The following is a 71,485-nucleotide window of genomic DNA, read 5'->3' on the forward strand; positions in this document are numbered from 1 at the left end:
AAAACAGCATGTAAACTGTATAATATGATTCTAATATAAAATGGGTGATGCTGAAGACATGGACGTGTATGAATTGAAATGAGTATTAAGTGTGTTTTAGTTCAGGTTGTAACAGTTCAGTAACACACAGTTGAGTGTTTGGTACAGTTCAGTTCTGTACTGTACATGATGTAGCTTTTCAGTTTTGACCATTATTGCTCTGACAGAATAAGCTGGAATGCCCGCTCCTGGAAAATTAGCAATTATTTTGAATGCTTTCCATTTGTAAACAATCCTAATCACTGTAGAATGGTGAATTGTGTAAATCTGTAGATGGCCTTATAAGGGAACAATTGCTTCTCTAAGGTCATGGCCAATGCCCTTTTTCCTTGGCATGATGTAAACACACCTGAGTGCTCCAGAACACAAACTGTGCCAAAAGTAGAAATGTCAGAAGTTCTGGAAGGATAAATAATTTTTTTCCCAACTTCTTATTGTTGTTTTACTTTTTGGAAAGAAAGCTTAATAAAAGCTAAATTAAAGGAGGGTGTGCGTTCTTTTTTCGATGAAAGCATATGAACTTGACACTAGATGAAAAGTGTTGCCATTTTCTGGTTAATTGTAGTTGTTCTTTGTGTATTATCGTGACTTTATTTTTTTCATCTGGTGTTTTTTTTTATCTTCTGTGTGTCAGCTCAGGTCTTAATTTTGTCATCTTGTTTCTGGGTCTGTATTTAGGGATCCAAGTGCCAGAGGTGCTGGAACTTTTTATTTTATTAAACATTTTTTAGCCAATTTCTATCACATACTTGTGCGAACAAGTTTAAGGATTTTATGCCTATTGTCACAAAATTGCAGTTAAATGCTTCAGGATAGTAGAAAACTCGATTATCAACAAGAAAAAAACATGTTGACATTGGTAAAAAAAAAAAAAAAAAAAAAATGTACAAAAAACATCACAATCAAACATTATGAGTCAGATTTATAGACAGCAAAATTTATTCAAACAGCATTTAGTTATAACTGATTGCATAGACTGCTTCTTATTAACACCCACTAATATATTTTTGCACAAAGTAGTTGTACATTCAATTCTCAATAATGATCAGAAATCTTATTATATTTACAAACATTGCAAACATCTACATTTCATTTAATCCAAGTGGGGCAGAACTTAATCTACTAATCTGAACATATAGATTAATTCTAAACAATTTTCAGGCCAATATTTAGTTTTGCAAAATTTGGGGTATGGCTGTGGATCAAATATATGAATATTATTAATACTAAAAAAAAAAAATTCATTGTTCTATGTAACTTGGCCACTGGGGGCGATGTTTTGCTGAAGTTTCTTTGATCTTAATCTGCACTGCTTGTGGCTACTGTATATTTTAGATTTGTTATCACTAAGTTAAATTTGTCTAGAACCCAATTATCTTGTGTTTTATCTGTAGCTGATGTGTGGATTTTGTATCTCGTTAAATCTAATGGATCCTAGTCATAGTCTTTTTTTAAATTCTATAACAACATGGACAGCATTTTGACATGAGGTACAGTATGTAATATGATGTACGACATTTATTTTGGTGTATAACAAGGTATGAAGTGTTTAACATTATGTACAGTGTTTATTAAGGTATACAGTGTTTGACATGATGTACAGAGTTTAAAATGATGTACAGTGTTTAACATGATGTTTAGTGTTTTTCATGCTATACAGTATTTTTTTGAGAATAATTTAATAATATTCATCTATAAGCATGAAAAATATAAATATTAATAAAACATGGTAAAAATTGTCAAAAAGAAACATTTAATACTGTAATGCATAACTTAAATTTATCTTTATTGTATTTACCACCACATTACTACCCATTTACTACCATAAATAAATACACAAATTTATTTTATAATATTTGTACTTATTGTTATTATATACTTTATTTAATAATTTTATTGTTGTGTAAATACTTTAAGTCATAGACTTAGTAAAGGGTACAAAGAGTAACATGAAGCATTTTTCCATTAATTCATTTACTTTACAGAGGGTCACCAGGGAGCCTCTATCCTGGGGAGCCCTTGGCACAACACAGGTGACATGCTGGACGTGGTGCATCCCATTAGAGGGCACAATTACACACTCTCACACACACTCATTTACACACTATTCAGATTTTAGAAATGCCAAATAGACAACGCATGTCTTTATATTGTGAGAGGAAAACCTCAAAGCATGAGGAGAATATTCAAACTCACAGAGTAGAGGCAGGATTTGGACAACCCCAGAGGTGCAGGGCATGTATCACTTTTTATATTGTAAATTAATAAATTTCTTTGTTTGTTCTTACAAAATACTGGCCCTCAGAGGACAGCTTTGTTACAATTATATTCTGTATGGGACAAATTATTTTTAGAACACAAATTAATTTGAATGCTGCCTATCTAGGATTCTTCAGTCTGATTGGGTGATCGGGGCAGTGATTATTTGGTATAACAATATATTTTTAAATAGTAATTCACAAAAAAAAATATATATATATATTACCAAGACATTACTTAAAAAATTATATTTTTTTTAGTCTGCTCAGATCTCTGCATCTTAGATCTTTAGCTCATCATCTGAAACATAATTCCACCAAAATTTTATTGTTGTTGATCCCATGTCAAGATTTTGTGATCTCTATGGACAGCTTACCTTCAGACCCTGCACACAACTTTGGTGTAACCATTGGACAATCAACTGTGCATTATTTCACATATTACTGATCAGATGTTGTTTTCTCTTTTACAACATCAATAGAATTTGTATGGTTCTATCCACACAATGCCACTCAGGTGCTTGTTCAGTCCCTGTTCATCTCAAGACTGGACTACTGCTACTCCAGACAGATTTGCCTCTAAGGGAAATTTGATCTTTGCAACTGATCCAGAATGCAACTGCATGTCCTACACCACTCTTTTCACTATATCTTCCCGCATCATTTTTAAAACCCACAAACAAAGCCAAAAAACACTCAGTTACCCTTCAACTGTCTGTCTGATTCTCTCAGTCAAGGAACTTTTCTCTCTTGTGGCATGTACATGTTGAAATGAACTGGTTAATTTGAGTCACAAGCAGTCTTCAACAATGCATGATAAATTACCTCTTCCAGAAGTACTTTAATTAGCAATACTTAAAAACTTGCTTTAAAAACTATATTCCCTACCAAAAAAGTTTTTGATAGATGATATTCTTAGTCTGTGAGCTAATAAATCAGTGTCATAATGTAATTATTGATAAAGATTTCTTCTGTAACTCACTTAAAATAAGAACAGCAGTCAAATGCCATAAATGTAAATGTAAAGGTAAACTACATAAATCTACTAAAAGCTCACACGATTACTTTTCTTTTCTGGATTTTCAAGTTCTGTGTTTGGTTTTATGTCTTGTGCGAATATTATAGGTTTCCTAAGGCAACTTATCATCTACATTCTCTCTACATGCTACATTCTCCTCCTCATCCTCATCCATTAGATGTTCAAATGCATTGCTTAGTTTATCCACAGACTTCTGGCATTCCCTTGTCCTAGTCTGCATCTTTGTGATGAAGTCATCATCTAGCTCACATACCACAGCTGCATGCAGAGATTGGTAAAGGCTGATTGCGACTGAGGATCCAGTAAGAACAGACTCGGGATCTCTGCCTCGTTTCAGTTCATGAGCTGCACCATGTAGCAAAGAGCCACAGTACAAGGATGCCAACTCTGGTTCTGGCACTGGATGATTTAGTAGTTGGTTCAGAGTGAAGCTGTCTTTCAAACAGCAATGCCACTGGCAATAAGCATGAGCCAACTTTAGATCCATAGCTCTACTACTATTACACCTATACAGCTTTTCAAACTCCAAACTCAGTACTTCAACCTCTTCAGTCTTTGGTTCTCTGCACAGGTATCCATAAACAAGGCTGACTAGTAAAGCCCAGAATATTTCTGCTCTCGGCTTAGGCTTTGCATGTTTTAACCAGAAACATGTGACATACACTGCTAGCTGTAGTCCTTCAGGGACAGTTGAATCAGCTATCTGCGACACCTCAAGAGCCTCCAACATGACCTGCAGACGTACATCCTGTGGAGCTTCCCACAATGAGTCCAGATGAAGTTGTGTTTCTACACATCTTGGAAGAACAGCTGGAACCATGGAGCTTATCAGTGTTGTTTTTTGTCTGTCATATTCTTCAACATCGTATTGTTGGTTTTCTTCATCAGATGTACTGCATTTAATAATGTTCTGCCGCCTTGTACACAGGAGTATGCCGTACATCACTTGCCGTATGAGCTGAGAGGTGTGGTTGCTGCTGCTTAGCCCAAAATCCTCCACCTGGAACTTCAATATCACCCTTTTTTGTGTCAGAACTGCAATAATGCTTGAAGCCAACTTGCCTTCTGCCAGAGGTTTCAGAGTCCAGTCTGGTAGGTTCTGTAATGGCCTGCTCTGAGGTTCTCCATTTATGAAGAACTGGGCTATGGAACTGGGCTTGAGTCTGTACATCTCCATTGCCTGATTAATATTATGCCTAAGGCTGTCTGATTTTACATCCTTCTTCATTTGGCTCATCAGCGATGAAATGGCTTCTGTTGGTCCTGTGAAATGCGATAACCATGTAAGCAAGCCATCAATCTTGGAAGTTTTTCCTAGTCTAGTTGAGAACTGTGAAAAGTTTGGAAATTGTCTCTTGTCCAGATTGTAGTAGTCATTGCCTTGAATAATAGCAAACAGTGAAAGATTATGTCTATTCATGTGGTTAAAAGCGGCACATAGGTTCTCAAATCTAAACAATTTGGCAGGGATGCATTTATGATGGCTACCTTTCCTCCACTTGAAATAAGTGATGGGTAAAAATCCACCCCGGTTGCTGAAGATGTAGAAATCACTGTCAGATGACAGAATAGGACAGCCCCACTCGTTGGCCAAAGCAGCTGCTTCCCAGTCTGCCTCAGTCAGACACTGAATAAAGTGAACCCCAATTTTCTGCAGAATCTGCTTGAACACATTTTTAATGAGAATTGGTAAATGTTCACCCGAACAACCTCTGGACAAGGCATTAGCTCTTCTGATTCTTTCTTGGCATCTTCTTTTCATGGTTTCGAATTTGTTCCCTTTGATATCATCACCTCCATCAAGCACCACATAGGGCTCAATATTACATGCTCCAAGATTTTTGAAAAATAATGTAACTGTTTTCTCAAAGTCATTATAATTTCCACCATGTATTTGGTCCAAATTAGATTCGAAGTAAAGCCAGTGGAATAAACAGGATCCATCAATGATGAGTTTGCTTTGTCTAAAGCAGCAGGTCATCAGAAAATCAATGTTGCTATCAATGTATTGCTGAAGTCCATGAACTCCCATAATGATCAAAGTTTGATCCTTTTAGCCTCCTTTAAAAATGTCAAGATAAAAGAGCCAAAAAGATCTAATCCTGCATCGTGTGTGACTCTATTCGACATATTTGTCCTTCCTCCATCTTACGCAATATGCATTTGACTTTAAAATGTTTGGAGTTTTCACAGAGTTTTGCATAAACTGGGGAGTGAAAATGCCAAATAATGTTTATTTTCACTAAAGAACAAAACTACAGCAATTAATTATATATATATCTCACACCCTGCAGATTAAAAAAAATGTAACTTAGAGTGTATTGAAGTATAAAAAAAGAGATAATATTGTTTATACTTATTTTAGTGTTCTGAACTAACCAGTATTTTTATAATGCTGTTTAGTTCATACCACTAAAATAAATATAAAAAAATATTATCTATTTTAGAATGCATGTAGAGACAGACAATTAAATGGAATGGAAACCAAAATGTGGGATAGTTTTGAATTAAGTGTAGACCTAAAGGTCACTGTGCATTTACCTAAATTTGCAAATCTCATTCTATGCTTTGAGTGTCAGATGCCAAACATAATGGCAAATAATTATTAAATAATTAATAAATAATATTTAAAATAATTATTTCTGGCCCACAGCCCTCAATCAAGTTAGATTTTTGGCCCTTTATATAAAAGTTTGTCTCTGTAAATCAACTCGTATTGAAAAAGTTGTATGTTAATCATTAGTGAAATTCGTGGAAAGGTGAATTTGTATATCTGTGTCTAGAGGTCACTGTTAGTCTTGTAGGTCTGTTTTCAGTTTCGTAATAAAAAACTAAAATAATCTTGTATATAGAGGATTAAATGTTATAGAATGTAAAAGTTTTTGAATAAATCTGGTTTAATTCATAGGTGTGGGGAATGTATGGGGTGGTCTGACAGCATTTTCTTTTAAGTGCATTTTTGCATTTGAATGTTTTGGACCAGTCAAATTTTTTAACCAGTTTTTGGCATGAAAGTAATGTAAATTTTTAGGCAAGTAGTGTATATGTGTGTCATGCATTTATTCATTCCAATGGAAAGAATAAAAGCATGACACACATATACAGTACTTGCATGAAAATGAATACTGTACCTGAATACTGTACCTCATGTTACAGACTGTACCATGAGGAACAGTATATCATGTGGTGTGTACAGTATATAAAATGGCGTACAGTATATCATGTGGTGTACAGTATATAACATGGTGTACAGTATATCATGTGGTGTTATAATGTGCCAGGCAGTGTACAGTATGTAACATGATGTGCAGTGTCATATGGTGTACAGTATGTAGCATGATATGCAGTATGCCATGTGATGTACAGTATGTTACATGGGTTACAGTAAATCATATGGTGTACAGTATGTAACATGATGTACATTATGCCATATGGTGTACAGCATTTATCATGTTACATACTGTACACCACATTACATACTTTATGTACAGTATGTAACATTATATACAGAATGTAACATGATGTTCACTATATCATGTGATGCAGAGTATATAATATGATGTACAGTATATCATATGGTGTTGCAGTATATCATTTTGTGTACCGTAAGTAAAATGATGTGTAGTATATCATGTGGTGGTGTACAGTATGTAACACGATGTACAGGATATCATGTGGTGTACTATATGTAACTTAGTGTATAGTATGTCATGTGATGTACAGTATGTAACATGTTGTCAATGGTATCATGTGGTTTTACAATATGGCATGTGGTTCACGGTATGAAACATGATGCACAGTATATGATGTGGTGGATTGTATGTATCATGATGTACGGTATATCATGCAGTGTTACAGTATATGATGTGTACAGTATGTAACATGATGTAGATTATGTCATGTGGTGTTACAATATGTTATGTCGTGTCATGTGGTGTATAGAATGCAACATGATTTGCAGTATATTGTGTAGTGTACTGTATGTAACATGATGTGCAGTATGTCATGAGGTGTTACATTATATCATTTGGTGTACAGTATGTAACATGATGTAGTGTTTGAAATACTAATCCATTTGAATAGACTTCAGTAATTAGCAGAAATCACGAAACAACACGACAAATCTTTTTACTTTATTTACATTGTTGCAATACGAACAACTTTTATAACATTTTAATTGTTATTGCCATTTCCATTACTTTTATTAATGTATATATTAGAATTATTATTATAGTTACTTACACACAGACACATGCACTACATAGGGTATGATATAAAGCCTTTTGGACCCTACTTAGTGCACTACTACACGTAATTTTGGATTCGCCCACTGTTGAGCCGCTTTTTATTGCCGTTGCCTTGGTGATGACCACGGCTTTCTTTCTCATGTTGGAGAGGAGTAGCTACGTTAGCTGCGTTCGGTGCTTAGCAGGGAGACTGTCCACAACCCGAGGGTTTATATATTGTTTTAATATCGTTTTCAGATTTAATTTAGCAAAGTTAATTAAAGGATATGTCATTCGAGCCACAGAATGAAAGTAGCAAGTGTAAGCAAGCAAGCGCACCGGAAGTGTCAGGATGTTTGAATGGAGAAACCGGATGTGCTGTTACTCGTTCATGTAAGCTGTGATGGATTTACAAACTGGAGAAAGTTTGCATCATAAGCTCGGTTTGGAGAAAGAATTGATTTTAAAATATACAATAATGTAAAAAATAAACAATAATAACCAAGTGTCTAACTATAAAGCAGTTACTATGAGACTTTATAACGCCAGTCTTTATTTTAGGTTCTGAAGAGAGAACCCAACTGAAGCACAACATAAATCTGGCAATGTTAAGGTATCAAATTCTGTCCATAAAACATTTATTACATCTAAATATAATCACATTATATAACAGACTGTATGGTCACCTTATTTATTTTTTAATTTCTTTCAAAATCAACATCATGATCACATCCTGCACATTGCAGTGAGGAGCTGGAGAGAAGAACCCAAGAGACTCTAAAGCTCCAGGAAGAAGTTGAACAAGCCACGAGACTCACATTAGAAAGAATGGGTCATGCATTTGGGTCATGCAACCCTGAAATATCAGGAAATCCTATGTCTACAAGTAAGACTATTACCATAAAATCATGTCACAATGTTTGAAAATGTGTTTTTCAGGCTTATATTTGCAATAATCCATCTCAACACCTTGTAGACCATGAAACAGAGGAACCTCCTGAATTTGAAGTTAACAGCCAACATTCTTGTTCCATGAACTCTGGTGTGGATGTGAACGAAGCGAGTTGGCTGAATTTTCAAGGCAGAGATGTTTTCGAGTGTGCACTCGAAGACTATTCAGAGCAAGTGTCTGACCTCCAAAAACAGCTGAGAGAGGTAAACAAAGCGTTTAGCCAATCTTCAGCATGTCCTGTGTTTTATTTACTTATTTACATATTTATTCTTGTAATGAAAAAGCGTGAACAGTGTATGGCAAAATATGTAATAAAGTTTTGTGAAAAGATCATAAAAATGATCATGAATGTGTCTTGCATTGGTAATGCCTTTTTTAGCAGTGTGAACAGCATGAACTGCAGAAGTTTCATTCTCATCAGTCGATCATCCAATTAGAGAGCAAACTGAAAGAATGCCAAACTGAGAAAGACACCTTGGCAAATTTAAGGTAAGAGATTGAGTACTAATATGTGTCATTCATAAAGTCCGGTAATATTAAATTGTAATATTTTCTATGTTGTAATAAATTTCCACAGACTAACGGAATCTCAGGACCATGCCAAACTAATCGAGCAGCTCCAGGCAGCTCAGCTGGAGCTCCACTTCCTAAAGCAGAACGAAGGCCACGATATGATGGAAGTTAAAGACAGAGTAAAGACTTTAAGCGGAAGAGGAGAAATTATGGCGGAAATTCTGCAGGACGTCTTCGACAGGCTTTCGGATTATGAAAAGTGTAGTGGAGAAAGCAGCGGCCTTTGCTATGGCCAAGCTTTCAGCCGTAGCCAGCTTCCTCTAGGAGATGCAGTGGAGAAAGCAATACAAGACCTGGAGCATAAAAACCGTGACCTCCAGGAGAAACGGCAAATGGTATTTCACTTAGCTGTAGGTTGGATTTTTCCTCTGGGGTCTCAGGTTTCATCACCCTGCTGAATACACTGCTCTTAATTGCCCCTAGGTGTAGGTGAGAATGTGTTGTTGTGTTGCGTTTAAATCCAGGCCACCGAAACACATGATGATTTGGCTAGGATGCATGAGTAAAGAAGGGAGATTTATAAATTGACCTAAAATATAGATTGCAGGCAGGTGGACATGTCTCATTATGGTTAGTCGAAATCTCAAAGCCAATCTCAGCAGCATCAAAGCTTTTTATTTACCCAGACATAAATTATGTGAATGTTAACAGAGAAACCAATTAGCCAAAGGATTACTTATTATGGATCATTTTTGTTTGTTTGTATTTACCAGGTCCAGAGACAAATGAAAGACCCTAAGGAACAGGGTCAAGGAAAAACAGTTTCTCTTAATCTCGATGAATATAAGGAAAAGTATGTACAATTTGTGTCTTTTTTTTATTATTATTTATTAACCGTTGTGGAAGATTGGCTGAGGTCAAAATAATTGTGTTTTGATTATTTTATGTTATATTTATGTGTCCTTTGCCAATGATTTTTGAAATAGAATAAAGCAGCTCATTACCAGTCATGAGCAGAAGGTGGCGATGTTGAACGAGAAACTGAACAGCTCTCAGACTCATGCAGACGTCCTGCAACACCAAGTGGAAGCGTTACAGTAAGAGTCATGTGGGCATGTCACACTCTACTGGGCCTTGAGCCTTAATAAAGTTGTATCTAAAATACCAATACATTTCATAGCATTTTAATGGTTTCCTTAGGAATCAGGTCCAAGCAACGGAAAACCTTTAAACGTTTAAAAAGTCGTGCACTACCTCCGAACCCAGACCCTTTCCATAAATACCTACTTTATACTTTTAACTGATCTCTGTTTTGTGTTCATTCAAGACAACAGCTCCAAAGCCAAACCTTACTGCACCAATCAGAGATGACGGATATGGAGTCTGCTCTCTCTTTACTGCGCTCAGACCTGCTGGAGCAACACAACAGCTACAAAGATAAGGTAATCGGGAAAAAAATCCAAACGTGTTGTTCTTTTCATCAAAAGTATGACACAGATGACCTGTGAAACACTCAGATATGTGGAGGCAGTAAAGTGTGCTGATTTCTTAAAAAGGGAGTAAACCTGTGGCTTGTTGATTAGGTCAATGTTCTAGAGGAGGCCCTGGCTCAAGCAAAATTCCAGGCAGAGCACGTACAGAGAGAGAGAGACCTCTTACTCCAGCAAGCCGAGGAACAGGACATACAGCTGTGCCGACTTACAGTAATGCATGTTTAACTTTAATGCACATTTCACTTGGGAAACCCAAGTACATTTCTTCAGTATGACAATTGTGTAGAAGAAATATAATGACTCCATATTTCATGGACTGTCCCACAAAAAAGAAAAAAAGATTTGTATAAACAAAGATGAACTGAAATTATTCTCTCTTGATTACACTTTTATAGCCAGTATTTAATTGATTCATATTACTTAGCACTCTCTGCTCCTAAATCAATCTGCTTTCAACAGCCAATAAGGAAGTTTCTAAATAAATGAGTTTCTATCCTAGCACAGTGCAGGACATTGTACTGAAACTCAGAGTGAAATATGAGAATATGTGAACAATTGTACCACGCCATCCCAGACAGAGCTCCGGCAGACTGTGAAAGAACTGTGCCTAGAGAGGCAGCAGAGGTCCGAGCTGGAGCAGCATAGTCTTGGTGTTCAGCAACTTGAGAATATTGTCCGATCTCTTAGAGAGCAGTGTCAGAGACATCTGGACCTGCAGGTCAGTAGAAACTAATTGTAGTGTATGTACATTAGCTTTTCCTGAACATCTGAAGATTTGTGTTTTTTTTTTATGCGAATATGTGCCCCATTTGACAGACGTTTGTCAGATACCGAGCTGCAAGTGACAGGAAGAGCTAGAGCAGCTTTATGGTGAGATACTGTAGATCAAGAAGGCCAACAAAAACACCCTGCATTTGCCTGTACGGTTCCAGGCAACAGCTTTCCTAGTATTTGTTATAATCTTATTCGATCAATTTAATCAAAATCTTAATCCCAGCTATTGTGCTTGGCATTCTGTTCTGTTGGCAAATGATCACAATCGCCCTAAGAGCTTACCACTTGGAACCACTTAGGTCATAACTGAATTAAGAATCACACTGGCATAATGAGGCATGCTGCCAAACAACCTGCTTATTCACACACATTGTTGAATGATTTGTATTAAAAAAAAGTCATCTCCAGTGCCATGTGGAACATTGCATTCGATGCAGGAGCAGAGCAGCAGTGAGACCAGGAGGATACAGGCTCTGCTGGACGAGCGGGATGCAGAGCTGCCACTGAAGCAGCAACAAGTGCAACAGAGCCAGGTTCAGCTGCAGGAGGCGCACACAAATGTGCAGGCACTACAGACCGAGGTGGAGCTGTTAAGACTCAGGTTGGAGGATGGAAAAAAGAATAGCGAGTTGCTCATGAGGCCTCTGGTGGCCCTGCAGCAGGAAAGAAAGAACCTGACCAAGCAGCTCAAGCAGCTCCGGCTGGACAACCAGCAGCTGAGGGTAAACCTATAGAGGATGTTAGTGTAATTGAATTGCATGAAATACATATGCTGATTATTTATCATATGCACTAGTTTACACCTAGAGAAATATAGAGTAAACAATCCACCTATCAGCATGTTTTTTGGAGGTTGGAGAAAAAGATCTATATCATGTCACACACACACACACACACACACACACACACACACACACACACACACATCAGTTAATCGCCATTTAACTAACTTGCAGAAATCGTATCATATTAACAGTAAAGTTATGAGCAAACACTGACAATGATTGTCAAACACTGGCAGTTTGGTGGTGATGGGATTTGAACTCAGAAACTTGAGATCAAAAGTCCAACGTCTTTAAATCAATACAATAACCCTAATAATAATTTCATTCAATATCTTTCAAAAGACCTAAGGGTTGCAATATTCACATACTTCCATTCAGGCTTTTCTGAGGCATGAAGTGCAGCTCACAGGCAGCAGGAGGTTCTTAAATATTTCAAACGTCACCATTAATAAACGCTTCATATACTTTTAATGTTGTTTGATTGGCCACCGTTATTCTGATAATTATTCTGATAATGTTGCTAACTTTTTGTCGAGTGAATTCATTTGGGGAATTTGAACACACAAGCTTCTAATTATGGCCACTAATCTAGAAGTGCGGAGAGACTGTATATAAACCGCTGGTCAGTTTAGATGTAATAAACTGTACTTGTGTGTGAGCAGGCTGCCCTGCTGGAGGCAGAACTAAGGCTGAGTGCTATGGAGCAGCAGAAGTCCCAGCAGCAAGCTGCCCTTTCAGAGAGAACGAACAACCTACACCAACTAACTCTAGAGAAACAGCAGGTGATGGCTAAGCTGGAGGACCAGTGCAAGAAGTTAGATCAACTCAAGGGTAAAGAAAATGTAAATTAACCTGTCGAATTTTGATCATAGGAAACGTGTCATGGAACCTGTCATGCAAGACTGGAGATTTTTGTCTACTTCTGTGTCTAGTTTAGTCATTTCTCCTTCACCAGGTGCTGTGTGAAACATCTCTGAACATGTGTACATGCTGAGACTTTACAATAGATTCACATAGTGGTGTATTAATTTTAACAAATACTGTTGCCACACAGACAGCGTTTTCTTTTTTCATTGTTGTTGTGCAAATATTTATTGACCATAATTGGAGCTACAATTGACAGTCCCGAGTTCAACTACAATCTAGAACTAGCTGGCCTGTTGGCTAACTACTATTGGTTTTGGTGTTTTTTTTCCCCAAAATCCAATGTTGTCATGTATCATATTAAACTGCTAAATAATATGGATTTCTGCAAATGTACATATGTGGGGTTGCGTTCTTCCCCTCCACACAACCTACCCTTTCTTTTCTGTCAGCTCTCCTATTGGCCCCCACAAAGAATCAGGCCATACATGACTCATTTCCTCTCATCAGCCATGTTAAAGTGTTCAGTCTCACTGTGAGCTCAGCGATTTGCTCCCCAACACTGTGTATAGCAGCCTAAACCCCCGAACCACCCCCACCCACCCACCCACACACACACACACACACACACACACACACACACACAAAACCACCATGAAATCCCTCTAGTGATGACCGTGTATGCATGTCAGTGGCACTGTATCTATGGCAAATACTGCATTATATATCACTGTGACATTTTTTTAAAGGTCATGATGTGCATGCACATGCCCACATGGAGTTACCAAATTGACTTATGTAACTAGCAGTTTGTTTATTAATGACCCTTTGTGTTGATTCCCTCTGTTTAGAAGAGCAGGAGACTTTAAGAGAAGAACACCTGAGGAAAACCGAAGAGCTGCAATTGCAGAACAGCAAACTAAAAGCCCAACGTGATAACATCCGAAATGACTTGGAGCAGACCAAGATCACCATCAAAGCACTGCAGGGTGCTGATGAACATGGTACAAGCACACACCAAGTACTGTTTATAAGGCACATCATATATAAGCTAAAAACACAATGGTTATAAACATTATCTTTACTAGGGAGCATTAGATTTTAAACCTCAGTTGAACCTCAGCATCAGTAAATTTTTTTGGTCTATTAATAAATTCTAGCAGTTATGTCCTGTCAGTCATAAGAGTTCTCTTCATACTAACATTCCATACAATCTTTAAATGTAGGATTTTTTAATATAAGGGTTATGGTTGTAAGTTAAGTCAGCTAGAATTAGCCATGTTTTATGGACATTCAAGGTACAGCACAGTGACATTCTCCATTGCCTTAGCAATATGCATCCTAGATTGTCCTCAGATGGTGTACAATGAAGTCATTTTAAATGGAATGTTTTCAAAGTAAAATAAATGCAAGCTCATGCATCAATTGAATCTTTTGAATACGCTTTTACCTCTCGCTCGCCATTCCTATTATTATGGTTGATACTCTGAATTGGCACAAATTCTGGTTAACAGAGTTCAGTATATTTTTATTTTTGGCTTGCCTAAATCATTTACTTACAGTTATTGATGTAGTCAAATATCTGCCATTTATTTTAAAACATTGTGATTGCTCTAAGCAGTGTACATTTAAATGCAGTTGGATTCTCTTAAAATACTTCATTTATTAAAAAAAAAGTGGGATACAGTGTGAAGCTTTTTCCAGGCTTAAGTGTTAACTGCAGCTGAATATAACTATATTTAGCCACTGTCTGCATTATGAAAAGGAAGTAGGATTCAATTGTGCGGACCCTCTCTGAAACTTTCCATCTACTGATTAAAGACTGTTATCTTTACAATAACACAATGGGGAAACAGTAAAGCCAAGTTGGTACTCACTGACCCCAAAGATCGCTTTCTAATTGAAGACCTATCAAAGCCCTGGGAAAAGAATGTATAGGAAGTGTTAATGTATACATGTGTAAATATAGTCCTCCATCTCCAGCGCGAGCATCCCATGCTTGAAGGCAGAGGATGTTTTTATAATCAGCAGTCTTTTTTTTTGTGAGAAGGTAATTCACATTGTTTATTTAGTGAAGTGAGATCTGGATCAGGTTAAAATAATAGGTGGAAGACTCTGACCCTGCGCTTTCATTCGGCTTCTTTAAGGAGCGTGCCGCCTTCCCTTCATTAGACCTCAACTCTGGAGAATAGCAGGAAGGTTACATACTGGGATCCTAGTTTTGGAGCATCTTGGTACACTTGCTTCCTCCTATTATTCCTCCATTTCTTTTTTTTCATCATGTGACAATGTAACCTGACTCTGCTGTTCAGCCATTTGTCCGTTTGCTCGACGTCATCATGGTACGATTGTTACAGCGAGAAATTACGTAGTGTCAAAATGTTAGTACTGGCTAGGTCCTGACTTCTAAAGTCTCGTTTCTATAAGAGTATTTGTTTGATTGCTTTTGTCGTATTGCATGGTACATAAGCACTTGCGAAGAGAATGGGAACAATGTGGTCCCATATGACGCAAGCTTCAGCTTTTGAGAAGCTAGACAAAGCATCCTTTGAATCGCTGGCAAACAGTGTAGCTTCTAACTTTGTACAGGTCATGTGAAGCAGTTATTCTGAATGTTGATTCCAATATAAATTCCAGTCACAGGTTTTCATAGTGTGTTTGGACAATGAACCAAAATGAATAATAATAATATATATCAGTGTCTTCAATGACAGATATAATTAGTAACTTTCTGACAATGCTTCATGTTTACATGAGATGTTTACATTATTTAATTATAAGTAGTAAGTGCTATATGTTGTCTTACAGGTCTAAAGATTGCCTTTGGCATACAGAAGCAGATCACTGCCAAGCGAGAACAGGTTGACTTACTCCAGAGCCGTGTACAATTGCTGGAGGAGACCACAGAAAAACTCACTCAGGTACAAATCTTTACCAGCAGCCCCAATGACAAACCTGGGCATTTTTCTACTTAATAGACAGAAACAAATACTGATTCCAACAGGATCTAATATAATATAGAGTTTTACTTCTAGTTTACTTGACTGTTATAATCACATTACATTATCATTACACTAAACCATTTGCGTGTAGTGCAGCAATGTTCCCTTCTCTGTTCAGCTCTTTGGTTAGACAGCTTATTAGAGCTGCAACAGCTAATTTCTTTAGTTAGTTGTCAACGAATGCCATTATCGATGCCCTTATCGATTCGTTGGGTTGCTCAAGTTAGGGTTTAGTGTGACGGTAAGATAACACAGCCACTTGGGAAATGGCGGAGAGTACAGGGTCAACCTGCAGCGGGAACATGGATGAAGGTGAAACATCAGCACGGTAAGCAAAAACTGTATATTCTCCTTATGTAAAAATGGTACAGTTTAATGAAGTGCTATTGTGTAAACTGTTTGATAACTTCAGGACAGTCACACTGGATCTGTTCTGTCATGACTCGTGAGCATCAGGTTGCACAATGAGCTCATTCGTGACATAGTGATGCGTTCAATTAAAACCGTGCGAACAAACACTAAATCTAATAACAACAGCAGCAGGAAACGATTAAATTTTTAGTCACTGTTGTGGTTTTTCAGCAAATGCTTGTGTTTGTACACCAATGTATGTGTGTGTGCACACACACACACTTATCTGTGTGTGTGTATATATATATATATATATATATATATATATATATATATATATATATATATATATATATATATATATATGTGTATATATATATATATATATATATATATATATATTTTATTTTATTTTATTTTATTTTCCAATCAAGCCAATTTTTATAGCATTTGTCAACACTTTGTTAAACTACAACAGTTAACTTATCTGTTTTCAAACGTGATTTACTGTGGCTTTACTATACCTTTAAATGCTTGTTTTAAATGTTTATATATTTTATTTATGCATATAGAATTTGATTATTAAAAAAATGAAATTCACTATATTGTAGATGCTTATAAGCTTCACTTAACCATACAAAATGTCTGTGTATTTTTTAAGCATGGTTGTCAACTTGCCATCTGCGATTATTAAAAACAATACAAATGTTGATTTACACAAATTGCTTCACCTTGTTTACTCGAATGTTTTTTTTAGTTTTTTGTTTTTTACAGAAATAAACAACCCAGCATGAGTGAATTTGATCAAAGAAGAAATTCCCCATGCACTCCTCAACAAGCTCCTAAAAATACAAGATAGTTAAACTCTTTAAACATAAATAGCCTCAATTAAGGTTCTATATAGTTATAATAAGCAAAACCAAAAAAATGTGTGTGTATATAAAAATGTATATATATATATATACATTTTTTTTGGTTTTGCTTATTATTATTATTATATAAATCTGATATATAAATCTGATTTATTTATGAACAGAAAAATTAAGAGTCTAATTAATCGATTATCAAAAATAGTCAGTTGCAGCCCTACAGCTTATTTTAACTACAACAAAATTGCTGACAAAAAGGGGCATATAAAGGAAGGGATAAATCCTGCTTTTAATATAATAATAATTTCCTCGAACAAATCAGTCTTTCAAATCATTTTGGCGAAAAAAGAATAAAGGTTGTTTATTAGATTCTTTATTAGAATCTTTACTAGATGCCGTATTCGTTCCATGTTTGTATTAATCAATATCATGCCTGATAAAATGCTTTTCATCAGTGAGATTAACCCTAATGCTGTGGGGGGTGGGCTGGTGTAATCTCAGGAGAAAAGCTACCATTTGATGAAATGCAAACGTCAAGCGCAGGAGCTGCTTTTTGAGACGGAGAGAAGGAAGAGGCTTGAAATCGAAATGGAGGCTTTCCGTACTACAGAGAAACTGCTGAAAAGTGAAACTGAGAGGCTCGAAACAGCTCTGCACAAGGTTCCCTTACACCTCACACAATCACAAGTCTTGTACATGGAAAGCATGGAAAATGAAAAGCAGGCACAATATTACATTCAACATAAACATTAGTGGTTTATATATTTTGATTTAATTTACTCACAATTATGTTACCCCATCACTGATATCTAGTTGAACCAGAATGGTGTAATACATGATTTTATCCTTCCGTAAGAGAGCGTATAATTTTACAATATTAAAAACCCACATCTCACCAATCCTCCTTCTCGCTGGCGTAATGCAATGTACTTTAGAATAGAATTAACTTTATTTGTCACATGTACATTACAGCACAGTGAAATTAGTTTTTCGGATAAACCCCAGCTTGCTCAGGAGCTGGGGTCAGAGCGCAGGGTCGGTCATGATGCAGCACCCCTGGAGCACAGAGGGTTTAGGCTTGCTCAAGGGATCAGTAACCCAGCACCTTATCCACTGAGCTACAACTCCTTTTTACAGCATAATAGAACTAATGGAGATTCAGCAACAAAAAATAGACTTATGAATTAACTTTATTAGTTAATTAGATGATAGATATGTAATTGAAATGATGTCTGAAGTAAGTATAATTACTACTTATACTTACAAGCAGTTGATTGGCCTTTGTATAAATTTGTAGGATTCTACAACCTCTCTAAAACCTGCCTTTTGCCTATTATGAAAATTAATTCTGACAGAAGTACTGAGAGGTGCAGGATGAGGTTTATATCTCATGACTTTTATGCTTCATGTCTTCCAGATGTCAGATAGTTTCGCAGAGTGCCAAGAGTACATTCAGAAACAGCAGCAAGAGATCATGAGGCTAAAACTTCAGCACACTCTTGAGCTGAAGGTACATGTTGTATTAAATTCCATTCAGCCGTGCTAATGCTGATTACCGTATTTTCTGTCGCGGTGCTAAACAGTACAATACTGCTTTGTATATCTTGTCTAGGAGGGCCAGAACTTACGATCCACAAGTGCCCGAATAATGTGTGAGCGGAAACAAGACTTACAAGCTACAAACAACATCTGCATATCGCCCACCACCAGTCGTTCTCTCCCTGAAGCCTCGCCACTCCCTGAAGTGCCCTATCAAGCTCACTCTGCTAGCCAAGAGGTATCTTGACATTTGCAAATTTTTAAGGTAACCACCACTGGAATATTTTGAAGTTCGTTTTCTCTTTTTCTGTGTCTAGTTAAATGTTAGTGACCAGAAGTGTAGCTCCGTTATGGAGCTGCGGAGCCTGGTTAAAGAGCTACACAGTGTGATTGATATGGAACAGAGCCCTGACACCAGCAACACCAGCTCCAGGTTCATGGAAACTCACAGGAGCAGAAAGTAAGAGTCTTAATCTTGGATCAATCATTATAGAACTATGCATTAATGAAACTATTACAAGAGAAGCTATGAGAAAGGAATCCATTACTGCGTGGAAACAAAAAGTGTACGTTATTACATAACTTTTACACAATAGACTTTTTATTTTTTATCCACATCACCTGTGGTGCAGGTATAATTTTATATATTGAGAAAATCTGTGTTATATATTCATAAATCCGTGAAAGTTACGTAGATGTCAACTTTTTAAGACAAACAAATTAGTTCATTTCCTGTAGCAATTAACAATATACAACACAATGTTATAATATATTTATAATTGAGACAAAGATATTGTTTTGATTAAAACAGAACATCACAACCATAATATCACTTTTTGCAAATATTCTATATATTGTTTTGTGCTCATTTATTGTGAAGGGTGCCAGAAATTCTTGCCTTTAATAATTAGTTTATCTCTGCGAGCCAATATTTTAAAGATATGTAGCTTATTGTGTGGCTGAGGAATTCATAAAGAAATTATACAACTATACATGTTTTAAATATTCGGTTTATTTCAATTTGGTTATAGAGCACGTTCAACAAGGCACATTATCACTAAACAGCTTACTGAAATATGGATAAAGATTAAGATCTCAAATGAGCAGATCTCTTGTTGATTTCTTTAATATCCGCCCATGGGATTTTTCTTTTCACAGTACTGGGAAATGAGTCCAATCTTGTAGTGTGGTAAATACCCAAATGTAAAGATCAGTTGAAAATCCAATTAAAAAAAAAAATCCAAACAAACTATATTTGGTGCAATTTAGTATTAAACAATCTTTTTGCATTCAACTAGAATGTTACACTGACCCCAGTAGTTTATATTAAATTTGATTAAAACACAAATGCTCTTTTTGATCTCTTGATCGGTTGTGTTATTGATGCAGAAAAGAAGTGACTGAGAACCCCGAAGGTGAAATCAGGCAGACGAGACCAAGTACCTGTTACAAGTGAGATAAACCTATTATTGTTTATATGTTTGATTGTTGCTTTTGCCCCAATGCATCGTTTCTTTTCCCCCAGTGCATGAATGGGTATTTCTGCAGTAACTGCTTGGAGCTTGCTTGTATGAAATACACTCCTATGTCAGTTTCAGTTTGCCAGTTTTTTAACACATGGTTGAATGTCAATACTTCATGACTGTGGTTTCTACTTTCTTTCTTTATTCTTTGCTGCACTATTAATGCACTTAACCATTAACGCACGGTTGGCCTGCGCTGCATGTGTTGCCATAATGCAGTGAACAAGATCCTGTCCGAGTTCCAAACTTCGATAAACTGGATGTGAACAGTGTGTTTTCAGCTAACTGTGAGTGCACTGCCGTAATGATAAATGTAATTAAAAAATAGACACCTCCATTTAAAATAACCAATGCCCCACCTCTTAACCTTTACATTTGTGCAAGGGCATATGGCGATCAGTAATTATCAGTAAATACAAAGTACGTTTTGTTGTTAATTACTTCTGTTTTCATAGATGAATCTGGAATTAAAGCAGGCCGACCTCACTACACTTCACTCTGTGTAGCAGCGATGGGACGGAGATCTCCAGTACACTCCCTTCTGACCTCTGACCTTCCTATCGATATCTATTGTAGCCTCAGGACACACAGCTCTGCCCATACTGTGCAAACATGTAAGTCTTTGTACGAAAAAAGATTTCTACTGTTTAAGAGACATAAATGTCTAACAAAAGGTTTATCACTCTTTTATTTCTATTTTATTATTAAAACACATGTACATCACGCCCAGATGTGTGCCTTCCCCAAACTCTTACCGCAAAGTTGGAAGCACACAACTGTACGTCTTTGTAAACTCGAACATTACAATTTCCCTTTACTGTGACAAAAGAGTCCAAACCTGTTCCCATAATGTCCCTGAATGAACACATGGTTTTCCAAGGTTGTAGGAGTTGTTTACAGTCCTTTACAGATCTTAATCCCACTCAACACTATATGCTTAACCTAGAACGCTGATTCCCAACTTCTCTCCCAACAATAATACCCAACCTGATCTCACTAATACCCTTAGGCTGGGCCTGTGAGGAGGCCAAACACCAAAAAATCCTTAGTGCCAGACTACAAAGTCAAATGGAAAGCCTGCTAAGAAGATTGAAGGATATTATAACATGAGGACAATGGGGACTAAATCTTGCATGGGATGTTCAAAAACCATATATGTGTGATGGTCAGGTTTACAAAAACCTTTGGTCTATTAGTGTAATTGGGCTGAAACACTTCATCCTAAACTTGGCCAAATGACTGGCACTTGATACTGAAAAAAGGCATTTTTATAGTTTTTAAAATCATATTTACATACACATTTATATGTAAAAAAAAGTAATGGTTAATATAAATGGATAACTTTCTCCACTGGCACCTATTGGTGTCATACTTTTGTGGAGACTAAAACATAAATGGCTTTTATAGGCTATTATTTATGTTAATTTGACACCTTGCATATATTTCAATATATAGACTATGTATGCTTTTATTTCAATTGTAACAGCTTTCAGTAGAGATGCTGAAATAACAGGGCGGACATGCAAGAATGAGCTGATCAAGTTGGAGAGTCTTCAGAACAAAGCAGAGGATCATCAAATAAAGAATCAAGGTAGGACTATTGGTGAGAATATAAACAGTTATGTAGATTATATGTTTATTAGGCATTCTACCATGAAAGCTTATATTCCAGTGTTTGCGTCTGACACTGTTGCAGAAATGACCTCGATGATAAAACGCCAGGAGAAGACGAGGAGGAGGATCAAAGAGCGAAAAACAATCAAAAAAGATAAGCTTCCAGACGAGACAAAAACACAAGAATTAAGATCCAAAGCAAATAGAAAATGAACCTGATAAATGATTTAGACTCATAATTTAAAATAAAGGACATTTCCACCATTTTTATCCAAATCTTTTCACTGTTTTTCATTAACATTTCGGGTTACAGTATTGCTCAGCTGCAACACGGGAAAGTTGATAGTTGGGGTATATTTAAAGCATGCTACTTCGTGGGCATGTGACTGCTGAAGCTGTTGCAACTGTCACTCTGGTCCTGTTCTCCTGCTCTTCCTCCAAAAAAATAGAACTGAGAAACTGCAAAATAATTATGAATAAATCTCAGAGACGTTTAACTATGACATTTATGACAGTCTAGATTTCAGGCTTCATGAATCAGTAAAAGATTCTTTGTTTACCCTGGGAACTCTTAATCCTTTAGTGATGATGAACTGCTTGAAGGCCTGAGCTCCATGAATCTGCTTTAGTTCTTCATCCTGTTCAACAACAACAAAAAAATCGTAGATAACCACAGGATGGATTACATTTCCTGTCTGCTTTTAGAGGCTTCACTTGATTGCGCTCACCTTCTCAGTGGGTTGCTGCTGAAGCTCAGAATCTTTAGTCACTGATGGGTCTCTGAGTGGCTCATTTAGAGGCCGCTTCTTCCATGTTTTAGGGTTTAAATACCATGCGCCATATGTCGTTTTACTACTAGGTATGTACACCTGGTGTTGAGAGATTTAAATGAAGAGGAACAAGGAAACAACTTTTTTTTGTGGTAGGGAAAATAATCAATTTTTTATAAAAGATGTTTCCAAGCTGTAAATATTGCTTCATTTTTTATTGTCTCTAGTTGTTTGATCACACAAAGCCAAGATAGCAAATATTTGTGAACCCAAATATGACCTGACCTGAAGGTAGTGTACAAGCTGTCCATTCTATATTCTCTACTCAGGATAAAACTCTTAGCAACTTGAAAGCGTGTACTGGTCTATATTAGTAATACTTCTGGCACTAAAAGCAAGACACCTCTACCCTAATAATTTTTCTTTTGGTTTAAAACACAATGTACACACACTGAATAAACAGATCTGCAGGTTCAACAGTATGAATGGAAGACTCTACAAAGACCATGCACACCACCAATCACTGATCTCAAACATCCTTAGGACTTTACTTCAAATAAACAGGGCTTAAAAGTGGCACAAACATTCACCTAGACTTAATTTATGTCATTAGTCCTTCTAATAAAGTAACACAATCGAATAATCTGTTAGTTTATTTATACAGAGTAGGAAATTTAGCACTCATCTCCATGTGCTACCTGCAGAAATATGCTTTGTTTGACCTTTTAGAAAGATTAGTAGCTGGCATGCAATAGATAACTGATTAACTAAGTAGCAAATTAGAACTGGCAAGGATTATTAGGGACAAAAATAACTTTTATAAAAGCTCTGTTGTTACCTTGTTAAGCTCAGAGTCTTTCAGTTGTTGGTTGTATGAGTAGTCTTTTTTTTGCAGCTCTTCTGTTTTTTCAATGGTTCCAACATCTTGGAATGTTAAGCCTGTCTTCTTTTCACAACCACTAGTGAACAGGTTCAGGATTGTAGTCTCTGTGATGTCACTACTCTCCTGACCCTAAAATAATTAGCGTTATAGTCACAGATGAACGGTTACACAAGGAGAATGCATAAGGGGAAAATGACAAAAATAATGTATCAGTCATAGTGTCAGAGCAGGCCCTATGTCATGAATACATGACTTTAATGCGATAATGCCGACTGACCAGTGAGGTGACCCAGTCACAGAACAACCTGGTGACTCTATTGATTTCTTCATCCATTGAAGAGACGTGCAGGCTTTTGTTGATCATTATTTCTTCATCTTTGGCAAAAATGTTCTTAGCTTCCTTCAATTTATAGGGATTCCAAGAACTGTTTTTTTCCTCATCCTGCCTGGAACAGCAGCGATTATGTTTGTTAATGTTGGAATTATTTTTTTTTTATCCAATGTGACTTACAAGTAAAGCAAAAAATAACAGAGCTGATAAAGCAAAAGCAGCTGCAAGATACAGCAGACCATCAAAACAAAACAGCATGTTCTAGTGCACACGAATGCACACAGAAAAACTTAATCATAAAAGTTGGACATTGTGTGTTAGGGGTATAAAAGTCCTAAAACACATTTGATTACCTGTGGAACAAAAACAAGGATAAATCCTAATATATGACATACAGCAGGTGTACTGTCCAATTCTCACTTTGATGTGCACCCAGACTTACAAAACTAACATTCCATAAACTTATCATACTTCAGACGAAAAACAGATGAGCAGATGTGTACGCCAAGCAGAGGCTCTTGAACAGACACTTACATTGGACTGCTAGGAGATTCTGTTGTTTCCTCTGGTAATGTCTCTTGAATAAGGCCTTCACATGGCACTAGATTTTCTTTGCTACATTCCTCTTGTTTGGCCAGAGGTGTCTCAATCCTGACATGCATTGCTGGGTCCAGGATAGACAAGACCTCATCAAACAGCTAACAAACAAGGTAAAAATAGATGTCTTATTATTTCCTATTTGACAACCTAGCTGCATTCCAAACTTAATTAAATTGTTCTCATTATTAGAGTTATAAAAAAAGTAGGGGTATTAGCAGTAGAATTTTTCATTATATTATAACCAACATAAACACACATGCTGTTAGTAAAAAATTTAAATAAAATAAAAAATACCCCTAAAAGATCAAATGCCTTCTTAGGAAACAACTATTTCCAACAAAATCCCTTCAGAATTTATCACACTGTTGTTATATATAGAGATTGACTACACGAAAAGGCTGTGTGCTCATTTGTAACATTTTTGGGATATCACAGCCAGACACAAAAGGCATGAGATCCCATACCTTGCTTTGGTATGTCTGTAACTTACACTAATGATTGTTCTGAGGACCATGCGACTGCCAACCAGAGATTTGTTTTGTTTAGTCTAAAGCACTTCTGACTGCCACAATCTGCTCATCTTGATCGGTATATTGTAGCATACCTCAGGTGTCATGCCACTTCCTAAATGTGGATAAAGAGCAAGCGGGTGTGTGCTCAGGCTCTGCTCCACTGCATCCACAAATCGTCTACGTGTCTCGCGTAGACAGTTCTTTTTGGAGAAACATGCCTGCTCTTTGGTAAAGCGCCTTGTTGCCGATTTCTTTGGCTTACGAGACTGGCCAAAAATAACAGCTTCGGTTCCATGATGCGGCTGTGTCAAAGTCCCTGCTTGTGGTACAGGGTAGCCATCTCTAAAATCATTGAGTCCTGCCGTCAAAAACCGCCATCTGTGTCCATTCAAGGCATCGGAAAGCTTGAGCTTGTGAACTGGGTCTTTCAGACACTTAATGTGAAGTCTTTCTTTATACCTGCAAAAAGAACAAAAGGACAACCTATTGCTAAAATCATACATTTTATGAATCCAAAATTTAGTTACAGCCAAAAACAATTGCAGACATCCGATCATCGCACTCTTATGTCCTTATAAAAAAAGCTTTATAATAAGGATTTAATGTAGAATTTAAAAAAGTAAAGCAGTGGGTCTACATTTACCTTAAATTGGTATCAGACTCAAAACATCACTTAGCAGTTATTCTCTTAACACAAAACTTGAAAGCAAAGTATATTGTAAAAAATAATAATAAAGAATGAAATAAGTAGATTAAATATGCATTTCAGTTTGACAGGGTGTAACACAGAGATGCCCAAACTAGGACTTGCAGGCCAAAGTTGGCCAGTGGTGACCTTTGATTTGGCCATGCCATGTATTAAAAATTTGGGGGGAATTTCCATTGATACCGAGCTTAATTTCTAATTTACCTTAGCTTTTTTGTATGTATTATTTAAAGCTGCACAAACATTGGCAGTACCTCCCCCTTTGAGCAGACTCCTAGTCTTATCAACAAGATCAAATGTGAACTGAATTGGAAATACGCTCAGACTCTCACCTACATAATATCCTGACTTCAGTAAGTTGGCTGCAGCCTGAATTGGAAAAAAATTGTGAAATCTTCATTGCATATTTTCATTGCACTATAGAACTATAAAACTTAAAAAATATAACTAAGCAGATTACAGAGTTTTCTATATACAGCCCCCTACACACTTAGTATTATGCCATCATAAATATGGGGAATGAATGTTAATGTTATTTTAATATAGTTTAGTATAATGCAACATTTACTTCAAATAAGTTTGATTCTTGGCCCCTCACAGGAAAAGGTTTGGGCACCTCTGTTGTAATGTAATGTTAAAAAAACTGGGATCTGGAATAAAAAGAAATGCTTACTATTGTCTACCAACTGAAATCACACTCATACAAATAGAAACTAAATGCAATAAAATACAGAGATAGAAGAAAATGGGTCAAATACAATACCAAGGATGAACTGGAAGGCTTTTTCCGAGTCTAGTTTGGCAATTTCTGTCGGTCATCTTGTGTACTTTGGTACCAGTCAGTTGTTTTAGACAACCAGTGTCTTGGATTAAACATGCTCTCCACATATGCAGTGTTGTAGGGATCAGCGAGTGGGTTGCTATGGCGAGGCCTGTTATAGAATCATTAGGTGAAGTGTGCACTTCGCAGTAGTGCAGAGACACGAATTGGGACCTAAGTCAAAAAATGGAGGCTTGCAGCAGGTTGTGCACAGACATAATGATGAACTGCAGTTTGTGTTAATTAGTAACACCTCCCATTCCTTGGCCATTCCTTTGTAAAATCATGGCATCCAATCAGGATGTATAAATAAAATTGCTAAGGCTTATGGTGTTTTTTTTTTTCAGGAAATCATACTGTACATTTTTTAGTGATTATGTTCAGTTCAGTAATCTTTTTTTTCTCAGATCATGGCAGACTAGTGCTTCTGTTTGTTCTGTCATCCAATTTATTTCTAATTCATCACCATTTTCGTACAACAATTTTCATCATGATGGTTTACAAACTGCATCGCAGACAGATCAATGTGCTCTATTGTTCATGTACTAATATTTTGTAGCTAACAAAATTTATATATTTCAGCTTGCAGTTTTATTTGTAGTGCATTTTTAACAATTCATTTTGTAGCAAAATGTATTTACAGAACAGATGGCAAGAAAATCTTCATGGTATGTGATAAGGAAGTAACCTTGAGAGAAACCAGGGTGAACTTTTGTTGAACTTTTCGACTATTCGCCGATGGAGACCTGAGTGCAGGACTTGAGTGAAGAGAGAGAAAGGTGTCTTACCTGTTGATTCGAAAATGGTTACATGTGACCATAATTCATCTTGATTTTTAGTTGGCTAGATAATTTTCAATACTTGGATTACATTTTTTAAAAATAAATAAATAAATAAGACACTGTTGAGGTGACCATCTGTGAGCAATAGTACAGTTTCATGCTGAGGAAGCACCAGGGATGCAATATTTGCTTTGAAAGAAGCTGGAGAGAAGGGGAATGAAAGTCAGTAGGAGTAAGACAGAGTACATGTGTGTGAATGAGAGGGAAGGCAGTGGAGTGGTGCGGTTGCAGGAAGAAGAGGTGGAGAAGGTGGAGGAGTTCAGGTTCCTGAGGTCAACACTGCAAAGTAATAGAAAGTGTGTTAGAGAAGTGAAGAAAAGAGTGCAGGCAGGGTGGAGTGGGTGGAGAAGAGTGACAGGAGTGATTTGTGATAGAAGAGTATCTGCAAGAGTGAAAGGAACAGTTTATAGGACTGTGGTGACACCTGAGATGTTGTATGGTTTAGAGACAGTGGCATTGAGTAAAAGACAGGCGGTGGAGCTGGAGGTAGCAGAGCTGAAGATGCTGAGATTTTCATTAGGAGTGATGATGATGGACAGGATTAAAAATTTGTTTATTAGAGGGACATCGCATGTAGGACGTTTTGGAGACAAGATGAGGGAGGTGTGATTGAGAGGAGAATGCTGAGGATGGAGCTACCATGAAAAAAAAAAAGATGGGGAAAGACATGCATGTAGTTGGTTTGAAAGAGGGAGATGTAGAGGACAGGGGGGTATGGAGACGGATGATCCGCTGTGGCGACCCCTAATGGGAGCAGCTGAAAGAAGAATAAAAAGATAGCAATTTTAGCATATGTAAAGATGTAAAATTATTTCAAACTACAAATATTGATTGTGTTTAACAGCAAAACAAATATAGAATACACAATACGTAACATAAACAAATGCTGCTAAAGAAGCTGAGCTTTATCAAACCACGCTAAAAAAAAGGAAGTGGTTTATGAAGGTTTATTATGGTAGCTGCGTTAACAGAAAGTTTGACATTTTCAGTGCAAGTTCTGAGAAAAAAAAAGAGCTGTGAAATCTTTTTTCTTGTTCTCTTCACACCCTGGTCACAGGACTTCTCACATGCACTGAAGTTGTGCTGAGCTCACTAGCTGCAAGTCTGGCCCATTCCAGCCTTGTGCAGGTCCACAATCTTCTCCTTGAGGGCCTTTGACAGCTCTTTGGTCTTGCCCATGGTGGTGGAGAGGTTTGAATGACAGAGGTTGATCCTGTGACTGGTGTCTTTTATACACATAATGAGTTGGTATTAGGAGAACTTCCTTAAAGGGACAGGACTAATTTGGGTGTGTCGGAGTCAGAATTTTTGCTGGTTGGTTGGGCACCAAAAATGCTTATTTCACACGATCAAATACAAAATTATTTATATATAATATTATTTGATTATTTGTATTACTTTTTCTTTCTGTTAAAATAAACCTACCATTAACATTCTAGACTGTTTTTTTTTTTTTTTTTGGTAAGGGTAAATCTGCAGGGGATCAAATCATTATTTCCCCCACTGTATCTTGTACTGGGTGAAGAACTCAATTATTTTGACCAGCTATTCACGTATATTATATGTCAGATCCATTTGTAATGAATGATTTTAGGAAAGATCATGTGGAACGGGTGTGGTTAGTCATACAGCTATTGTGGAGGTTATCATATAGTTTATAATACCTTGCTAGTAAGAGTTTTAGAGTACTGAGACCTTTCATCTAAAACACAAAGTCATGGATGAGGCAGTCTTTGTGATAAATGCTTCTGCCATACTGCAATCTTTCGCTTTCTACTTCTTGATTCACATGACTTCATGCACACCCTCTAGCTCTGTTTTAATGCCACATACAGCTCTCGTGAGAGACTCCTTTTGTATTTTTGCCTACAAGGGATTATTTTTTGAAGTTCTTGTATTAAATTGGGTTTCCTCATTGGCTCACTATGATAGTTAGCTATCATTTACCATTCTGTACAGCTCTCAACAGGCTTTTTACACCACCAGCCATCTAGTGACCTGGCACAGTTTGCAACACATAATTACAAATTCTTTAAGTCTCATACATTCATAAAACTCAATACGTGCGTTATCCTGGTCAGGTTTTAGTGGATCCAGTGACATGGGAATACACCCTGAAAGTGACACCAGTTCCTCTTAGGACACAGTGTATGCACTCGTTCACACCCTAGAGCTATTTATCTAAGCCAGTCAACATGTTTTCGAGAGTAAGGAAGCCACATAAACATGGGACATGAAACATATGCACAGAAAATCCTCATATACATTAACAAAAAAAAGGGACCCTGGTGTCGGAATGCAGCAAAACACACTGATGTCAAATATCATACTTATCATGTATCATATATACATATCAAGGAAGAATTCTACAGATTGGATTTACACTATTATTTAAAATTACACGGCATTGGCAAAAATGTGACATGGCAGGTTTTCCTTCCACAATGTCCATCTATAACAGCCTCCAGTTTTCTGAAAAGATCTTACTTCTAGATTTAGCAATATTAATGTTTTGTCCATTCAGCTATGAGAGCATTAATAAGGTTGGGAAAGTAGATGTTCAATGAGTTTAAGGTCAGGGCTGCTCAGGGCACCATGAGGTTTTCCACTTTATGGCAGGAGACGTTTTTATGGAGCTGGATTTGCCATGCTGGAGCTGGTTCAGGCTTCTTAATTCCTGGAAAGGGAAATTATATTACAATTATGTTTGGTGATAGATCCACATTTGGGGGTAATAGGCCATGTTCACACTAATACCTTTTCATATGAAAACATTTTTCTCCGTTTTGGCCGTCCAATCACACTGAGAAAGCGATTTCAATCTACAAAAGTGTAGCTTTTTGAAAACGCTCTTCAAAGTGCCTAAATCTAAAAACTATTTCAGCTTAACTATTTGTATCGCAGTGTGGACAGTGAAAACAGATTCTTTTTAGTCACTGCCGCAACGTAAATAAACTGCAGGCAGAAATGACGCAGATCAAAGCGTCTTACGTTTTGCTCGTGCGCAGTAAAGGGAAGTAAGCATTTTAGATATTTCAATGTGGATCATCAACTTTTGAGGAACGATTGAAAAAACAAGTGTGGACGCAGAGCATTTTTAGATGAAAAGTCCAATTTTGAATTAATACGGATTAGTGTAGACGTAGCGATAGTCAGGCTTTTACATTTACACATACACTTTTGTCCTTTTGTCCTGAAGGATGTGTGACTTTTAATACAGAAATCCTGATAAGTACATTTCCAATATCAAACAGGATTTCTGTTCTTTCTCATTATAGGGAAATTCATTGGACCAAAATGCTGGATTATTTTCTTTAATGTTATTGTTAAAGGTCTTTATGGATAGTATTTTTTATATATGATGTAAAATATACTGTACGGTCATGTTGGATAGTTTGTGTCCAAAAGATCTAACCTTTCCTGAAAACTTTTTTAATTGTACTTGAATTGAACATAGTTCCTCTTTGTGTACAGTCACTTCCTAGTGTACCTAGTGCATCCATGAGAGTAAATACAAATTAACTGTATTTGCTCTGCACACTCCTTTAACAAACTTGTCAGAACTCATAGTGGCGTGACTTTTAGTGAGGTGTGTGTGTGTGTGTGTGTGTGTGTGTGTGTGTGTGTGTGTGTGTGTGTGTGTGTGTGTGTGTGCTGAGGGGTGTAGCTTTGTTCCGTCTACTAGAAATGAATATTTCATGTTATTTCTTAGCAGTTATGTGTGGAAACTGAATATGTGCACAGGGTTTGATTAATTGTGAACACACCCTACATCATTATTCACCAAACTGATATGAAAAAAATAACTTAAATGAATGATTAATCATAGATCACGTTTTGCAGTATTAAAATCAGTTTAATTTGCTGGCAAATAAATGATCGTGCCATCATAAGGCAACTTTTCCTAAACTCCTAAAACCTATTATTCTGAATATTCATAGTCTGTATTCTTTTTTTTACAAATCTCTGAAGATATTCCAACAGTGCACAGTATGCAAGTGTATGCAAAACTGCCTAGCACAGCTAGTAAAAAAATCTTGATGCATTTCCCATGAAAGAGGGTTTTCTCTGTTGATGCAGTCTTCAGGGAAATTAAAGAGATGTTCAGCACTGTAAAACGTTTACAGGATTATTCTCCTGAGGACCGACTGCTACAGCTGAGACAGGTACACCCTCACTGCTGTGTAGAAAGTAAATAGATGAAATGCCTCTCTGAAACTGTCATGGTGTATGGTAATTTTTCAGGGTCATCTGACACAGCAGAAAGAGTGTCTCAGAAGAAAAAACAAACAAACTGTTTGTATAGGTTTTGAAATAAAGCCAGGAGAAATTCCCTTTTGGTATCGCCAGAATTCATGCACATTATGTCTGTTTAACTGAATAAGCAGATACTTAAATATGTGGGTTTTTTTTTTATCTCTATAGTGCACATGCGCCCAACTGACTCCTCAATATCTACAACAGTGTATTACTTAGCTTCTTACCATGTATCAATAACAGCACACTGGTTATATTTCATTTTAAAGAACACCCACAAGTCAAGTTACTCCCTGTTATCTCTGAACAGTTGTTTCCTAAAAACTCTCTCTCTCTCTCTCTAGGCTAAAAGCAGCTTGTATATTCTTTGTTAGTTTGCCACATTAGTTACATACGTAGATAATATATCCTGTCTCTGTTCAAGGCGGGTACAGTAAGGGATGTGTGTAATGGGCAAATATTTCCTTTTACAATGTTCACTTGATTATCTGATGCAGGTTAAGTGTCCCCCAAAGAAACATTAAGCCATTATAAAAAGAACTGTAATTCAGCCAGCTATTGTTTCACATATTGTTCCAGATGTGAAAGATTTGTTCTTATGTGCACATATGTACATGATGTGTTTCTCAGAGGAGCCATTTAGTTTAACTTTTTTGCCCGGTTTTGAAGCAATTCTGTACGTGTGACAAGTATAAAGCACCTTTCTTTCTATTTTCCGCTAGATGTTGGAAAGTGACTCTGTTTCATCATATGAAAGCAATCGCTTAATATCTTCCACTTTTTACAGCATGTTTTTCTATATTTATACAAAAAAATGAATTAATATAAATTACTTTGTGCTTCAAACACATAAATATGGAGGCAAACCCATGCATTTTCCTGCCAACAGATGTGGAAAACCAATGTATTATACTTTACCAGAAATAAAATGACATGATAAAGACCTTGAATGTCCTCAAGAATATTCTTTGATGCGTTGTGATGAAGGTTGTGATGCGCATTCAGTTGTAATTTTTAGAATGACGGGAACAAGAGAAACAAGAAGCCTAACAGGATAACCTACATTTCTCCCAAGAGAAATTGCACTGTCAGAAATGATGCTAGAACAATGGAGTGAAAAATTATGCTGGAAGCAGGCTTGGAGAACTTTGTTTTTTGTTTATTGTAAAACCCGGTTCCCTGAGTATGTTTCAAGGTAAAGTAATGTAATTTAATGAATTTCTAGGAAGTCCGCCACACCTTGGGTCAAAACAAGGACAAATAATGTTCAGTCCACTTCACTGAAAGGAAACTCTTGGAAATCTGGAAGGATATAAATTTATAGAGTCAAAATTATTTGTCAGTGGAAAAGTAGAACATTGTGTACAGTCTCATTGAGACAAAACTTTAATTGTTTTTTTTGTTTTCAGATAGTTAGTTGTACATAGTCTCTTGATAAAGATGTGTCTTTCATTTTTATTTTCTGTCCTGTGGAACGTTTTTCCTTAGTGTCACTCGATCTCCTGGGAGAGCCTGAAGTAAAATCTCAGGCACATAAAATTCGACAGAGTCTCCCACTGTGCTTAATGCCTTGACCCTTCAATGAATCTCATCTGGTGAAAAGGTCTGGCTCTCTGTGCTGGATGCTAACGCCTGGATATCAGTCTTTACTCTCAGTAGGAATGTCAAACTCCCATTGGCTATTGTAGTGAATAAGGTCATGCCAGTTGCATTCTTAGTCCATATAGCTGAATTCTAGCATGCCTTAGCAGTTGGTGCAGAATATATAGAAAGGTCTGGGAACTGAGAAAGATTGGGGAGGTGTATACCTTATGAGTCACAATGTGTCACTACTTGTACAATAATGAAGTTAAAGTTCAAACATGGAAAACTTGAATTTAGGTTTTTTTTTTATTATTTCTTCAAGCTGCAAATAGTTTCTTGTGTCACTCTTATAAAGACTGCTAAAAATTAAACATTGGTTTAGATATGATTTCTGGTCTGATTTGGGTACACTGTACAACAATTCTTTAGTTGAGATAATTGGTCCAAAGTGCTCTATCAATGGTAAATTAAGTGCTATTGCGACTACAGACAGTTGACGACAGACTTGGCAGTATCAGAAATGTTTTATAAAAATTGTTAGAGAAACTGTTTATTTGAAAGTTATAAATAGTATTAAAGCTTAGCATTATATGAAAGTCATAGGACAGCTACAAATTAGAAGTGCAAGGGTGAAGCATAAACATAACTTGCTAATTGACAGAAAAATATTCCTATTACTTCATGAGAGATTTCCAATTAAAATCAAATTATCTGTACAAATCCAGATTGATTATGTAAGCAAAACACATTGGTGTATTCATAGTTATTTTGTTTAACTGTAGGTCTATTTTTAGGGGACGTTGGGTGTCTTGCAAAAGACTGGTGTATTCATGCCTTAAGCCCAGTATTCCTGGAATAGTCTATGGGTGCACTGCTAATGTTCAGTAGTTTAATAACATTCATAATATTATTCAAAATGACTTTAGTTTTGTGGCACCTAGAAATAATGTCACAATGACTTTTAAATATACTGGTCAAATAAGATGGCATAATTACTTCAGGTTCATTTACTGTTATAAACCCAGTAGGGGGCATGGGCCAAGGTTGAATAAATTTACTCTCATGTGTCGGACCAGTTTGACCACATCACTTTACTCAGGATAAGTGTTTTCAAAGCAAACTTCTTTATAGAGGTACCTTGTTGATAGTAATCTAACACGTGATTGTATTATTAGTTGCTTCAAACCATTCGTTACATATTTAATTTACCAACCTGATTGTCAGGGAGAAAAAAAGACAGAGAAAATGGAGACAAATGAAGGACATGTATAACAAACAATAGTCATATTAATTAGCAGACTGTCCTTATGTGTTTTCCTACTAGTGAAAAGAATCTACCGATTGACAGTTTATGAGGCAGACGAGTCCCTGCTGTTTCATATGGACTAAGAAAAAATATCTTCACCATCAGCAATATATCTGTTATTTTAAAAATTGCTCATGTGATTTGGTAAAAACAGACAGAAAAAATATTCTAGTATTGGGGAGAAAAGGCTTTGTTATATCTTTAAATCTGTAGCATGTAATTAGAAACGACCTTGAAAAGGACTTGTATTATTCTTTCTGACCTGGAAGGAGGATGTAATAAGCATTTGCATGATTGGCTCTGTTATGAGGTTTGTGAGAAAAATACGGTTAAAAAAAAGAATGTCGATTCCATGGGAACAAAAAAGAACAAGACAAAAAAGTCTGTGTGCAAACTCATATCATTTGTTGCAGAACAAACAGGGCATGCATTCACTCCACTGCTAAAGAGGTTACTGAAAGGAAGTGTTCTAGGGGGGGTAAATGGACAATAATATGTATTCTAATGTGTTTGTAGAAATACTGCTCCTAAAAACCTTTTTCTTGAACCAAACTGAATAAAATCTAATAACAAAAATAATTATCCACATGGCATCGTAAGAAGATGTGTTTATGTGTTTAGACTGATTTTAAGATGTACAAAATGCATACTAGTTTTAAACATATTTGACCTTATACTATACATTCTTAGGCATAAAGGTACCACACTTCTTCTTTTTACTGGGATAGATCCATAATGTCTTTTTCTCAACAAATGTTTTAAATGTGCTACATAAATAACTTTGACTTGACTTAAAAATGAGAATATTTACAGTATATTGTAAAAAATATGGTATAAAATACGAACTTCTCGACCTGGGCTGGTTCACCTTTTAGGTCAGACATTCACAATTAAACCTCAAGACATATAATCATGAAGGTATTACCTCAGCAGTAAGGAAAAGTACAGGTTAGTCATGGCACTGTAAAAATCTTACTACAGTAATGCTCTATAGTATGGGAATATCAAAAGGATCCTGGTTCTAGATCCTTAAGAGCAGGGATTCTCATACTTGTTGAAGTAAGTAATGCATTAAAAATATAAAATCATGTCCACCCCTCAGAGCAGATTTATGTCAGAAAGGTTATGTAAATGCGTCCCATTATATTTTGTTCATTTATCACAACCATGATGTTTTCTATTCCTGAACTTTGGAATAACTTCACATTATTTACAGCTATGTGTATTGAGGTGTGATTTTAAATCCATTTAATAAAATATACTAATAACTATTAGTAATTAATAACAAATTAAAATAACTTTGATGATCAAGGGTTGTGATTTTCAGTCAGAATTTAAATTAGGTACACCAGAAATATTTGCTTCACTGATCTCTGAGTGTCTGAAACTGTTAACAAAATAAACCCTTGCAGTACATGTGTCCGTCTCAAAAATGTCATTTATGTGTATCACCAAACCCTCCAAACCAAATTAAAATGAAAATTCAGGGTAATATTTCTGAGAAAATCCCCATAGGTGATGTATTATTGTGGTTTCGTTTTCACTTCACTTGTTTGCACGGATGTCAGCACCTAACCTTCTAGATATTACAGAGCTGTATGCATCTAGTTCATATTTTGCTACTAATAATTGCCCACAGCTTGTTGCGACAACCATTGTGCAAAACTCTTATGTATCTATATACCATTTATTACCTTATAATACACAGTTCACTTTTTTGTTTTTGAGTTTTACGTCATCATATAAGCTTTACAATCTCCACATATAAGTTGTGGTACAATCAGTCGTGGACGAAGTACTTAAACCATGTACTTGAGTTAAATTAGAGATACACCAAGTAAAATATTACTTCAGTGAAAGTAAAAGTGCACCCTTTAAACTTTTACTTGAGCAAAAGTACAAAATTATTTACCTTCAAATGTACTTAAGTATCCAAAGTACTATGTTTTATTATGGCTATAATGTTCCTATTATCATTGTTGTCACAAGATTTTTTCTTAATCAATTCAGTTTATGTGAAAATATTTTTACTTTTAACACACCAATCTATTAAAAGAATGATATTAATGAGTCAAACACTGATTGATATCTATTAAAGTTATAATGAACCCAAAACCTTTCAACTACTTCAAAAGAATTGTGCAAATAAGGCAAAGTTAGAGTCAGGAAATTCTTTTATCATGTATTACTCTTAAAATATTCAGCTTGCTGTTAAACTGATGCTGAAATGTATGTTGGTGATAAGTCAATACCACCAAGTGGCAAACAAAACAAGTTCAAAAAAGAGAGCGTGCTTAAAGCAAAAGTCTCCCCAAACAGAAATACTTCAGTAAGGTACAGATATGCAAATAGCTACTTTAATACAGTACTAAATTACATTTACTTTGTTACTGTCCACCACTGGGTAAAATATTAAGACAATATATTGTGAACCTTAGACAGCCTTGTTACTTGACTGACTCTTCACCATGCATCTCTAACTACACCACACCCTCATGGGAGTAAACACAATTTTGTATTAGTAACAGACCAACAGCTGCTCATGAGTTTTGTTTATTCAGCTTTAGCAACTGTCAAAACATGAGAGAGACATTTCCCCCTCTGTAATGTAAACCCACAAACTAGTAACAAAAAATAAAGGAAGTGCAGGACAACCTTAGGCTTCTTTTATATGATATCTATATCTCAAAATTTCTCATGACATTTAATTGTAGTGGTTTGTTCCTGTATATAAAATGACTTGTACACATTAGTATGTTTAACTAATGTCATTAAAGAATATCCCTGCAATGGACTGGCGTCCCATTCAGGGTGTGTCCCCACCTCGTGCCCTGTGTTTCCAGGATTGGCTCCGGATCCACCATGTCCCTGACCATAATTAAGAAATAAAAATGAATTTGTTTTCAGCTCTTTTTTTATATATCAATGTAAACAGGTGCATCTCAATAAATTGGAATATAGTGGGAAAGTTCATTTATTCATTTTAGACTTTAGTTCTTTTATTTGTGATGATTTTGGCTCACATTTAACAAAAACCCACCAATTCTCAAAATATTAGAATATGGTGAAATGCCAATCAGCTAATCAACTCAAATCACCTTCAAAGGTTTTCTGAGCCTTCAAAATGGTTCAATCTACACAATCATGGGGAAGACTGCTGAACTGACAGATGTCCAGAAGACAATCATTGACACCCTTCACAAGGAGGGTAAGACACAAACATTTATTGCTAAAGAAGCTGCTGTTCACAGAGTGCTGTATCCAAGCATGTTAACTCAAATTTGAGTGGAAGGAAAAAGTGTGAAAATGCACAACCAACTGAGAGAACCGCAGCTTTGAGAGGCTTGTCAAGCTAAATCCATTTAAGTATTTGGGTAAACTGCACAAGGAATCGACTGAGGCTGGGGTCAAAGCATACTCCTGAACCACAGACAACTTCAGATGTGTCTTACCTGGGCTAAAGGGAAGAAGAACTGGACTGTTGCCAGTAGTCCAAAGTCCTATTTTCAGATGTGAGGAAGTTATGTAGTTCATTTGGAAACCAAGGTCCTAGAGTCTGGAGGAAAGGTGGAAAAGCTCATAGCCCAAGTTGCTTGAAGTCCAGTGTTAAGTTTCCACAGTCTGTGATGATTTGGGGTGCAATGTCATCTGCTGGTGTCGGTCCAGTATGTTTTTTTGAAAACCAAAGTCACTACACTTGTTGACCAAGAGATTTTAAAGCACTTCATGTTTCCTTCTGCTGACCAGCTTTTTAAAGATGCCAATTTAATTTTCCAGCAGGATTTGGCACCTGCCCACACTGCCAAAAGCACCAAAAATTGGTTAAATGAGCATGGTGTGGGTGTGCTTGACTGGCCAGCAACTCACCAGACCTGAATACCATAGAGAATATATGGGGTATTGTCAAGAGGAAAATGAGAAACAAGAGACCAAAAAACGCAAATGAGCTGAAGGCTACTGTTAAAGAAACCTGGGCTTCCATACCACCTTTAGCAGTGCCACAGACTGATCACCTCCATGCCACACTGAATTGAGGCAGTAATTAAAGCAAAAGGATCCTCTACTAAGTATTGAGTACATATACAGTTAATGAACATACTTTCTAGAAGGCCAACAATTCAATAGAAAATGTTTTTTTGATTAGTCTTATGAAGAATTCTAATTTCTTTAGATGATTTGGTGTTTTTTTTTGTTAAATGTGAGCCAAAATCATCACAATTAAAAGAACCAAAGACAAACTCCTTCATTCTGCGTGCACAGAATTTATTTAATACACGAGTTTCACAATTAGAGTTGAATTACTGAAATAAATGAACTTTTCCACGATATTCAAATTTATTAAGATGCACCTGTATATATTGAGCAATGCAAAAATGAATATGACCTGCAGATACAGGTCAGGAACTCATTTAATGACCACATTCACAAAATATCCAGAATCATAGTTAACTTTTATCAGCAAGGCGTTTACAACCACAGAACTTTGTGTATTGCTCAATATGATTTTTTGTAGCATCATTCTGTCTAAACTGTAGAGAATGGTATGTGTGAAATTCCCAGGAGATAAGACATTTCTGGAATGCTCTAACCAGGCCTTCTTTGGCCAATATTCATAAAATGGGTACAAAGATCTGGTGTTTTGTGGAAACATTACCTGAAACTCTTGACCTGAATTTGCTTTATATTATGCATTGTGTGAAAGTGCAGTTGTAAAAGTTCAATTCAGTTTTATATGTACAGTATAGCAGTGTGAACAATGCACATTGTCACAAAGCAGCTTTACAGAGATTCATCGGTTATAAAATATGGATTTTAGTGCCTACAAGTATATCCTTTATAGTTTTATCCCTATTGAGCAAGCTAGTGGTGACAGTGGCAAGGAAAAACTCCCTGAGAGGGAATGAGGAAGAAATCTGGAGCGGAACCAGACTCAAAAGGGAACCCATCCTCATCTGGGTGGCACCGAATAGCCATTTATTATAATTCCATCCTTGTTGAGGTGCAAATGCAGAACTGTTCATGCAAATTGCAGTCCTAAGCCATTGTAGTAGACAGTTTATATTCATTACAGTTCAAATCCATCCTCATAGTTAAGTTACTCAGTAACTTCATGGATATTTAGATTGTTCATGTGGAGCCATTCTCAGCTGCATAGAGTGGTTTTAAATTGAAAGAGAAGAAAATAGCTTTAATTTGTCACATATACATTACAGTACAGTACAGTCACATTTTTCTTTAAAATATCACAGCTTAAGTGGAAGTATATGTGCAGCGTCAGCTATGATAAAGTGCCCCTGAAGCAGAGATGGTTAAGGACCTTGTTTAAGGACCCAACAGTGGCAGCTTGGCTGTGCTAGAGCTCGAACTCCCAGCCTCAACCACTGAGCCACCTCTTCACCTGGACAGAAATCTATCTAAAGTTAGGGTGTCAGGATGAATCAGGACAGATCCAAAAAGTGAAAAAGAGACAGGATCACAAGTCACTGATACCTTGGGGGCATGTTTAAAAATTGTTCCTAATAAGTTTGACGATGAGTGCATATGCAAACTACACATTGTGTATTAAGCAGCGTGATTCAACATAAATTATGCACAATATTGTTTTAACCTTTCTGAAAAATGTATTTCTTTTTTTTTTTTGCTTTATGAAATGCATCTATTTGAATGTTAAGTTGTCTCTGACTGTAAAGTTAGAAAAATAATTGAATGATGATTAGATTAGATTAGATTAGATTCAACTTTATAGTCATTGTGCAGGGTACATGTACATAGCCAATGAAATGATGGCAGAACATGCAAAGGATTGTGCACATTTACAGGCATATAAAACTGAAATACTTTGCTTCTATTTAAATAGCACTTTTATATTTTGTGGAAGAAGATTATTATTATTATTATTATTATGCTTCATAAAATGCATGTATTTAAATGTTCAGCTGTCTCAGATTTTATCATAAAGTTAGAAAAAAAAAAGATGAATGCAAAACATGCAAAGAAGTCTGCACATTTGCAGGCAAATAAAACACGCTGTTCATCACTCTGCTTTTCCTCTGGAGCCGGTTCCACCATGCTCATGCTCATGCTCATGCTCGCTCACACACACACACACACACACACACACACACACACACACACACACACACACACACACACACACACACACACACACACACACAAGCGTAGTCCTCCTTTAAATAAGCCCCGCCCCGAAATCAGTCGATCAAATTCTGCATCGCGCTCCTGTGCGTCGAACCAATCACGTCGCTCCGGGGCGGGGTTATTGCGGTGGTCCGGGAAAACGTCAACCAATCAACGGTCGAGTTCTTTGAAGTAACAGTTGACGAAGCGCGTCGCTCGTCTCGTCAGGCGGACATTATTCATGTTCACACAGCGGCTGTTTAAGGAGACAGGAGACAGGACGGACGGGACATAACGGTCTGTCTCAAACACACCCATGGACCGCTATTCCGTGGGAAAAGTAATGAAATAAGGTTGTGAAAATGTTTTAGGGTTATAATGATAAAGATAGCATTCACACATTTGTTGGACTGATATGAAAAAAACGGTAATATTGATTTATATAAAGGTAGAGTAAATTTATTATTATTTTTTTAAATAAAATGATTTAGGACAGATAGCGCACATTCACAGCAAGGTTTTTCTGTAGTTTGTATTGAGTTCCATGTGTTGAAAGCCGGCGTTGTGGTTGTTTTTTTCAAAGCTTATTAGCTATTCGCGTGACGTCACACGCCCCCGGGAGGAACGCCTGGATTTAAATATTAGACACGCCCACAGGGCCCACTTCACTCTTCCACGTGACTCCCTTCTGAGTGGAGTAAGAGGGGGTTGGTCAGGTCCTCCTCCGGCATTCTGCGTTTTACCTTTAGCTGATAAAGTCCGCTTTGGAGCATCACATTCTTCCACTCTCCCTCCCTGTTTCAGTCCTGTCCCGTTACTTGGTGTCGGAGAGTTTTTGGTGCTTTCCCTGGAAAAAAAAAAAACCTAAACAAAAAACTCGAACGCGATTTTTCGCTCCTGCTTCCGCAGTCACCCCTCTGGTCCGTTATCACCCCCAGACGGTGTTTCTTATCGAAACATTTCAGATTTTTTTTTTTATGAGTTAAATCATTTCAGCCAACATGAGAAGATCCTGTGCCATTTACGCCACCGGGATTGTGTGCGCTCATCTGCTCATCGTGGGAATCGCCCTGATGGTGGCTCAAGTCTTCCAAACAATGATCCAGGAGAGGATCAAAAAGGTACTCATTTTGCTATTTTTCTCTTTATAGATATTTCCCCACCCACCAGATTATTTTGCGTTCATTACAAAGGCATCCAGATGTTAGGTTAAACTGATGTTTTGGGCAAGATCCAGATTCAGCCAAGCGTTATTAGCTGAAACAGCCGGGTTAAGATCTGCCCCAGACCTGACTATTACACACACACACATGAGTTATACACATACAGTCAGAGGATTACATATATATATATATATATATATATATATATATATATATATATATATATATATATATATATATATATAATGTACAACGCTTTATTTGTTGTGTATATAAAGAATGAACTGGTATCATGGTGTGAAAGGACACTGCAGTGCACTGGGCGATTTCCTGTGTGTGTTATGAGCCCCCGGCATCACCATGTCTTCACATCAGAGTGTTAGAAAATGTCTTTCTTTCTTTCTTTTATCACCTTCATTTTTCACACTATGATCTCTCACAGTTCATCTCGTAAACCTGTATGTGTGTGTGTGTGTGTGTGTGTGTGTGTGTGTGTGTGTGTGTGTGTGTGTGTATGGTGGAAACGATGCAGGGAATGATTGAGTGCATGTCGTGAGGAGTGCATAGCTTTTTTTTTTCCTTTTCTCCTCATCTATTTAAAACCAAGTCTTTATGGGGTGTGTTTTTTTTTTTTGCACATCCTCAGGATTCTTTAAAGCCCGGAGCAGCTGTTTTGTTCTTTTTTTCTAAAGATCAGGCGGTAGGTGGTTGTAGTGGTTGGGGGAGGTGTAGATCTTACCCAGGGTGAGGGGTCTTAGGGGCAGGAGAAGTAAGGCTGGAATTCTCCCTACAGGAATACTTGGAATTTTGCAGCTCCTCCATGAAGGTGGAATTTCTGCTATATATATGTATGTGTGTATATATATACACACACATACATGCATACACACACACACATATATATATATATATATATATATATATATATATATATATATATATATATATATATATATATGAGTGAGAGACAGACAGACACACAGAGAGAGAGAGAGAGAGAGAGAGAGAGAGCGCAGATCCTAGGCAAAAGACTGTATAAATCATTGGTCAGGGAATGAGCAAGAATTCAACAAATACTTATAGATAGACAGTTATGTTAATAACAGTTTCCTTTCGATTTCTATGCCTTATGAGTGTTTTTAAAATAAAAAAAACGATTCAATGTTCCATTCAACGTTGATAAGCTTCACACGGTCGGCGAGCGGTGCCGATTCTACATTAAACATATTCATAATTGTCATTATCCTACCATTGCAAACAAGAACAGCTCACTGCAGCAAAAGGACACAAGAGAATTGTGGCACAGGAGGTCCCAATAGTGTGTTTATATAATTTCTGCTCAATTTTCTCATAGATGATCTGATGTTAAAGCTAGTAAAAGCTTTATATTTACTATTTGGGGCTTAAGCGCAGGAATGTGTGTATGTACACGATTCACTGGGTGATATTGTGATATATCATCATCAAAGTAGCATATCATTATTACAAAACTTAACTAACTCCTAAATACCAAGTACTTGGTTTACTTTAGACGTTAATAGTTTTGATCCCTCTCAATTTTTCAAGAGTTGTATGTTCTCAGCTTCGCCTGTCCCTCATTACTGCACCTTAGCTTTGAACTTTAGTTTGAAAGGATTAAGCAGACAACTAGACAACTTTTGGGCCACTTTTCAAGCCCTCGGGACCTGCATATTTCTTAAACTGGGTGTGGAACAAAAGAAATTGTTTTGTTTGCATATACTGGGTTTCACAAACATCTCCATACATTGAGGAAATGAACCCTTTTTTTTGTTTTCTTTTGCAAAATGTCTCAAAATTTTCCTATGTTTTTTATAATATAGAGTATAAATATCTTCATATAGACTTTAAGATTGCTTTTGTCAAGAAGAAGAATGTGTTGGTGCAGCAGGAAAAGAATCGCATGCGTAATGCCAAATGTGTCAAAACAGTTCATGATGATAAGAACCAGCTCTGTAAGTTTAGAAAGAAATGGAAGAGATCGTGTAAAGAGGATTGGTAAACACAGTTATGGTTTTCTTTTTCTTTTTTTTTTTTTTTTAAGTGTTCATTCAGCCGATGAATGGATATTTTGGGGACTCCCAGTAGTGTAGCCGTAAACCACAGGCAGCTTTTTTTATTTTTTTTTTTACTTTCCTAAACAAGTAAACTTTAGAGAACATGTTAACATATCTGCATGATTACATTACATTTGTACTTTACATTTTTTTACAAATATTTTCCCCCAAATTTATTTATTTCTAGCTGCATAATTTCCTGACAATACCTAAACCAGTTTTTTGTGTGTGTGTGTGTGTGTGTCTCATTACATGCCCTTTCTTGTTGTAATTTCAAGACTATACCGCATTCATGGCTTTTTAGGTAGAATTGGGGGAGGGAGGGTAGGACAAGCACCACAGCACGCAAAAATATGTGATTCATCACTGTGCAAGGTAAAGGTTTTGAAAACACAGTTGTTTGAAGTTCAGTGCCGCTTCGAAGGACGTTTCGAGACCTTTTCTTTCCAAGGCTGGTGGCATGGACAATAGGTTTAGGGGTTATCTTAAACTCCTGGAAAACATGGTGCTTGTAAGGTTATCTACATTTTTTTTCCCTCTTTGTGATGCAAGGAGAGCATCTTTTTAAAAGAGAATTTTTGGCAGGGATATCTGACTTTTCATACATTAGATCGATATAATTATGGTGATCCATATTCATGACTCAGTTAAAAAGTAAGCAGTAAGGTGTGGTGTGCTGTAATAAATTCTGAGAATTTGACGTGTGGAGTATGTATTAGGATCTGGTCCGCATAAATCAAACATTTATAGGTGTGTTCGAAGATTAGCTCAGCATTTCAGTACGCCTGATTTAAAGCAGTCCTGTTGTACAGAGCTGTGTGACTTAACTGGACCATGTCCTGCCATAAATAAAAGAGCATGTTCAATGAACGTTTTCAGGTACATCATACTTTGCCCACAGCATGAGAAGGCAAATAGTAAGTCCTTCTGAAAGGATTCTTTGTAGTGTAGTTTCACAGTATTACTGAGCTTCCTTTATAAACCAACAGCTCCAACATCTTATGCCTGATACAGTAATAACAGTGTACGACGATCAACCGTCTTTTCTTTTTTTGGCTTAAAATTTCATTTTATTCCATGTGAGATGTTCCTTAAAGTGTTTCCTTTCTACTAATGCAGTGTAATTTCACCCGTACCCTGTCTAGTTAAGTTTTTTGTTGTTGTTGTTGTTGTTGCATAACCATTAAACAACAAAATCTCTCAAGTATAATGCCCAAAGAAGAAGTGGCTGTTCTTTGCCAATGCTCTAGCTACGTGTTTTGAAACTAATAAATAAAGAAGTAAAGGAAAATGCAAGCTTCCTTGTTTTGGATTTCAGCTGACGGGACAGAGAGAGGTTTCTTTAATCTGAAGACTCAAGACAAACGCCGTCTGCTGACTAGACATCGTCTTTTTTTTCCAGCGATTCTCACTGTTCCTTTGAATTTCTTAATCACAGCACGTGGATGTCATTTACGCATCACCCCAAAACCCTACAGACCTAGTGAACTTTAAACAGAATTATTAGGGCAAGAGACCACTAACCTGCACTGAACTGCGCAAACAGGCTTCTTCGTTTAGGAAGCGGTTAAGCCAATATTAGAAAATAGAATGTGATATGGTTAATGGCTTAGAGGATTTTAGGTAACGTTGAGGTCTTTATTTTGCATAAGGTACTCAAAAGATCATGACAAGGTTTGAGAGGTGTTCAATCCTTCACAAAATGATTAATTTTAATATTGCCTTTTTTCTTTTTTTTTAGGAAATCACCCTGGCCCAGAACAGTCGAGTATTGGCGGGCTGGATAAACCCCCCACCCCCAGTTTACATGCAGTATTTCTTCTTCAATGTTACTAACCCTCAGGAGTTCTTGGATGGCAAGGCAAAGCCTAATGTCACACAAATCGGACCGTATACATACAGGTAAGATAAACATGTATCAAGATTATGCACTATGTATGTCCAGCTTAAAGTTCGTGGTTTCCCCTCAAGTAATTAGGCAGTTCAGGGTGCAGCTTTAGTTTGTTTATTTCCATTACATTTAATTGGTCCTGATGCCATGTAGATAGAATATTGCACAACAAAACAGCAAACAGAACACAGAAATGACTCGGAGAAATGAGGAAGTCATGAGTGGAAAAAAAAAACTGGAACCTGTTGACAGACGTCATGGCCCTCGAATGACGGGGGCAAAACAGTGAATTTCTCACCAGCCGCGTTTACATGGAGCATTGCAATAGGCTTATAAGTCCAATATAAACATCTCAATCGGAATTAAAAAATGCCCAAAACGAATGGCATTGTATTCGGTTTGAGAGGCGTGGGATTAACCGTTCTATAAACCGAATAAGAAAAAATTGTCATGTAAACAATTTAAACCGATTCCTTGCATAAAATGTACACTTTTTCCCCCTGTGCTTTTGTGAACACCGAACAGATTCGCCACAACAACTTCCGAGTCTGTATAAAACATCCGCGACAGATAATTAGGGGAATTGGATTTTTGACGTCTCTTCTTCTCAGGGCATAATCCCTCTACCAGTCCACACAAACATGCAAATGTCCGGCGTTTCGTGCCAAAGTTTAGTTTCCATCCCAGGTCACTAAAATCCAGCAATACAACCCGCTCCCACCAGTGCTCACTACGGACGTTCATCCACACGCTTCTGCTTTGCGGAGGAGGGAGGGGTAATATTGAGATGCTCTTTAGAGAGCCACCAAAAAGCTCAGCTTCCTGCGCCCGTCTTTTCCTCATACCTTCTAGCTGTAGTATGCCTACAAAATTCACGCTGTTGCTCGATTAAGAGCAACACTTTACCTAAAAATAGCGCATTTAATAAATAACGGAACTCCACGTTGTCCGGAATTAAAGGCGGTAAACAGGACATAGGTTAATGTGCGCATGGCACAAAGTAATTCCGATTGAAAGCACCAGCGCATGTAAACACCATATCGGATTAGATAACGTCCAATTGAAAACAGTCTGCCGAATCTTCCAATGTGAATGATTTTAATCAGGACGACAAAAAAAAGTGTACATGTAAACATGTCTACTGATTACTTGCTACCGTGTTTTATTCACAAGAGGAAGTTTAAACAATTAACCAAATGTCTCTCATCATGTAATCAGGGAATACAGGCCCCGAGAGAACGTGACATACTTGGAAAATGGTACCAAGATTTTTGCTACGAATCCTAAGAGTTTCGTATTTCTCCCGGAAATGTCTGCTGGGAATCCAGAAGTGGACATGTTGACCACTCCCAACATTCCATTCATTGTAAGTTTGTATTTTTTAGCGTAATGTGACCGTTACACGTACTCACTTAATTGCTGACAGCTAAATATACAAAAAACAGCTGAAACAATGACCCGATGAGTGCTGAACACGAGTACCCCCTCTTATCTCTTCGCAGGCCGTCATGAATGAAATGCACTCCTATTCTTTTTACATCCGTCCTCTGATCTCTATATGGATCAAATCACTGGGTGTCGAGCCATTCATGACGCGCAGTGTGCACGAGTTCCTCTGGGGTTTCAAAGATCCACTGATGACCAAACTTCACGCCTTGAAGCCTGAAGTGGATGAATACTTTGGCCTCATGCACAAGGTGAGAATTGTAAAAGAAATAAAAATGTGTGACGTCGCTAATCCTAACTGAGACCGGATTGAGCAAACTCGTATGATTATATGCGGAATGTAATTCGAGATAATGATGAATGAAATCTAAAGTTCAGATATGTTAATTTAGCAGAACCCACGCCCTGATGTTTAATGTGTTCGCTGGAACAGTCTGCAGCTTTACTGATGTCTAAAAATTAATATTTTCCCCCTGGATGTTTTTAATTAGAAAAATGGAACCCATGAAGGTGAATTTGTCTTCCACACTGGAGAGAAGAACTACATGGACTATGGCAAGATCGACACCTGGAATGGAATAAGGTATCTAGTGCTTTGCATGACGTTCCCCTTGGCCTAGTTGGATTATGGGGATTTCTGTTTACCCAATGAACTGGCCTTGTCTCAGTTTTTTGAACTTTTGATGCTTGCATTGCATGTGTGTCAAGCCAAAAAAAACTGTGTGAAGGTCCACCTAAAACTCAATTAATCAGAATTTTCAATGATATGTTGAGTATGAACACAATGTTCTCAACCAGGTAGTGTACAATCTTCATGCTTATAACGATTCTTTTTTTCTCTTTTTGCAGAAAGATGACCTGGTGGTCATCAGAGCAGAGCAACATGATTAACGGCACAGACGGCAGCGTGTTCCACACTTTCCTGTCCAGAGATGAGCTGCTCTATATCTTTGCTGCAGATCTCTGCAGGTACGCTACACACGCCAAACCTCAGCTGAAAAGCGAACTAACCTCCTACAATCATGCACTGTAATCCTCCAGTTCCCTTGTATTTGTGTCGGATTGGCAGTGGTTTGTTTTTTTTCTGCAACATGAACCATTTTGAAGGCAATAGAGACACAATGAAAGTGGTAAAGTGTAAAACAAATGCTCCTTTGTCATGTTAATTGAATGTCCTCCATATGCTGTGTGCCCGTATGCAGGTCGATCCATCTGGGATACGTGCACGATACAGAGGTGAAGGGGATTCCAGCTTTCCGCTTCGCTCCTCCCGCTGATGTCCTAGCAGCTCCCGACGAGAATCCTGCCAATGCTGGTTTCTGTGTGCCTGCTGGAGAGTGCCTGAGTAAAGGAGTGTTAAAAGTCAGCGTGTGCCGTGAAGGTAAGGGTCAAGGACACTTCCCGATCACCTTGAGTGGAATTATTACTTCTGATAAAATGTGGCACAATGAATCACACAGTGTCCCAAAGGTTCAATGCATTGAACTGCAGAACTATGGAGAGCAGGTAGCTTTGCCTCCTCACAGCTTCAACGAACACATTTGAATCCTATAACCAGTCAATCCTGTTACTTTCGGTGTTGAGTAACTGTACAGTATGCCAATGCAGTAGAGGGACATCATGTATAAAAAAATGCATCCGTTGGTCTTTAGTCTTAAAAATAAGCAAACAAAAACAACTGTGCACCCCAATGAACATAGTAAGAGTGAGCGGATGGCTGACTTGAGCTCCCAGAGCATTATCAGCTACCCTGATCAATAGAAATGAGTGCGAGATGGCGCAAGCCGTGAAGCCCTGAGCGGAGAGATTGAAAGGAATTTTTTTTTTTTTTTTTTTTTTTTTGCTAATTTTGCTCCCTGACCGGCATTTGCAGCCTATAAACCCAAGTTCATCACTGATCTGTCTGTATTTGCTCTCTCCTGCACTGTCAGAAATCAGGGTTCTGTACACCAATGTTTAATCAGTAACTCCGATTCAGGACCAGGCGCTCCAAACTCGTCATCTAATAGTCCTTGATTGGGACATAGGAATCGTTTTTCCCTTTATTGCTTCCTCAATACGTCATCGTGCTGATACCAGTATTTTCTTATGGTTAGTTCTTTTTTTTATCATGTGACTGCTCTGATGATGACTCTGGATTTTTTACACTTTTCATGTCTTGATTAGTTTAAAACGGTGTGAAGAAGAGAGGAACAGTGTATCTGCATTACTTGCAGGTCCTGTTCCACTGCTGGATTTAACAATTGGGGGGTATATTGAGACAACGGTCAAAGTCACACAAAGCAAATAGAATGTGGAATTTTTGTTGCTTGTCTGTGGAAGTTTGACAGGTCACTGTCCCTTTGTAACTGATTGCCAGCAGTTTTATATATCTTCGGGAGAAAGTTCATTCAAATTTTTTATGTTTTTTAGCTCTTTAGTTTTCAGGGCTGATTTAAAAAAAAAATCCTCACGATCTTTCCTTTCTTTCCCTTTTCCCCCAATAGGAGCACCTATAGTTGTTTCATTCCCCCATTTCTACCAAGCTGATCAAAAGTACATTGATGCCATTGACGGAATGAATCCAAACAAAGAAGAGCATGAAACATACCTTGACCTGAACCCGGTAAGCTGGATTTGAGGCTCATGGTAATGTTGTTGAGAGTAATTAGCTATCTATTTATTCACCATTCAGCTGTTCTATGTTTTTTGTAATTTAATATAGCCTATAATCTCTTAGGAGTAAAACCAGAAATGTGTGTAATGTATAAGGAGGGAGACTAATGAAGCTATTAAGTCTGCTAGTTTAAAGGTCGACACGTGTGTCTGTATAGCGCTGCTCAGGTTCTGTTGGTTTTAAATAGTGTTTGGAGCTAATCTTTTATGTTTTACATGAAAACAGTGTATTTATTTTAATAATATTACACGACTTTGGGCTGGATGAACAACTTCTAAATGGTTTATTGTAATATTTTCTTCTTACAGACAACAGGGGTTCCTATTCGTGCCTGTAAGAGAGCCCAGCTCAATGTTATAATGAAGAGGGTACCTGGCTTCCCGTAAGTACCAACATCCCCTTTTAAGAGCTTTCTTTCATTTCATTTAGAAACCTCAATGATGTAAATTTCTCCCCTTTTTCAGACAAACGCGATACCTGAACGAAACCATCTTTCCTATTATGTATGTTAATGAGGTACGAGACTTTTGTGTTTTATGAGCAATTCTTTGCCATGCCAGTGGCACCATATTGTTCATGTCCAGGTTTAGAGGCGAGTTTGCGTTTATAACTATCCAATCCTTGCCTTTTCCAGACTGCAACTATTGATGATGACTCTGCCTCTCAAATGAAAACTCTGCTGTTGATCATAACCATTGTGTCCAACTTCCCCGTCATCATTATGGGTGTGGGCGCCTTATTGTTGATAGTCTTCATCTTTTTATTGTGCAGAAATCGTCAAAGACAGGTAAAGTACTTTTGGTTGGTTGCCTTCCCAAAGCATGTTTACAAAACCAAACAAAACAGATTTGTTCAAGTGTGTTTTTCATAGAAGTTATAGACATTGTAAAATGTGTTAAAAAAAAAAAAAATGCAAAGAAGCCTTTTCTTCAGTATGACTACATCATTGAAATTGTTTGATTTGATGTGAGAGTTGTTTAAGGATGTTGTTTTATAAAAAATGGCATCCGGGACACTCCTATTCGTTTTGGTTTCAAATCATGTTATGAGCACATCTTCATGAAGGAGGCATTGTATAGCCATGTTTCATGCTAACACGTAAAAAAAAAGATTCTGAGAAAATGCCTTTGTGGGACTGTACATTTACGTTAGTGCGTCCGTGGGATTTTAAATCTAAACCACTAGCAAAATAAATAAATAAATAAAAATGTTGTGCCATGTTTTGCCTCAGGCTTAAAGTATGATGGTACATGTGATTCATTTAGGGCTGGGTCAAGATAAGACTAAGATAAACAGCACGTGTTTGAGCGGTAAATGGCGTAGCACGACATTCTTATTATTTTCAGTGACAAACTAGCATGTGGGTCGGATCATTTATCAGTGTTTCGTTAAGACATCGTAACTGACAGCATTAACTCGTGTGGTTTGGTTGCCAAGGCTGTAAATAGACTGTTATAACTCTACAGGAAATGTAACCAAAACAAAAAAGGTTCTTCGTAGACATCAAGGGGTGTTTTAATTCTGAGAACTATTAAAACGTTTGCACTCAGCAACACCCAGTAGGCGTTAATGTGGTTAGGTGAAAAGGCACAAACATTACTGTTTCCTTTATACCTGCTTCTACTCCACCTGCATGAAGATTCAAGTGCATGAGGCTAACAGTCAGTGCATGTGCTCTTCAACTAATATGTTTAAATCTGCCCCACATTTATTTTACCACTCCCCATGATCCACTGCTCCAGTAAAAATAAAATAAATAAATACTTTTAAAAAATGATCTATTTGATATTATATAGTAGGTTACAGAGGACTTTTATTTTATTGTGCAATACAAAAAAAAGTGTATTTTTTGCATAATGCTGCCATGTTTTCATTTTCAGTAACATTTTCCCCTCCCTTTTTTTTTGTTCCTGTTCAGAATGAAGTAAAACGTATTGATTTTACCGAAGCTTTTCATTCTTTTGCTGTAAGTCAATATTTTCCCCCCTTTTTTTCCTTTCATTTGCTCACTAGTTGCCTGTTCATAATTTAACTCTAATTAGAAAAGGTGCTTCTTGCTATTTAGCCAGTTCTAATTTTATTTTGAGTATCTTATTTCTTTCAAGACAAAATTTTTAAAGAAATGTTAACAGGAACATACATTTGTTCCTGCAAGTCATGTTCATTGCTGTTTTTTGTACACGATTTGTTTGGTTAATAGCACTTAATATGTTATCACTGTGTGAGATTTCTATTGTGTGTATTAGATTTTTTAAATTTTTGTAGAGAATAGAAAAAAGAACTTGGTTTAGATGTAGAGTGGAGCAAGTCTGCTGTAGTAGCAAGTAGTTGTTAACACATCATTTCATGCACCCTAAACCTGGTTCCTGTATGTCTCAGCAGACGACAAAAGACGATACGGCTTACACTCCTGTCAGCAACAAATCCGACGAGTCGCCTGAATCCCACAGCAGCCAGCCTCTGAAGAATGGCTCCTACATCGCCATGTCGCCAGTGGAGACCCAGAAATGTTGATAAAGATCAAATTCGTGGCGTTCCCGCTCAGGGGATCCACGTTTGTGACTCTGTTTTCCTCTTTTCACCTTTTGATTCTTTCCACTGTGCAACCCATTCAGGCAGGTCAGCTCACAGAAACACTGCGGTCGAACATGACGGCGTCTTGATAGACCATCTCTCTTCTGCTGCCTTCTTATTTTTTTTATTTTTATTTTTTTTGCTGTTGAAGCATGGCCTTCTCGACCTGCGGTATTTTATGACGCAACAAAAATCGCTACTCGAAAAAACAGCACTGTCGATCTGGTCACATCCTCCAGGTTTATTGACACTAATGTTGACTAGACACAAAGTGAAAGAAAAAAAAAAAAAACACTGAAAACACCTGCTCGCCTTTTGGGACCGTACTCCCATATGCATGTTCACCAGTCTGTATTTCCTGATTTACCCTGTTTCGCACAGGGCTGTGAACACAAGGAGAGTGTTTTGCGTGAACGCATCTACGCTGCTAGCAGGTGCCGTCATGAACACCAGTGATTTAGTGATCAGCAAACACACTTAAGGTGCAGGATCAAAGTTGATTGCCACACTACTGTAGTGAAGTCTGTGCTGTCAGGCTTCATGTAAAAAAAAAAAGTTCTTTATTTTTTTTCCATCTCGTAACCTTTTCTCGAATCGGAGGCAGACGCCTTGGTTTGTCTCGTCAAAGAGTGTTTAAAAGGCTAAAGGGTCATGTGCAAGCATGGTCCTGGGTGTGAATGTGTGCGTGTCTGGGGGGGGTTTTGTATGTCAGTGTAGAAAGGCAGGTATTTTGGTGCTTGCGTATGTGTTAATCTCACTGCTGTGAGCTGATTTCTAAAGAGCACTCTGCTCTCTTAAGCGTCATACAGTGCCAAGTAACGGTCACTCCATTTCAATGGTCCTTAACATGTTAAAATGTCATCCTCTCGATTAATTGCCCATAGGGTCCCAGAATTGGTGATATCGCTCACTCCTTCAGCCAATACCCGATTTCAGAGGGTCTCCTAGTCGTGCTGTGAAAACGAGCTTTCGCTCCTGTTTTCCGAAAGGACAGAAAAGCAAGCTTACAAATCGCACAAGTGAGACTTGAACCTGCTCTCTGCCTTACACGTGTGAGTTTGCTGTGTGAAAGGGCTTGGTAACTTAGTAGCGCGAGACGCCTCCGAGCAAATCCCGCCTGTATTCCGAACGAGTCCGCAAATCAAGCCCTTGCGTCTCGTTTAAAGGCGTCTAATCTCCATCTCAGAGAACGCACAACTAGATCGACCTCCTTTACTCAGGCGGTTGTTTACAGCCTCTTATCTCTAGTGACTTTGAGGGCTGACGAATGAAAAATTTCAGCAGTCATGAGGAGTTCAGGACATCGTGTGCGCATGTTACTTCAGTTCAAATACGTGAGGCAACAGGGCAAACTAAAGCCCCATGATGAAACTATCACTATGAAACACCGTATGTCTTGTTGCTTTTGTCGCTATAGATTCAGCCTATGATGTTTAAACCTGAAGCATTTGAAGAGTGAGTAAATGACATGAAAGACTACTGGGCGAAGGGAAAAAAAGTGCACTTTTTCTTAATAAAAAAAAAATTATTAAATATAATGGTCCTGCACATTTTATGTAATTCAGTGCAGTGGTCCTCATTTGCATTTCAGAGATGTGCCCAAATGTCTGTTTGTGTGCTTTAAGTTTCTCACTCTGGGTCTCTTACTTTGTTTTTGTGTTCTACGTTCTGATACAAAGTCTAGTCTTATTTCTGCGTCACATGATTTCTGCTAACAAATGCTCAAATTCCACATACAGACAGATGTATTATTATAAAAACCATTTAATATGCATTTTGTACAAAGTGTGTTCAGCATGGAGTCGTACCATGTTACCATCTTTATCGAGTCATGGATTATATATTCAAGGGTTCAGATTCGGATATGTTACATTCTACATATGTTCTGTTATACACCAAGTCCTACATTTTGTTCAGTATTTTGGCAGACTGTTTAGACCTGTTTTGTATGTTTCTTTGCAGTATGCATGAGTGTTCATGGGGTTTGAGGAACTGGAACATTTGGGTGAACACTTATGGCCTTCTTGGTATGCTTTTGTAGTCAGAAGTACACTAATTAATAACTAATTACAACAATGGCCTTTATAAAACTCAGCAGCTGTGGACGAGTCTGCTGGTCCTCATTACCCCGGAGTGGAACATTCCACTTGTCCTGACTTGAATTTTTAAACTCTTTAACCGGAGTCATTTCCACACTTTACTGACTTTTGAGCCCAAACCTTCTCATTGCTTCACTCAGCTGTACACTCAACCAAAGATAACCTTATATCTATAAGCGTCTCCCCAGTTTTGTTTGCTTTCACAGATACAGCTGTAATGCCATCAATTTACCAATTTATAACACTCAAGGGCAAAAGGCAAACGAACATCAACAGGTTTTTTTTTTTTTCACTGATAATCTTAAGGACTATTTCTACAGCGATTATAACAACTCTCGGCGCTGTGACGACACTCAGTATTATGTATTGACGCAGCAATACATCGTGTAAAGCTAATTTTGTATAACTGAAAAAAGGTTTTGTATCCAAACGCATTCGTATCACGTTTAGTGATCTGTTCATTAGCGGCACTTTGTGTAATTTAGATTGTTTTGGTTCTTTCTCATTTTCTAACGTCACCCAAGTTTCCCCTCGACTTTCTCCCACACCCCACAGATTTATAACGTGCTTCTGAGTGCTGTTCCACCGTTGTGATGTTAAAACAGTGTGTATATGATGTGCAAGTTCAGTGGTGGTGATTGAGAAAGGCTTTTGAGAGAAGTGACCTCCCAGGGCCACAAGTTTCTTAAGAAGCCACTGCACTGTTTTGTCCGGTGTGGAGTGCCATAGGAAGGCTGAGTGTCTTTGAGTGTAGTTTAAAAGGGTGATTGCCTTTGTGCCATACCAGGCACTAGATCATTGAACCTTTTATTTTTCTCCCTTAGATGAATGATGCCCTCCTTCAGGATGAGATTTTAGTGCCATTTGTTTATTGAGTTTTAGGAATTTACTAAAACAGTGTAGCAGAGTCCGTATTTTTTTTTCCCCCTGCATTTCAGTTCACCTTCCCAATGTGATGAAGGATGGTTTTGATCATTTCATTATATTTGCTGCTGAAAAAGACAATCCCCACGTCATGTAAAGGTGCAACGTTTTCTTTGAAAATAAAAAAATAAATAAAATTAGTTTTTAAGATTTACACTGCACAAATGTTTCTGCAATACCTTTTGTAAACATTTTTAGTGTTCTTTGCATAAAATTAAAAGAAAAAACGTTTGCATTTACTGCAAAATCACTTGTCTCATGAGTCTTTTGTCAGTGGTGTTGAATATGGAATTTTTTAAAACTATATAACTATTAAAAAACAATCTTTTAAAGCTGATTGCTGATATTCTTACATATATATATGCTGGAACGTTAGCCAAAATGTACATTTATTTATAAAAAATGATGCTTAATTGAATATGTCTGCATCATTTAATATGCTGGAAATATAGATAGATAGATAGATAGATAGATAGATAGATAGATAGATAGATAGATAGATAGACATTTAACTCTATTTAGATTTATACACCTAATTTCTGGCTTTATATAAAAATGTATATGAAGTTTACATTAAAAAAGTAATGTTTTATATATGAATGCTAAAAAACCATTTCTCATGCAAAGCGTAACAGGACCACATGAAATTGAATTGAATTCTTTATTATTATTGCACAGGGTACAATAAAGTAACAAAGTAGCATAAATATCAGTTACACAACAAAATGCAAGAACTGCACTACATTGACATGCATTCTTAAACTCTTTATATAAGTAAACAGTAAAATGTTAAACAAATCTGAGCTCTTTTGTTAAAAAAAAACATCATATGAAGCAAAATTATAATTTTTTCCCTTCAGCAGTATTTCAATCTCATGTTTGAAGAAGAACACCATACACACACAAAAGTACGGAGGTAGGAGCAACATAATATTAAGCTGCTTGTAAATGGTCCTTCGGTATTACGTCACTGACGATTTCAATAAAACAATGACCCCAAACACTCCAAAAAAAAAAACTCAACAAGGCCATCTGGCCAAGCTTACAGATATAAACAGCATGAATAATTGTTTTTCCCCTCATTGTACATGCATATTCATTCTAGTGTAATATATTTTCACATGTAATAAAATTAAAATCTTTATTTGGATGATGTTTGGAAGGAAATATTATCTCACTGTACAGATACTTTTTAAGAAGAGACTGTTGGAATATAAATTTCCTTTATCGGTATTGCAAGTGTTCGACTTACGACCTATGTGACTTACGGCCGTTCGACTTTACGACCACAATCGCTGGCGTAATTTCCGGCATAATTTCACAGTGCTGTGCTCTACTTATGACCAAATCGTGTTACGAATGATCTGTCGGTCCCGATCGTGGACTACCTGTATATAAATAATATGCCCTCTCTAATGTTATATCCTTATTACTCTGGATAATAAGCGAGTCAAATTTCACACATGCAGATCATCTTGTTTTAAGGACTGTATGGAAATGTTCTAGTTTAAAATGTATAGTAAAAAAAATAGGGAAATGTATTGTTTTAAAAATAATAGTTAAAACATTTTTGCACAATTAATTGCAGCTTGTAGAATAAATTACGGTGTACAATAAAACATAAAATGACAGTTATATCAGGAAACAAGTTTTTCAGGTGTACATGGCATGATGCCGTTATAACATGTAGGTGGATCTTATAGCCTTCTTCAGACTGCAAATCTTTAGAAAGTGTTGTGGTGCACCGTAACACTGAAATTAACATTTGTCTCAGTTAATTTGCTATAGTCTAAATAAAGACATATACTGTAGATGGCTTTATCTTTATCCTTAGATAGAAATTATTTTACTGTTTAAAGGTTTTATGTGCATTTGATTGTTTAAATATTTGTTGGCCAGCATTATTTGAATATATTTTACTATTAAAACACACTAAAATCACTAAGTATATTTCCATCAGAAAAATTAAGTGACAGTATGAGTAAAGCAGTGCTTGTGGGGTCCTTGAAATCTTCCAACATAAACAAAAGTAAATGTTGTAACCTGGGCCATGTGCCACAGCACATGTTAAGGGTCTCTGGCCTGTTTGTAGTATAAATGATGAAGGTCTTTACCGCACACTTACTATATAAGCATTCTGGCCAAAAATGAAAGGGTTTTCATATTGGCCAAAAAACGGTAAATTTCTTAATGTCATACAGAGGAATTAACCATTTTCTGTACCTTTAATGGTTAACAACAAAATGTACCATTACTGTAAACATGGTTTTCCAGTGTTTAACTGAAACTTTGTCCATATAAGGCATTAATTTACTCCCATAATACAGAATGTCTATAATACAGAATGTGAGGTACAAAAGATGTACTCTATGTTAATGAAACACCCATAATCCATTATGAATTAAAACTTTCAAGCATTAACATATAGGCATAAATTTATGCATTGAACATATATTCTAAGTTTCTGTAAAGATGCTTTGGAATAAGTCTGTTGTTAAAAAGTAAAATTGAATGTCAGTGATTAAATGCTTTCTTTTTACATTTTTGTATGTGACCTGTTTATCTCTGTGGTTCCTGTTTATTCGTTTTATTGTGAAACCCTGGCTACAAATAATCGTTAAAATCTACCCGAGCTTGCCCAGACATACTTCCGCCTACGTATAAATTCTTTAAGATATTTCAATAAAACCATGAAGAGAGAACATGCTGCACCTTGCCTATGAGGAACGATTTTACTGCAGTTTAATTACTGTAATAGTTTTGGAACAGACTCCAACTACTGATTATGTAGCAGCCAATTTGGTGAATACAAAAGGTTTTGTGTTCTTCAACTATTGCACATGCAATACAGCTCTTAATATCAGTGAATGTAAAATGTATTATGGATACAGCAATCTGCAAGCCAATTCTCAGAACTAGTCTAATTCTGAAATAATTCCTAAATAATCTAAACACAGGAAAAATTCGCTATTAGTAAAGATTTGCCGTCATTGTCATTTAGCTAATCACAATCTTAAGGTGACAGTAATGATACCGATAAGGCAGAGGATTGAAAAAAACCTGTGTCTGATGCAATCGTGTGCCTAGCCAAGCTGATAGTAGTCCGATAGTATTATACACAGGACTGGATCGAGTGCACAAGAGTTCAGTAGAAACAAAGTTTGGAGTCCCTGAGACATATGTGGTGAAACATTAATAAGATCAAAAAAAAAATATATATATATATATATATATATATATATATATATATATATATATATATATATATATATATATATATATATATATATATATATATATATATATATATATATATATATATATATAAATAAAAGAAATGCTGTTCCTTCTCCACCAGGTGTACACTGTTTGTACATTTGTACAAAACTTGCAGGATGTCTATCTTGTAGCTCTAAAAGTTAATGAACAGTACAGAAACGCTTTTATCATTTATTCTTCATATCTTTTTCATTTATATTCCATATCAGAATATGAAATTTGAAATGACTCAACACTTAAAAATCACACATAAATAAAACCAGACCAGGAAATAGGCTAATATATTAACAGTTTAATTTAGTTTAATTAATGACAACACCAAAAACTAACGACTAATAACAGCGACCAGATAGCACTAACTAAGATTGCAAGATACTTTAAAATCTTTTCATAATCCAAAGAAGGCTGTGAGCAGGAGGAATAAATCTCCATTTAAGGAGATTAAAAAGCCCTAGCCAAGAGTGTGAGAACTGCAATGAGGTCGATTTATTTTGTAAATAAACATAAATTATGATGATTACTATGTTTATATAATCACTTTACATTAATGTCCAATGTAGACAGGAGGGGAGATATTGCAGTCTAGCTAATAGTGTTAATTCAGTCTGCTACCACTGATATAAAGGAAAAATGTGCACGCTAGCTATCATAGTTTCTAAGAAAAAAGTCGTAAATATGCCGGGTGCATTTAGACCTTGGGCTGACCTTTAGACTCCCTGCACTAGGTGAAACATTAATTAGAACATATCTGGACAATCACTACTTGTTCTTTCAAGTGTACACCTTTTTTACATTCAGAATGAAACTTGCAGGACATGTGTCCTGAATGTTCACTCTAAAAGCACATGAAAGGTACAGCCGTGTTTCTTTCATTTGTTATAAGATCTTCATGCTACCGTGTAAAATACATACTACTTGTACTAAAGGTGGACCATTAACAAAACCACACCAAAGACAAGCAAAGGAACAATTCAGTATGGTCTACATGTACGTACTAAAGGGTGCAGTTTTTGTCATGCAGAAAGAGTCTAAACCTAATGACAACACTTTTATACAGTATATTTTAAACAATTTAATCCTCTATATTTGTTTTTGGGAGAAACCTAAGTAGGCATAGGGAGATTGTACACTAACCTGAGCTCAGGAACAAACTCAGGATCTAAAAGATGGTAACATTACCCACTGAATCATCCCAGTTTGTATTTAATTTACAAAAATAAATACTTGCCTATTAAATTGTATTGTTTTATCAAAACCTTATTTACTATCTATGAATGAGAAAGTGCACAAAAGCAAACACTTTCATCTTTGTTCCGAACAAATGTGTCACATGCAATTATAATAATAATGTTTGCATACAATATAAAAATCTTAATCTAATAATGGCTAAAAGTAGACATCTAACATGTTCTGAGTTGAATGAGCTGACATGCACTCGAAAGAAATAAAGATTTAAATATCCACAGTTTTACAAACATGGACAACAAAAGTTTTTTGAATTGAGTGTAAACTCAGTAGCAACAGCAAAATCATCAACTCACGATCTCAACCATCAAGTGATTATCCAATAAACGGTTTTTGCCACATCTCTGCTACTTCTCTTCACTGTGAATGAGCCAGGTCTGGACAAACTCTGGTTTAGCATCTAACCTTTCATTTTTTAGCTGTTCCTGACCACAAGACAATTCTTCTGTAAAATCGTAAAATTACAAATGCTATACATACATTTCAAAGCTTAGAACAAGATAGAAATTGTTTGAATATGCGTTTAGAAATTTCACATTATCAGTAGAGAAAAATTAATCAATATGCTTGCGCACATGTCTAACTTGGAAACCTGCACATACTCTCAATGGCAACAACCGACACCCAAAATTTCCTAAATTACAAGACCTTGTGCCCAAACAGCCTGATTTTTTCAAAGAATTTGAGAAAAGGGCACTTGCAATGCTGAAGATCCTGAAGGTTTTTGATCCTCATGATAAAAATTCATGGTTCAGCCAGGCCTTTTTATTATTTGGTCTGTTGCTTGTCCTGCGATAGGTCCTGATCTTCTGGTCTGCGTTTATTCTTGTCTACTAAGCGAAAAGATTCCATGAACTCATCAATGTCTATACAGCCGTCTTTGTTCAGGTCTATTCTGACCACCAAGTCATTGATGGCTTCGCTTGAAATCTCCATTTTCAGATAGACACTTAGCAGCTTCCATGTCTGACAGAAGTCTTGAAAAGAGATGAGGCCTGAAAAAACAAAAAAAACCCAAAAAGAAACAAGTGGATAAATGCGATTTACCTGGTACCTGGCATGCATTAAGGATATAAGCAAAGAATGATGACAAGTGGGGACTAGACTACTAGGGGCTGATTTGTGAGATATAGCGTGATCTTGGAGCCAAGAGACAAGAATGTGCTTTTGTACCTGAGTTGTCTGTGTCCACTATTCGGAAGATAGTTTCCAGAGTGGTGCGGTGCCTGTAAAGAGTTTCCAGCAGCTTCTGCTCAATGTACTGCACACAAATACGCAGGCCATTTGGTGGATAGTAAACATGGCACAAATCCTTTGACATCATGTGTTTATGTACACAAACAATCCATCGCATTAGCTGCAGAAAGATCATTCTTAGACAGTTCAGGTCTAGCTGTAAATGCAGTAGAACAGCTGGCAGTCTTCAAATAATTTTTCAACCTTCTCTTTTGATCATTTGACATTTGTCTTTTACTTCTTCTTTAGAAAATAGGCAATCACAAAGGCTTATGTGGTGCACAAACTGCAAAAACAGCAGAGGTACTGATTTTCCCTGTGTTCCAAATTAGAATGATCAATATCTTGTCCTTTTCCCAAACATACCTATTCATTTTTTTGTTTCAAAGTACTGAGATGAAATATTAATATATCCAGAAATACAAAAATATTTCTGGATTTCTGGGTTTTAAAAATGGCAGGCCTGTGAATGAGTTTTAAATTAAACCAGGCTGTTAGAGTAGGGACATTACTGCACTGTACTGTGAAAGGAAAAATCAGGACATTTTCTGTTTTATCATATTTTCATACTCAGCCCTATTTTACCTCACAGCTCGGTTCCTTCATAGCAAGGTTACTGAACCAGTTGTGGTAATCCAGCATGTCGTCAGTGGTGTTGGTGAGGAGCTGAGAGCGCAGCATTCTCAATGGCAATTCCAGGTGTAGCACCTGCCCCACAGCACTGCTCCAATCATTCAGAGAGATGAAACCTGCAAGTGGACCAAGACGAAATCATTTTCTGAAAGTCTAATCAGGTGTTTAATATGAGTGTAATAGATGTATTAGCATGTAATACCACTGCATGTGTGGATCTGATTTTGATTAGACTCTTTTGTAATCCACCGTTTATAGTGTTTGGCACTGTTTTATATCCTCTTATGAAACTTGGCAAGGCAAACGGCACAGATGAGTATTTAACAGAAGCGAATTAACTTCCACTCAAAGAAAATACATTTCCTTTTTTTTTCCCAGTCTTATTTCACTGAATGTAATATAGGTCTATTTTATTCAGGAGATAATGGGCAAGAGAATTTACAGTTTTACAAAAACTTGACAGAGATTTCATTTCATTCATTATATGACCATCAGAGAACTCAAAGAATCTAGATTCTGAATAAGAAGTTCAGATATCAACTTTACTATTTAAACGCAATGTAAATATACAAGAATATGACAAGTTTCCTTGGCAACGGAACCTACAACGTGGATGCAAACATTTTTAATGAACACCAAACCTTATAAATAAACCTTTTTGATGCATGAACTCCTGTAAAGAAGCCATGGCACACAGAAGACCAAAAAAAACAACAACTTAGTGTTCAAAATCTAAAGACTCAAATAAACAAATTAATTTTACTCAAAATGACTTTTCATTCTATTTAAAAATCAGTGAAAAGATTTCGAAGATGTCCAGGATCATTTAGAAGACTTCTAGTTTTAAAAGCAGACGTTCACCCTAAACAATCTATTACATAATAATCTTTATAAACAACGTGATCTTCAGTGAGAGCAAGAGTTTTTTAGATATAGTTCAGACATGTTGGTCTAGTTTCACTTTTGTCTTCCTACATTACCCACAATGCTTTTGATAGTCAGTTTATCTGTAGTTCAAATATCTTGATGAAGTAGATCTTTAATCCTCAAGTATGTCTCTCACCTACTCATGTGTACATGCTGTACATACATTAATGCCAGTGGTGAGATTTCAGGACTAGCAAGGCCTTCTTTGCTGATCTAAACACTATCAAAATCACTGACTTATGTTTTAATATATTTTTTTCATCCTAATAGTTTATTCTCTTCAGCTCATTGCTTTTATCTCAAGGTCAACAATGTGTGAGTTTACATTAAAGTTTCTATTGAATCATATTTCATCCTTTACATCACATGTTGCCAGGGTCAAAGAAATCTGCCTTCAGGCCTGCAGAATAAGCAGTGTGAGCACCTGGTAGCTTAAAGTGAAGCTGAAAATTAAGCTTTTGCTTTAACCAATCAGATTTCACCACTGAAGGCCTAGGTATGAAATGCATTGCCTGCCCCTGGTTCATGCAAATATTGAAAGAAACATTGTGCTTGTTAACTTGTAGATCACTGACAAGCCAAGCCAAGTGTCTGGTTTTATTCGGTGCAACTGCTTTTTCAACATAAAATTAAAAGACAGAGTGGGCATTTGTGCATTTGTCTATTATATAATTTGGTCCATCGTGATGTTATCAATATTGTGTCCGAAATAAGAAACAAAATCACATGCTAGTATGCGCATTATAAACAGCTAGGTGGACTTTTTCTTAAGGTGCTTATTGATCACTACACTTAAGTGACTTCACTGGTCGTGAATCTTGTCTTGTACAAAAAAGTGGATAAAATGTTTCATGCCTTTTGAGTGTGTTGGTTTGTAAGATGTACCACACCTGTGTTTTTCTTATCATATTCTTGAAAGGCATTGATGAGATCCGACTTGTGTGCAAACAGTTGCTCTCTCAGGACTTTAATTGCAGAGTGCTCTGTCCGTCTGATACTAAACAGGAAAGGAATAGAAGGTAATTGCAAATATTGACATGATGCCAAGGAGACAGAATGGCCTTCACTATAAAACTCATTCCCTAGTGCAATTAGCAAAGTATTCACCAATGAGCACTTTAAAAGGCACACACCATAGTTACACATCTCCATATGAACATTTGAGTTTTACAGCACAGCTTTAAAGGAAAAGACAATCACGGTTGATTATCGCCACCTAGCGTGCACATGTTGTAAAGCTAAACAAATTGGAGAATTACTGTAAAATGCAATATCAGTCACATTTGTTCCATGTGTATTTATGTGAATGTGCACTTTGACTTTTTTCTACTACCGTTTTCTACACTCTAAATACGTGTGGTGAATTTTAAAGAATTAAAATAAATCAGCAAAAACAACACGTATTTGTGTTACATTATTTCTTTACTGATGTAAAATGTAAATTTAGCTATAATTACCTTTGTCCAAAGCTCATCTCTCGGGTCTTACTGTTCGTCTGGTACTGGATAAAATAAGGCACTAGATCTGGACCTAACCTGACCAGTGCTCCTCTGTTACTGCCCACTTCATAGTAGTTAGAGGCTGAAAAAATTGTCAGGACCTGCAGACACAAACATGTTAACAATTATACTTTACTATTTATTATACTTAAGATCAAAAAGTAACCTGCAATATGCAGTGCTGATTTTTCCGCAGTCTGGATGTAGATGTAGATCCCTAATCAGCAAGCCAAAGGTTTAAGTGGCAAGAAAAATGTCACGTTGGTAACACGAGTAAGAAACTTTAAGAATCTGTGTGCTGAAAGGATGTTTATTAGGTTGATCATAGACTTTATGATAAACAGCAGTAGGAACAAGCCTAAATTATACAGGTGAGATTATACACGGAAGAGAGAATGAGACTTGGCCATAAAATGTTTAGTGAAATGCAAATCTTTATGGTAACCACATGGGACAACAAAATTCTGTAAATACGTACTAAAATATACCCTACTACTGACTCACAGTTATTCTAGAATACAAATGTTGGTAAAACAAAAGAAGCTCCATAGTAGAATAGAAGAAAAACAATGAAAGTATATAAATATTCATTAATAATTAATTAATAGAGCACCCAATCAATGAATTAAAAATTAATTATTAAAGTAATTAATTGATTGCTTGATTGATTGATTGATCAATTCATTCATTCGTTCATTTATTTATTAAAGCTAACACATGCTATAAGACATGTACAGCTTGTCCACTGCAGCTTTTTTTGAACTGCTACCTGCTCAACACTACAGAGTGCCTCTCACACTCACGATTGGCTAGTTTTACATTGCTTTTTTACACGAGTCAATATTTAAAAATTTTTCTTTGATTCGTTTTCATCTAAACTCTCACCTTGCGGTTGTGGCAGAACTCATATCCATCTTGCTTGCACTCATGTGAGCGGATGATGAGCTGCAGGTTGTGTTTGTGTAAAAAGTCATCAGTCACATTGGGGCCCCAGTAACAGCCTCCACCACGAACTTCATTTGGAATGCAGCCATTTTCAGTCATGGGGTCACTCCATAACAAGTCCAGGATCTGATAATAATACACAGAAAAACAGAACTTACTAAACTAAAATTTTATTTGGTTTTAAAGAGAAAACAATGAAATTCAACCCTTGGATGTTACTTATAGCCTACATGAACAAACCAAGTATATATGCAATGTGAAGTGGTGGTGAACAGTAACAAAGTAAATGTAACTCATTACTGTACTTAAGCAGAACATTTTGAGAGTACGGTAATATGTGATGGAAGAAACTTGTGACACCAAACACACATGGCCTTTTTGTGTAGTTTTTTTTAAAGGTTTTGGGCTCATGAAATTTTTTTCAAGATATTAATCAGTGTAGTAAACAGTGTAGTAAACTGTCGTAAAAGTGTGGTGTTCTTAGTACCGAAGAGGTTAAGAAATGTTTTCCTATTGAGATTCTCAACAAAATCTAGTTTCAGAAACCTGACAAAAGCCATTTGATAAAAATGCCAATAATTGACCAAAATACTGATTTGATGTATTTTTTCTGTTATAAAAAAACATTTTATAGCCAAATGTGCTGTATGTGGACAAGTGACCTTCACATGCATATGTGCTTCTTTACCAAACCTTTGCTATAGAAGCTTGAAAAACAGAACTGTCTATAATGTTTTTTATGTTATATGCATTACAAATTCAAGTCCAAAGGTCCAAATCTGTCCCACAAACACAAAGCAAAGTCTGTGAAGATATGGTAATGGTAGGACTCGAATGACCCCACTCCACTCAACATATTAGTGATAAACTGAAATGTCGACTGAGTGTCAGGCCTGCTTATTGCACATTACTGCTCAACTTCTTGTACTTTTGTGGCTGAATCACAGAAAAAATGATTTTCAGATTCGCAGGGGTTAATATAGAAACAATCGTGGGACAACTCATAATAATGACCATAGTTTGAGAATTTTCACTAGTCTGGTGTCCAGATATTTCTGTTAAAAAAAAAACAAAAAAACAAATTGACCTGTTTCCACTCAGTGTTGATGTTGTCAGGGGTTTCGCTGGATTCTGGAGCTGATTTAAATGGCATGGATGTGGTAGAGTGCCTACAGGACAGGCTGCTGCCAGGCTGGGCTAAGCTGGTCTGCCTCTGTTGAAGCTTGTGCTTTTCCTCCATGCTCCGGTCCACTGTAGCTGAGAAATCCTGCAGAGAACGGCACTGGAAATTTTGCCGGGAAGGTAATGACCTGAAATTGGTGAGCGAGGCCTGTCTTCTGTTCAAAATACTGCGCTCTTCCATCTCTGAGACCAGTGAATGCCGGATATGCACATTGCTCTTCTGCTTTGGAGGCCTCAGAGCAGATACATACTGGAGAAAAGGAAGAGAAAACCATCCAGATAAGGCATTAAATCATCTTTTCCAAAATTAAACATTATTATAGTATATGTAAAGCATGCAAACATTATATACTGAACAAAATTATAAACGCAACAATTTTGTTTTTCCACCTCACAGGTGTGGCATATCAAGATGCTGATTAGACAACATGATTATTGCACAGGTGTGCTTTAGGCTGGCCACAATAAAAAGCCACTCTAAAATGTGCAGCACAACACAGCACAATGCCACAGATGTCCCAAGTTTTGAGGAAGCGTGCAATTGGCATGCTGACTGCAGAAATGTCCATCAGAGATGTTGCCCTTGAATTGAATGTTCAATTTCTCTACCATAAGCCATCTCCAAAGGTGTTTCAGAGAATTTGGCAGTACATCCAACCGGCCTCACAACCGCAGACCACGTGTAACCACACCAGCCCAGGACCTCCACATCCAGCATCTTTACTCAGATTGTCTGAGACCAGCCAACCGGACAGCTGCTACAACAATCAGTTTGCATAACCAAAGAATTTCTGCTCAAACTGTCAATAAGCGTCTCAGGAAAGCTCATTTGCATGCTCATCATCCACATTTTGGACCCAGTTTCTTATTTCAATTTACAGCAAAGGTCTTTTCTAAGGGTTAGTTTGCCTCATGTACTAATGCACTCATCTGTTTGTGCTTAGTGTTCCTTGGACTCACTCTGTGTCTGTCCAGTCGGGCCACCAGTGCCAGGTCCGTGCTGTCTGAGATCCCTCCATGGACAATCAAGACCTTCTGATCGATCACTGTTGCTAGGGGCAGCCAGCTGAATATCTTCTGCAGCAGCTTTAGAATCCGTTTACCATGTGCCTGGTACACATGAAGAATAGTCTTTACAGTAAAAATACTGTTTTATAACAAATTCCCAGGACAAGATAAGGTAAAAACTATATAGTGAAAATCACTTATGTGTAAATAACTAATTTAAAGATATAAAGTAATAATAATCACCATTAGTGCAGTTTGTTTTATTATTATTAATTATTATTATTTATAACTTCTTATAAATAATAGACATGGTATCATATGAATAATTGATTGATCAAGATTGATTAATTGATTCTGGTTTACTTGTAGTCATGTATATAAAAGTGTTGTAAGTGTATACTGTATTTGTACCAGGACAAATCTTCATTCTGCTTTTTGCATTGACGCAAAATAGAGAGTATGTATAATATATATTGCCTTCAGATCTCCCTCAAGGCTCTAACACAGCAAGTTAAACAGTCTACAAGAAAAGTTCAAGTGTTAGGGATTTCCATTGAAAAGACTTACCTTGTATTTGCCCAAAACCTCCTTGGTGAACCCATACCTTTAATAAAAAGTCTAATTTAATATGTTGCACCTCCACTTTATAAGAAAAGTAATGTTTAAGCCATGATTTTATACACTATAAGTTTAGACCATGATTTTATATAATATACCTCAGGTTGATTATGTGATCTTCATGATTTCCTCGATTAAGGTAAACCTCTCCAGGATAGACCAACAAGAAGGCAAATAAAATGAGCACAATCTCAACTGAGTTTTTGCCTCGGTCCACAAAGTCACCATTGAAAATGTAAGGCTTTTCCCGAGATGGCATCCCATTCTACATATTATGAAACAATAAATTATTGTAATAAATCATATTGCCTTTTAAACTATACATGATCTACACAATGCATTAACAAATAATGATTCCTTTTCTGCACATTTAGAGAAATAAAATAGAAGAAAAACGTTTGATCAAAGTAAAAAAACAAACAAAGATCATAGGTAATTATTATTATTATTATTATTATTATTATTATTATTATTATTATTGTGTTGTTACTTTGTTTTGAAATGTATATATAAATGTATAAATGTTTTTTTTATATGTATACAGTTTCTTTATTTATACAGTTTCATTGAGCACAGTGTTGAACTGAGCAACAATAAATGTATTTGTGAAACTAAATGAAGCTAAAGATAAATACTTAATCTAACAGTTTTTGGGCTAAAATGTTTCTTTCCTTGAACACTGTACTTACTTTGTAAAATATAAGAAGTAAGTCCTCTAACTGTCCATGTAAGTCCCCTGAGTAAAATATGTATTGAAAAGATTTAGGGATATAAGAAAACATGATATTTAAAGATTATACATGAAAATCACGCAAGCCGTCTCACCACATATTGTAATTTCTTTGCTATGGCAGGTGGAGATTCGGTTGATATTTGGCAGAGATCTTAGCACTTTCCAGGTTTCAAGAAGAACTTGTAGAACATAACGAGAATGGAGCTGCTACTTTACAAAAACAAATAGATATATATTAGATTGTACTCAGTATAGTTTTTCAGTACATGAATTAAAAGCTGAAATAAAAGTTTCACATCCAGTGTTAAAGTGTTCTTTACATACTTGCTTGTTTTTAAAAGCCTCAATGAGATCAGCAACTTGATTTGCATCAAGTGGAAATTTTAGCCTTGGGCCTGAATAGATTTCTGGAACGTCGATATTGGTGTAACTGAAGTATCTCTCCCACTCTGCATCCCGACATATTTCATTTTCTCTGAAGATGTGGGAGATCAACTTTCCTAAATCATGGAACATATGTTACTGATCCATAAACAAAGAAATGGCAAAGGCATTAACAATTAATGGAAAATATGATTTAGTCATAAGCTATTAACTTAAAAAGTTTTATTTGGATTGTTAACAGTTGTAACTCTTTAAAGGAATATATTTTTTTAGATAGAGAGAAAACCTTGATTTACATTCATATTAATATTAGTCATTTTGTGTACTGACAGTTTCTTTATTTTGGCCACCAGGTGTCGCCATCGTGTTACTATATTCCTTCTACTCGATCGCTTACTGTTTACCTTCTGCATCACTTTTTTTTCCTTATTGACTTTTTCTTTTAGGAAGTCTTTGTTATATATATATATATATATATATATATATATATATATATATATATATATATATATACACACAGTACAGACCAAAAGTTTGGACACACCCTCTCAGTTTTCTTTATTTTCATGACTATGAAAATTGTAGATTCACACTGAAGGCATCAAAACTATGAATTAACACATGTGGAATTACATTTGGAATTATATACATAACAAAAAAGTGTAAAACAACTGAAAAATGTCATATTCTAGGTTCTTCAAAGTAGCCACCTTTTGCTTTGATTACTGCTTTGCACACTCTTGGCATTCTCTTGATGAGCTTCAAGAGGTAGTCACCTGAAATGGTCTTCCAACAGTCTTGAAGGAGTTCCCCGAGAGATGCTTGGAACTTGTTGGCCCTTTTGCCTTCACTCTGCGGTCCAGCTCACCCCTAAACCATCTCGATTGGGTTCAGGTCCGGTGACTGTGGAGGCCAGGTCATCTGGCGCAGCACCCCATCACTCTCCTTCTTGGTCAAATAGCCCTTGATGCCTTCAGTGTGACTCTACAATTTTCATAGTCATGAAAATAAAGAAAACTCTTTGAATGAGAAGGTGTGTCCAAACTTTTCGTCTGTACTGTGTATATATAACAAAGACTATCGAGTAGAAGGAATATAGTAACACAATGGTGACATATATATATATATATATATATATATATATATATATATATATATATATATATATATATATATATATATATATATATATATCTAAAACCATGTAGATACACATTCACACCTAGGGGTAGTTTAGCATAGCCAACAAGGGGAGGGTTTTGGAAATGGGAAGAAATCACAGAATTTGGGAGACCCACAGATACACAAATTCTAGAGCCATGACATGGCAGTGCTCCCCACTATTGCAAACACAGACACACAAGAGTCACAGAATTGACCTTACGTTCATTGCTAGAGGGTGTGAAGTTGCCCATGAGGTAATCAAGAAAATTATACAGCTAGGTAAAAATGAAAAAGCACGATTGAGAAAGTAGAAATGAGCAAACACTACAATTGCTTTTTTTAATCTTGAACTATATAATATACAACTAATCCTCTTGAGGGTTGTTTTCCTGGTTAAGCAGACTGCTCTGTTTGTAAAAGAAGCAGAAGCATACTGTAGTAGTGTTGTAATATACAACTATAACCAACTACATTAATTGTTTGGTTGATGTGGTGCATCATCTCTAATGCATGCATTTTTACTTTGATTTGGTCCTGTAGCCCAGTGTATTCTATAGACTGAAAGATGTTCCAGGTGTATCTGCGCCTCATCTTCATGCGGGTCACATACTGACGATACCAGCGCTGGATCAGAACTGCAGCTCTAATTGCTTTACAGTAGTAGAGCAAAGAAGATTAAACAAACACAAGAACTACATACTGCATAAAGTACATTTAGAATTCATCATTGGTTATGACATTCACAAGGAAATGTCTTAGTGCTGAATGTGTAAATCTGCTGAGCTGTAAAAAGGCTGAAAGTAGTTAAAGGTTAAGGCTGTAAGTATCATGCTCAGCAACTGTAAGTAATATGGGTTTAGTGGAACTACTGTAGGGCTTTGCAGCTTTGTTCTGGCAGGATGCAACCTTCTGTAAAACCTAGTTTCATCTCTACTGACCTCTTGCTTTATTCGGGTGTTGCTAAAGTGAATCTCTTTATTTCTGTAGACTGACTTATACTCACAGCACATTACATGCTTGATAGCTTGACAGACATGGTTAATACAATAGCCCCACACTACAATAGGCCATATCCTAACACACACACACACACACACACACACACACACACACACACACACACACACACACACACACACACACATATATATATATATATATATATATATATATATATATATATATATAAATAACATTAGATATTTGGCTAATTC

At 36.6% G+C, this 71,485-nt stretch overlaps 5 protein-coding genes across 13 annotated transcripts in view; 2 read left to right on the forward strand and 3 right to left on the reverse strand.

Moving 5' to 3' along the window:
* Positions 1–3,427: 3,427 nt before the first annotated feature.
* LOC124380921 (protein asteroid homolog 1-like) lies at positions 3,428–5,377 on the reverse strand. The gene has a single exon (XM_046842241.1). It carries the CDS (start codon positions 5,366–5,368, stop codon positions 3,428–3,430), a length of 1,941 nt encoding a protein of 646 aa, XP_046698197.1. The 5' UTR covers positions 5,369–5,377.
* Positions 5,378–7,712: 2,335 nt separating this feature from the next.
* LOC124380893 (coiled-coil domain-containing protein 158-like) lies at positions 7,713–22,117 on the forward strand. Of its 6 annotated transcripts, none has more exons than XM_046842194.1 (24): positions 7,713–7,955; positions 8,124–8,175; positions 8,309–8,448; positions 8,539–8,717; positions 8,894–9,003; positions 9,092–9,437; positions 9,801–9,880; positions 10,014–10,124; positions 10,355–10,469; positions 10,611–10,730; positions 11,095–11,238; positions 11,732–12,016; positions 12,742–12,910; positions 13,795–13,947; positions 15,752–15,864; positions 17,667–17,825; positions 18,583–18,675; positions 18,778–18,942; positions 19,022–19,164; positions 20,094–20,156; positions 20,447–20,514; positions 20,683–20,841; positions 21,714–21,818; positions 21,900–22,117. In XM_046842194.1, exons 1-24 carry the CDS (start codon positions 7,850–7,852, stop codon positions 22,052–22,054), a joined length of 3,333 nt encoding a protein of 1,110 aa, XP_046698150.1. In that variant the 5' UTR covers positions 7,713–7,849; the 3' UTR covers positions 22,055–22,117. The 6 variants fall into 6 exon arrangements, with proteins under 6 accessions (XP_046698150.1, XP_046698151.1, XP_046698154.1 ...); XM_046842195.1 differs by having other exon boundaries at positions 9,092–9,422; XM_046842196.1 differs by having other exon boundaries at positions 7,714–7,955; positions 21,924–22,117.
* A 42-nt stretch (positions 22,118–22,159) lies between these two features.
* Positions 22,160–26,563, reverse strand: zgc:158260 (uncharacterized protein LOC571389 homolog). The gene is made up of 8 exons (XM_046842201.1): positions 26,407–26,563; positions 25,030–25,396; positions 24,360–24,523; positions 23,772–23,940; positions 23,450–23,623; positions 22,570–22,710; positions 22,402–22,479; positions 22,160–22,300 (listed from the first exon to the last, which is right to left on the reverse strand). The coding sequence occupies exons 1-8, from the start codon at positions 26,529–26,531 to the stop codon at positions 22,199–22,201; spliced, it is 1,320 nt and encodes a 439-aa protein (XP_046698157.1). The 5' UTR covers positions 26,532–26,563; the 3' UTR covers positions 22,160–22,198.
* A 14,298-nt stretch (positions 26,564–40,861) lies between these two features.
* scarb2a (scavenger receptor class B, member 2a) lies at positions 40,862–55,657 on the forward strand. 2 transcript variants are annotated; one of them, XM_046841666.1, is made up of 13 exons: positions 40,862–41,711; positions 45,570–45,730; positions 46,938–47,085; positions 47,222–47,416; positions 47,657–47,748; positions 48,015–48,134; positions 48,368–48,546; positions 49,652–49,770; positions 50,130–50,203; positions 50,286–50,337; positions 50,456–50,608; positions 51,740–51,787; positions 52,201–55,657. In XM_046841666.1, the coding sequence occupies exons 1-13, from the start codon at positions 41,592–41,594 to the stop codon at positions 52,333–52,335; spliced, it is 1,596 nt and encodes a 531-aa protein (XP_046697622.1). In that variant the 5' UTR covers positions 40,862–41,591; the 3' UTR covers positions 52,336–55,657. The 2 variants fall into 2 exon arrangements, with proteins under 2 accessions (XP_046697622.1, XP_046697623.1); XM_046841667.1 differs by having other exon boundaries at positions 40,865–41,711; positions 52,204–55,657.
* A 3,502-nt stretch (positions 55,658–59,159) lies between these two features.
* ppef2a (protein phosphatase with EF-hand domain 2a) overlaps positions 59,160–71,485 on the reverse strand; it is a 14,497-nt gene continuing 2,171 nt past the window's right edge. For all 3 annotated transcript variants that reach the window (XM_046842166.1, XM_046842167.1, XM_046842165.1), the window contains 15 exons: positions 70,794–70,921; positions 70,492–70,546; positions 69,048–69,223; positions 68,816–68,930; positions 68,680–68,726; positions 68,089–68,255; positions 67,940–67,976; positions 67,325–67,474; positions 66,270–66,614; positions 65,123–65,308; positions 64,196–64,338; positions 63,629–63,735; positions 61,764–61,927; positions 61,116–61,203; positions 59,160–60,937 (listed from right to left, as the gene is read on the reverse strand). In XM_046842166.1, the coding sequence (XP_046698122.1) occupies positions 60,711–60,937; positions 61,116–61,203; positions 61,764–61,927; positions 63,629–63,735; positions 64,196–64,338; positions 65,123–65,308; positions 66,270–66,614; positions 67,325–67,474; positions 67,940–67,976; positions 68,089–68,255; positions 68,680–68,726; positions 68,816–68,930; positions 69,048–69,223; positions 70,492–70,546; positions 70,794–70,921 (2,135 nt within the window). In that variant the 3' untranslated portion in view covers positions 59,160–60,710. The remainder of the gene's footprint in view (positions 60,938–61,115; positions 61,204–61,763; positions 61,928–63,628; positions 63,736–64,195; positions 64,339–65,122; positions 65,309–66,269; positions 66,615–67,324; positions 67,475–67,939; positions 67,977–68,088; positions 68,256–68,679; positions 68,727–68,815; positions 68,931–69,047; positions 69,224–70,491; positions 70,547–70,793; positions 70,922–71,485) is intronic.

Source organism: Silurus meridionalis, chromosome 27 (assembly GCF_014805685.1).
Source record: "Silurus meridionalis isolate SWU-2019-XX chromosome 27, ASM1480568v1, whole genome shotgun sequence".
NCBI classification, from domain to species: domain Eukaryota; kingdom Metazoa; phylum Chordata; class Actinopteri; order Siluriformes; family Siluridae; genus Silurus; species Silurus meridionalis.

What these genes read in the sequence shown, in the direction of transcription:
- LOC124380893 (XM_046842194.1), top strand. Translation starts at nt 7,850, where the DNA reads ATGTCATTCGAGCCACAGAATGAAAGTAGCAAGTGTAAGCAAGCAAGC. An exon ending in ATAAATCTGGCAATGTTAAG is followed by an intron (nt 8,176 to 8,308) that starts GTATCAAATTCT and finishes TGCACATTGCAG; the next exon opens with TGAGGAGCTGGAGAGAAGAA. An exon ending in AGCACACTCTTGAGCTGAAG is followed by an intron (nt 18,676 to 18,777) that starts GTACATGTTGTA and finishes TATCTTGTCTAG; the next exon opens with GAGGGCCAGAACTTACGATC.
- scarb2a (XM_046841666.1), top strand. Translation starts at nt 41,592, where the DNA reads ATGAGAAGATCCTGTGCCATTTACGCCACCGGGATTGTGTGCGCTCAT. An exon ending in GACACCTGGAATGGAATAAG is followed by an intron (nt 47,749 to 48,014) that starts GTATCTAGTGCT and finishes CTCTTTTTGCAG; the next exon opens with AAAGATGACCTGGTGGTCAT. An exon ending in CATACCTTGACCTGAACCCG is followed by an intron (nt 49,771 to 50,129) that starts GTAAGCTGGATT and finishes TTCTTCTTACAG; the next exon opens with ACAACAGGGGTTCCTATTCG.
- LOC124380921 (XM_046842241.1), bottom strand. Translation starts at nt 5,368, where the DNA reads ATGGGAGTTCATGGACTTCAGCAATACATTGATAGCAACATTGATTTT.
- zgc:158260 (XM_046842201.1), bottom strand. Translation starts at nt 26,531, where the DNA reads ATGTGGAGAGCATGTTTAATCCAAGACACTGGTTGTCTAAAACAACTG. An exon ending in GAATCTCCTAGCAGTCCAAT is followed by an intron (nt 23,941 to 24,359) that starts GTAAGTGTCTGT and finishes CTGCTGTTCCAG; the next exon opens with GCAGGATGAGGAAAAAAACA. An exon ending in AAGGATTAAGAGTTCCCAGG is followed by an intron (nt 22,301 to 22,401) that starts GTAAACAAAGAA and finishes ATTATTTTGCAG; the next exon opens with TTTCTCAGTTCTATTTTTTT.